The following is a 70098-nucleotide window of genomic DNA, read 5'->3' on the forward strand; positions in this document are numbered from 1 at the left end:
CAGTCCTTACTCCCTGTGCCATCAGCTCCTTCCAGAATCAGGGAGGGGCTACAACCCAAGGACAAGAGAGTTACCCACCCTAGAAAGGTGTGACAAAGATAATAATTTATCTCACATGCCTAAATGGTTAAGATATAGGACACCATTTAGGCATGTGAGATAAATTCCAACTATTAAGGATATAGGAATATGGGGGTTCTTGTTGCACAATCTAGAAACATGCTTATAGATTTAAGAATTACTCTAAAAAGTTGACCAAATCTACATGAATTCTTAAAGTTTCAAGTAAAATAAAAAATTATTTTAATAATGATCCTGATACTTAAAATAGCACATTTCTAAGGAGTATAACAGTTAACACCTTTTAAAATGATGCTAAGGACTAAGGACTAGGAAGTCAGAAAAAAAAATTCCTTCTGCTGTCACCTGACCATCAAGTGGCCACAAACATCTCATAAACAAAATATAAAGGTCTAGTCCAGGATACTTTCCTGAACCCAAAGTACAGTTGTTGTAAATATTCTCAATAAATCTTGGAGAAGCAGAACATTTGCTATAATTAGAAAGTTAATTATGAACCTGAGTCACACATAGCCCACACTCTGACCTACTTGTGAGTATCCCAGTAAAGTTTATTTGTTGCAAAATCTCAATCATATCTTAGGTTCTGGATTTCTACTTACTAACCCTCCCCCCACTTTTGGGGAGAAAATAGCTCCCTAAGAGAGAGATCCTTTTGAAATGCCTCTTTAGGGATGTTCTTTTAAAACTAGAAAGATATTAAAAGGAAGTTTGGGACCTGGGGATGTAGCTCAGTGGTGGTGGTGTGCTTGCCTAGCAAGTTTAGCTTTTTCCAGAATACAGGAAATTTAGGGTATAAAATTTTTAGTAAAACTTGTCCTGCAAAAGAACAAAAGGTCAAGTCTTCTGGATAAGTTAAAAATACCTCCCAAACTGGAAATTATTATTCTAGCTTTGTGGATGGCTGTACTGCATGCAAATAAAATAGTTTAATATGCAAAATAAGTGGATCACATCCACTATCAAGGTCTTACAAAAGTAAAAAAAAAAAAAAAAATACTTGAATCCCATGTTGTAAATCTTGGAAACAGGTCCTTAGGAATGAAAGGCAGAAGAGAACGTAAGCTGGGAGCTCTCTCAATTGTAGTAGGTTCAAAGTCTCATTCCCCAACAAGGATGCACAATTCACTTTACTTTCTCCAATTCGCTTATTTTTCTGAGCAAGCCACTACGTTTTCAAACTAAAGAACAGTAAATTTTCTCCATACACCTTCAAAAAACATTATCATTCACCACTGAAGATAGTCTCATAGTTATTTTAAATCCATTTAAATAACAGCTGTCTTGAGATTCAAAACAGAAACCTATAAAGCTCAAAGAGATTGTTCTGAAATGTTTCATTTGGTGCAATATTTTTTACTCAAAATATAAAAAGAAGACATATTTGTATAAGAGAGGTCTCCATATGGGCATGGTAGAGCAGGACAATATCTTCCCTAGGAAATGACATCCTACTATGGAAAGGAGGCTAGATGGAGATGAAGTTTTGTTTCTGAATAAAAGGTTTTTGGTTTTGGTACTGGGGGTTGGACCCTGGGGCAATTTACCACTGAGATACATCCTCCTCCTTTGTATTTATTTTGAGACAGGGTCTCACTAAATTGCCTAGGGAGGTCTCTAACTTGGGATCCTCCAGCCTGACTTCCGACTTGTGGGATTACAGGCCTGCACCGCCGCAGCCGGCAATAAAGGGTTCATGTTTTTCAATTCCCATGCAATTCAAATATTCTTTACCCACACTTCAAATAAGCGAGGTCTATCTGCCTGGGTCTTGAATCAATCCTGATTTAAAAACTAGCGCAGCAGCAGCAGCAAGGAATCAGGAAATGCACCGTCCGTGTGTATACTTTCTTTCCTGAACTGAAGGTGTCTGTGTGGACGTGACTCCCGAGCATCGCTTCGCGCGTGATGAGACCCTCAGTGCACAGCCGGACGCGGCCTCCGCCCTGTCCCGCTGCACTCTGCTTTCAGAACAGGGGCTGGCCCGCACGTCAAGAAGTCCTCCCAGTTTAATTTTCTGGGTCACACCCACCGCCACCTGCAATTACCTGGTTCGGTTCCTCGGCGCAGAACACCAGCCCCCGCGCTGGCGCGAAAGACCACCCCGCTGGCCCCCGATCGCGGCGCAGGGCGCCAGCGGCCTGGGCGTGGCCCACGTCCCCGCGCCGGCAGGGCGACCCCGCCGCTCCCCGCCCGCGCCGCGCTCAGCCCGCGGAGGCCGTCCCGCCGCCCCGGCTTCTCGTGCAGCACTTACCCATCACCTGGACCCTGCAGATGGCGCACGTATCGCACTCCACGTCCCAGCTCCACATGGCCACCGCGTTCCACTTCTTGAGCGAGAACATTTTGTCGCTCCCCGACTTGGAGCCTGCGCTCCCGGAGTGGGATGACAAGGCGCAGGGCTCTTCGCTGTCTTCCACATCGGCCATGGCGGAGGCGCGGAGCCGGCGGCGAGGACGTTGGGTTAAAGGAAGCGGGCGGCTATGGCGGCTCTGTGGGGCCGCCCGACGGGCCATAGCGCCGCCCGGAGGCCGCGGGCTACGGCGGAGCCCACACTGGCGCGGCCCGCGATTGGCTGGCGCGGCCTGGTGACGTCACCCTGCGCCAGCGCCGGGGCGGGGACTGTGGCCCCGCCTCCCCGTTCTCGGCTTCCCAGGGTCTGGAGGCCTCGGGACGACCCCTGCTGAAACCCGGCGCCTTACGCTTTAGAGCGTGACCTCAGAGCAGGCAGCAGATAGTGCGGGGCCCCTGTCCTGCTCCGTGCGGCTGTTAAACTTGCAGCTCTTACAAACTACCTTGCTAATTTGTCTCTTCGTTGCCAAATGTAAACTCTTATCAGAGCAGGGACTGCGGGTATCATCAACACCTTAGACTCTATGTCTGAAAGTGCCACCGTTGTTTGTTGAATGAATGAATGACCTGAAAGATCTAGAAAATGTTTTTGTTTAGTGGTTCTCAGACTTTTTGGTCTCAGAACTCCTTTACACTTAAAATTTATTAGAACCTTAAAGAGCTTTTGTTTATGTAAGATACGTGGATATAGATGGATATTTGCTTTTTTAATATTTTTTAGTTGTAGGTGGACAGCATGCCTTTATTTCACTTATTTATTTTTATGTGGTGCCGAGGATCGAACCCAGTGCCTGACGTGTGCGAGGCCAGCGTGCTACCACTTGAGCCACATCCCCAGCCCTAGATATTTGTTTGTAACAAAATGAAACAAAGTTTAAAATGTGTTAATTCAGCCCGGTGCTGTCACTCATGCTTGTAATTTCAGGGAGGCTGAGGCAGGACCCTCACAAATTTGAGGCCAGCCTCAGCAATTTAGTGAGACCTTGTGTCAAAAATTAAAAAGTACAAAGCGATAGGCATGTACTCAGTGGTAAAGTGTCCTTGTTCCAACCCCAGTACTGCAAAAAACAGAAGGAAAATACAATGTATTAATTCGTTTAAAAATAACAGACCCGTTGCAAGTTATTATTAGAGCAGTGTCATATCGTTTCTGGAAAATTCCACTGTATACTCAAGAGAGTGAGGATGGAAAATGGGAAATAGCTATGAATGTTGTTATGGGAAGAGTTTGACTTCATTCATCCCCTAAAAGTATCCTGGAAACCCTGGAGACCACATTTGGAGCTAGTTTAACCTCTTTTTCTATGTAGGAGTAATGAAGTACAGAGAAATGAAGAAATTTAACAAAGATCACACAGGTATTATGTGAAGGTGATTGTTTTAAAACCAAGGTTCTACTGGTAGCCCAAGGGTCCTCATCTTACCTTTTCCTGAGCAAAGCAGGAAAAGATAAGAAAACTGAGTCATGAAGAGTCTTGTGGCCTCATCAAGGGTGTCAGGTTTGGGATTCAGAACCTCCCACCTCTCACTGGGCTTGATCCTAAACCTTGTGCTTGGGGAGGGTGGGACTGACCAGACTCAAGGGACCTGTTACTGGAGGCAAGAATGCACAAATGTATAGGAGCATAAATGTGGGCACAGTGACATTGTCCTGGTTGTCAATGAGTGGCACGTGGGTGTTACCACTGTTTACCGATGAGGAGTCCTTACTTCCCCAATGCTGAAGTATAACACCAGAGAAGCACGCCGAGGCAAGTTTAGAGTGGAAAGTAGATGCTTTATTAAAGGAGAGCAGAAAAGACTTATCCCTGGAGAAAGAAGGGGACCCAAGAGGTGGAATCCGTGGAAGGTGGAATGTGTTCCCCTTCTAATAGCTAAGGTCTACATTCAGCTTTCCCACATTCCTGTCGCATTCCAGTCCTTTGTTCTGTTATCTTTCATTGATGGAATGAAGGTGGGAAGGCCCAAAGGGTGGGGCATAGGTGGGCCAAAGGAGTAATCCGGGCAGGAAGGACTTTTGGATTAGCATCTCTAAATTTGCTGGGAGCTGTTTCGTTAACATTTCTTTGGGATGAGCCTTGGGGACATTAACATTCCAAGAGTTGTTCTGCTTTTCCAGGACTCCATTCTCAACATGGCCTTCATTTTCGATTTTACTCAATATTAGACCGATTTACCTAACTGTGGGAGACCAACCTCACACGTGACTAGGTAACTCCCTGGCTGGGTGTTGAGGCGCTCAATCACAGAAATGTGGCAGCGCTTTCCCCACCCTTCTTGGGTTCCAGGATCTTTGTCTCGTGCATGGGTGTGTCTTGCTACAGCCCCATGGGTGAAGCTACACTCACCTGTTCCTTTGTAATCTAACCCCTTGCCCTGTTTAGGATAGAATCTTCCATGGAAGTGCCTTGTGTGTGTCCCCTTCTCTTACTGTGCCCTTGGGTGTGGCCTACCCAGGTGTCAGTCAACCTGCTGACAGTGGACATCATGAAGATAGACTCAGCCCCCTGAAACCTGACCCCTTGCCTCATTTAAATAACTTCTCCTCAATAAAAGGGCTCAGCGCATGCTCTCATTCTCTCTCTTTCTGCGGACCCTTACGGTCAGAGGAGCTGTCACAGCGACCCCAAAGGAAAAGGTATTTGTGTCTCTTGTGTGGTTATTTCGTGCAGCCCAGTCAGCCCAGTTCAACTGGAGTGACCCCTGAGCCTTTTAGTCACGAGAACAGAACCCTGGCACCTAACTAATTACACTATCTACCTATCTTTAAATCTGGCTTCCTGGGCCCTGGGAGGGTGAAGACAAATGTGAAGATAGATGTAGAGGGTAAGCCTCAAGGAAGAGGGGAAACTGGAATGGGGGTGCGGAGAAGGGAGGCCCCAAAGGCCAGAAAGAGACCCAAGGGAGCCTGCCAGCCTGGCCCAGCTGCTGGCCTGAGCAGAGCGACAGGCAGGGCACAGACAACCCTAACCCTAAGAACCAGGTGAAAATGCCCATGAACCAACCGAGACTAGCCCTGCAAAACACAGGTTCTGTTGGTGTGAACCGACCACACCATTGATCGTGGATGGCTGTAAATGTCAGAGAGCTAATGAGGAGGGGAGTCTGGGGCTGGGGCTCAGAGGTAGAGCGCTCGCCTGGCACGCGTGGGGCACTGGGTTCGATCCTCAGCACCACGTAAGTATAAAATAAAGACGTTGTGTCCAAATAAAAAATAAATATTAAAAAAAAGTAGGAAGGCTGCAATTAGATGAGGATAAAACAGGCTCAGTTGGAGGCACGAGGCGTTTGAGAGCGAGCCGAACAGGGCAGCTCAGAGGTGGTGGGCAGGCGAGGGGTGGTTAGGCTTGCAGAATGGTGTGCCCCCTCTGAGGGTGAAACCTGGAGGAAGGGCCGTCCACACAGCAGTGAAACTAGAACAGAGGGCTGGAGGGAACACAGGGCGGGACGCGGGAAGGAGGGGAGCAGAAATAGATCAGGGGTGAAGCTGGGTGCAGGAGCCACCTGCAGGGAGCGAGCTCACACCCACCCAAGGGAGGGCAGGAAAAGGTGGGAGGTCCCGACCCCCAGTCCCCCCCTCACCCCCAGGGGCTTTCTAGGATTCTAAGCACCCAAAGGGCAGGGATTATGGGGGACCTTGGAGAAGATTGCAGCAAAATAAACTTCTTCCCGCCTCTGTCTTTGTAGCTCCTGATCCACCTTCCTCTTCCCAGTTCCTCGGGCCTTGTCTTCTTTCAGGACCTTGTCCTCTGCTTGGAGTCTCTATTCCTTATGCTCCGCACAGCGGGGACAGGGTAGCTTTGTTTTAGAGACTTTCCTTAAAGTACAATATTTAAATCCTTCAGGAAAAACCTTTTCCAGTATAAGCAAATATTTGTTTATTTCTTTGATCCTCGCTCCAGTAATCATTTCCCCATTCCTTCATGACACTCCACTTTTACTAAAATAATTTTTCCTGTTGTTGGGGAGGAAACATTTTTTCTTGTATTTTTTCTTTCTTTTTTTTTCCTTCTTCTTTTTTGTTTTTGTTTTTTTGTTTTTGGTACTGGAGATTGAACTCAGGGGTGCTTTACAACTGAGCCATATCCCCAGCCCTTTTTATTTCTTATTTTAAGACAGAGTCTTGGGGCTGGGATTGTGGCTCAGCGGTAGAGCCCTGGTCTAGCAGGGTGGGACCTGGGTTCAATCCTCAGCATCACATAAAAAAAATAAAGGCATTGTGTTGTGTCCATCTACACCTAAAAATTTTTTATTAAAAAAAAAAAGAGTCTTGCAGAGGGTCTCCCTAAGTTGCTGAAGCTGGCCTCAAACTTGTGATACTGAAGCCAGATTTAAAGATAGGTAGTTAGTGTAGTTAGGTAAATCAGGTCTACTACTGAGTAAAATGGAAAATGAAGGCCATGTTGAAAATGGAGTCCTGGAAAAGCAGAACAACTCTTAGAATGTTAATGTCCCCAAGACCTAGAGCCTATCCCAAAGAAATGTTAATGAAACAGCTCCCAGCAAACTTAGAGATGCTAATCCAAAAGTCCTTCCTGCCCAGATTACTCCTTTGGCCCACCTGTGCCCCACCCTTTGGGCCTTCCCACCTCATTCCATCACTGAAAGATAACAGAACAAAGGACAGGAATGCGACAGGATTCCACCTCTTGGGTCCCCTTCTTCCTCTGGGGAGAAGTCTTTTCTGTCGTCCTTTAATAAACTTCTACTTTCCACTCTAACCTTGCCTCAGCGTGCTTCTCTGGTGTTCTACTTCAGCATTGGGGAAACAAGGACTCGTCGCTGGTGAACAGTGGTAACAGTTTACCAAGAGGTGGAATCCGAGGAAGGGTGCTATCTTCCCCTTTTTTATAGCTAAGGTCTTCATTCAGCTTTCCTGCATTCCTGTCACATTCCAGTCCTTTGTTCTGTTATCTTTCAGTGATGGAATGAGGTGGGAAGGCCCAAAGGGTGGGGCACAGGTGGGCCAAAGGAGTAATCCGGGCAGGAAGGACTTTTGGATTAGCATCTCTAAGTTTGCTGGGAGCTGTCTCATTAACATTTCTTTGGGATGGGCTCTGGGCCTTGGGGACATTAACATTCCAAGAGTTGTTCTGCTTTTCCTGGACTCCATCTCAACATGGCCTTCATTTTCAATTTTACTCGATATTAGACCTGATTTGCTGAACTACACTAACTACCTGTCTTTAAATCTGGCTTCAATACTCCTCTCCCAATCTCCCAAATTGCTGGAATTACAGGTGTGAGCCTCTGTGTGTTTGAGGTGGCTAAGGGAACAAAGCACCAGGCAACTCTGAGGGAAAGAACAACAAAGTGGGCGCCCAGAGATAATCAGCACTACCAATCAGCAGGGTCTCCTGACTAATTCTGGAAGGATAGGAGCTCAGCAAGATCCCCTGACTAACCCCAGTAGGACAGGGGACTCTTAAAAACCTCCCTTTCCTGTCTCAAGCCCTCCCTTTTCCTGCCCTAAACCTAATAAAATTCCAATCTGGCTGAGCCTGGGTGCAACTCCCCTAGAACCAGCTCTGTTGGACTGGAGGGTCTCACCCAGGAGCAAATCTCAATATAGCCTTGTTCAGCAGCTTTTAATCTGCCTCCTTTTGGTCACCAGTGCCTAACCTTACACTGTGCTCAGTGAATATTTTTTCTTCTACACCTTTTTTTGGCAGTACTGAGGCTTGAACTTGGGGCCTTGTAGAAGGTAGGCAAGTGCTCTACCTCTGAACCTCATCCCCAGCCTCTTTCTATACTGTAACTGTTCTGTATTGGGGGGTTTGTGAATTAAACTGACAAAAGACACATTAGCAAGAGAAAAGACAGATCTCTATCCACAGAGGAAGTTGGAGCTCACAGAATAATAGACTCAAAGAGGCAGTTAGAATTTGGAGTTTATGTACCCTGTGATTGAAGGAAAGGGAGGGGGGAGAAAGAGTGCTTATGGGAAAGAACTTTTAGGAAAGATAAAAGAACCCCCAGGAGAGTAGATGGGCCACTTGATGGGTCTATGACAATGTCTAGGTGATTTATTATCCCAGTGCTTCCTCTGGTGAAAGATGTCTATAGTCCCTGGTTTTGAAACTTCTGGGGAAGAGATTTATGACAGTTGAACTCTTCTGGGAAATACTGATTTGGGGTAGTTAAAGAGAGTTCAAAAGAAAAACAAAATTTCCAACAACTCTTACTCTGTTGATCCTCAAATGCCATTAGCCCAAAATAATTCTTCTGCGACCGTGGCATACACTGGGTCCCTTGACTGTACTGGAAAAACAAACAAACCCAATCCTAATGACCATTGATTATTGATTGAACTGGCTTAGTTTTTCCAAAGGAGCCAAGGTTTGTAACTGTGAAGACAAAGTCAGAAAACTATTCCTGAGACTGAGGGTCTGGGTCATTGGTAGAGCATTTGCCTAGAGTGCATGAGGCCCTGGATTCTAGCCAAGCACTGCAAAAATCAAGGACAACCAAACTGTCCTGGAGGCCAAAATCAAAGTTAGTCGGAAATGTATGTGGTACCTCCTGCTGGGAAGGCCTGTCTAGGCAGGCCTGTGCTCTGGCAAAACCAAGAGCCAGGGCACATCTCACTTCTTTCTTGGAAATAATGATGTCCACTCCCACGGGACCCTTGGGCATCTGCTGGTCCTTGGTCGGGTAGAACCCTACAGTTTATTAGCCCCTTTTGGTCTTAGATGAAGGCCGTGGCCAGAAGTCCCTAATTCTACCCCTGTTCTCCAGTTCCAGCACACGCGCGTGTGCACACAAACACACACAGCTGAAAGCATAAAGTCAACCAACGTAATTTGCCTTTTAAGGAGAATTTCTGAAATCCTCGAAACAGTGTTTTGTTAAGACATTAACCATTCATTGCATGATGTTACTTAATTTCAGGTATGAATAAAAAGAGATGTGTTTCAGAATAGATGAAAATGATGCAGAAACTCATGGTGACTTCTTTGGAAACCTGATGACATTTTCTAAGAAAATTGAGTTTTCAGGAGTGATTTTGATCAAGTTGTCTGAAACTGCTCCACCCTGAATCTTCGAGTTCCAGGTTTGGATCGGGCCTGGTGCCATGTGTGATTTTACCTCTCTACTGAATCCTGCCAGAGTGTTCTATCAGACATTGGTCACGTCTGCTTGAACAGCTCCCCTTTGTCCAGACTCAACCAATGAAAAGGGAGTTCATTACCTTTCTTGAACAATGTAGCTTCCCTTTGAGACTTCGCTTTCTCTGCCTGAGTGTAATTCTCTCCTGCTGGGAGCCATTAGCCAAGTAGGTATGACAATTTCCTTGCCAGCGTACCCCATGTTGCTGACATGTTGCAGTGACATTGAATGTACGTGACCTTGCTCAAGGACCAAGGCAGATTAGGGTGTTCCCGGTTTTAAGATAATCGTGTTTAGGGCGTTCCCAGTTTAGGTTCCAGGTTTAAGGTTTAAGATTATTCCTGCTGGGAATAGGGCGTATCCTGCTGCCTGAGTTCCCCTTGAGTTCTCACGGGATTCAGACAATATATTTTGGAGATAGAAGCCCAGTGGAGGTGGATTTTGGGCAGAGAACGTGGATTTCCCCAGAACGTGATTGTAGACGGCTGGTGTGAGTTCGGGAATAAAGAGTTGCTGTTTGAATCTACAAGCTGTGTGGTGGCTCGTGATTGTGTGCCCAGCCAGACTGCGGCATTTGTGCCCAGCCAGACATTGGCACTCTCCTAGAGATAACTGGCCTGGCCTGACACCGTGGATGCCTTTGGCTCTTTCCATTTCTTATTCCAGGTACAATCACCTTGGATCTTCCTTTAGAAGTTTCTAGAATAAACCCAGCTATCCGTTCCCAATGTGGAATTGAAAAACCAGCCTGTACCTCAGAGCAAAGCCTGTCCAAGGAAGGGGCATGACCTTTGTCCTTGGAAAGACTCACCGAGCACTCCTAGGCACATTCCCACCCTGCTGAATTGTTTATCTACAAATAACAGGAGAGATCTGCTGCCAGGTGTCCCTGACTCAGGCTAGGTGAGGACCCATAGCAGCCCCCTAGCAACCACCAATTAGCATGAGACAGGGAAAATACCTGGGATGCCAGATGGCCCCCAGTAGTTTATGGTGGTAGATAACATGTGGGAAACCATGTAGTTCAGCAATACTCCCCTCGTGGCTTAAACCAATTAGTTCAAATGAATCCCCCCTCTCGTACTAACCAATCACCCCTACCCAACTTGTTCCCGCCAGTGAATGTGCTAATCATGTTTTAGAGATGTTTTATGATTTTCCCGAGGTGTGTGATGATTTGCTAAGAGATGCTATGATGTATGTGAAGTCCCTGCCTTCCCCAAAGAGTGAATAAAACTGCTGCAAACCCTGGGCTCGGGGCCTCTCAGTGTCACCAGTTGCTGTGTGTGTGCAGAGGACCAAGCTAGCTCACAATAAATGCCTCTTTGCTGCTTACATCGATCTTGGTCTCTGGTGGTCTTTTGGGTGTCCCGAATTCGAGCATAACAGAGTCTGAACCTCATTCCCCTGCCTTGGTTTCCTTCTTTCTTCTGTCCCCAATTTTACCTGTCCTCTAATAGTGCCCTCCACCTGGCACCCTCCTGCTCCAGATGTCCCTGGCTCCACACTGTCCTCAGGACAAAATCTAAATGTCCCAGGTGGTGATAGAACCAACCTGATTTTCTCTCAAAATTGGGAGCCATCTCGCCACAAAGCCATGAAAAGCTAATTTTGGCTTTACTATAAATTACTGCAAATTCTGAACCTGGCTTGGAATACCTGCCCGTGCCTTGAATTCACCCATGCCTGACTCTTTGACCAGACAGCAGCCCTCTCCGAAACTTTAGTGACACCTCATGAATATTGGCCTTCCCTGGCCAGATAATGACCCTCTCTGAGGCTCTAATGATCCTCATAAATTTTGATGTTGGCCAGCAAAAATGTAAGCTACCATTAGTGTGATGCTCCTCAGAGTTCTGTTATCTGTAACCCCCCTTTGTGTAACTTTCTGGGCTATAAAGCTGGGCTGCAGGAAAGCTGCGGCTGCTGTCTTGTTCCAACGGTTTTGGGAGGGAAAGGCAGCCCGGCCGGTCGAAATAATAAGCTTGCTTTAATTTGATTTTAATTGGAGTCAGTGGTCTTTTCTTTCGTCCTGGTCTAACATGGTTGTTTCAGCTCTGCCACATCATGGGCCCAACCTGCCTTCAAGTGTCACCCCAGGACTCCTCTCCAGGACCCCAGGCAGATGGTCTGCACTGTAACCCAAACACACTCTGGACTGTCTTTGAAAATCTCTGAAATTGGACAGAACTTCCCCCATCTCCTCTGGCTGCATTAGGAAAAAAAAAAAAAAACTCCTTATCTTTGCATCGTCACCAAGCAGCCTTTGCCACCACATATGCCTGTGCTCCAAGGAAACCCCAGCATGGGTCGCGTTTCTTCTGCTCATTTGGCACCAGGTCCCAAAGCAATGAGAATGTTGTCGCTGACGCTTAACAAGCTCATCTCAGTGTATCAAACTATCTCAGGCGTTTTAAATTGACAACTCATAAGTGGTAAAAAACATTAAAATAGTAAAAATGGGCCAGGCATGGTGGTGCAGGTCTATAATCCCAGCAGCTCAGGAGGTTGAAGCAGGAGGATTGAAAGTTCAAAGCCAACCTCAGCAACTTAGCAAAACCCTAAGCAACTCAGTGAGACCCTGTCTCTAAAAAAACATATATTATAAAAAAAGGTCTGGGGATGTGGTTTAGTGGTTAAGCACCCCTGGGTTTAATCCTGGTCCCCCCCAAAAAAAGTAAAAATGGTTACACAATTAAAAAGAAACCCACATGCACTGTTAATAGACTCTTCAGAAATTCCTACATATGTAAAGCAGACACATATCAATTCATTAAATTTTTTTAATTGGGGAAAAATATACATAAAATTTACAACCATAATCATAGTTAAACACATAGTTAAGTCCGGTGTGGTATTTTCACATTGTTATGTAACAGAACATTTTCACTTTGCAAAATTGAAATTTTGTACTCAATAAAGAACAAGTCCCCATTTTCCTCTCCCTCCAGCTCTTGGCAGCTACAATTCAACTTTCTGTCTCCATGATTTCAACTACTCTATCTCCTATAAAGGGAAATAAGGATTTTGTCTTTTTGTTACTGGGTTTAACTTAGCATAATGTCCTCATCTATGTTATAGCACATGTTAGAATTTCATTCCTTTTAAAGGCTGAATAATATTCCATAGTAGGTCTGCACATTTTGTTCATTCATTCATTCTTCAGTGCACATTTGAACTGCTTCCACCTTTTGGCTACCTCCATGAACATGGTATACAAATATCCTTTATGACTTTGCTTTCAATTCTTTTGGAAATACAGTCAGAGATGAAATAGCTAGATTACACTACATCAATTCTTTTTTGCAACTGGGGATTGAAACAACACCCCCCTTTTTTGGGGGGGTGAGGAACAGGGTTTCACCAAGTTGCCAAGGCTGGCCTCTAACTTCAAATCCTCCTACCTCAACCTCCCAAGTTGCTGGTATTACGGGTGTGCACCACTGAGCCTGGCTTCAATTCTTATTTATTTATTTAGGTTCTTGGGATTGAGCCCAGGAGCTTTACCACTGAGCTATGTCCCCAGTCCTTTTTATTTATTTATTTATTTTGAGACAGGTTCTAAGTTGCTGAGGTTGGCCTTGAATTGGGATCCTCCTACCTCAGTTTTCTGAGTTGCTGGGATTACAGACATCATCGCTGTGCCCATCTTAAATTTATTTATTTATTATTTTTGATTGTGCAGTTATAGATGGACACAATATCTTTTTATTTGTTTTTATGTGGTGCTGAGGATCTAACCCAGTGCCTCACACGTGCTAGGCAAGTGCCCTACCACTGAGCTATAACCCCAGCCCCTCCAATTTATTTTTAATATAAAACTTCCACATGTATTATTCTGTAGCCTGATTTTGAAAATAGTATCACTTGAATATCCTACATATCCACATTATTCTCTTTAAAAGCTCCGTAGTATTGCACCACATACATTTACTGTGGTTTATTTAGAGGACCCTTTAAAAGACATTTAATTTTCACAATGTAAAATAAATGTTACTACATTAAATATTTTTATATTTCCTCCAACACTTATGAAAATGTATCTGTAAAACAAATTTCTAAAATAGAATGACTACATCAAAAGCTATGCAGTTTTCAAGTGGATAGACACTGCCAAAACACCTCCTAAAGAAGCACACTGATTTTAGGTATGGAAAATTTTAAACAATAATTTTTTAAGTAGATGGAGTTTCTCATGAGGTTTCATACATCAGATACATAAAATTCTGATAAATGTGTTAAGTTGAATGTCATTATTCTGTAGCCTTCTTTATCCTGCCCAATGACATTCTTTTTTTTTTTTATTGTGGGTTGTTCAAAACATTACAAATTTCTTGACATATCATATTCCACACTTTGATTCAAGTGGGTCCAATGACATTCTTTTGACACTTACACCCTGTTATTGCTCACTGCTAATGTAGGAGGATCTGTCTTAGCTAGCTCCTAAGATCCTGGAGAGTGAGATAATTTGCTATACTCCCTGCCCACCTCCACATTAGTTTCCAGGAATCTGTGCACACTTATTAAATTTGGATGTAGAAGAATGAAGATTTTTATTTTTACTTCAAACTGAAGAGGTCGTAAATCTTCTTTTTTTTTCTTTTCAATGTTTCTTGCCTCAAAGGTGAAATAAGGTGGAACCACTCAGTCCGACCACCAAGGATAACAGTGGCAATAGCAGCTATTAGCATTTGTTTTTAAGTGACATTATGAACCAGATATTGTCCTAAAACTTTTAACATCTGCCAGCTCACTCAAAGCTCACAGAACGAGACAGGTATTATTATTATTTGATTCTTACATAAGGGGAAACTGAGGTGTGGTGAAGTTCACTGCTCCAGGTCACATGCCTGGAAAATACCAGGACCTCCACAGAGAATTCTGGTTCATCTGGATGCCCAGTGCATGCTCTTCATACCTGTACCATATGTGGCATGTAAAACTCAGCTAATCTGATGTATCATTCATACATCCATCAATCACACCTCTTCCATTTCCCGTGGGGCTGTTCAGCATCCTCAAGGCCAAGTAGGGTGATCAGAAATTTCCTCATTTGGAGAAGATCCCTTTTGTGTGTATGTGTGTGGTACTGGGGACTGAACCCAAGGATGCTCTACCACTGAGCCATATCCTAGCCCTTCAATTTTATTTTGAGGGGCTGGAATTGTAGCTCAGTGGTAGAGCGCTTGCCTAGCATGTGTGAAGCACTGGGTTCAATCCTCAGCACCACATAAACATAAATAAAACAAAGGTATTGTGCCCATCTATAACTAAAAAAAAAAAATTAAAAAAAAAATTTATTTTGAAACAGAGTCTAGCTAAATCTCCCAGGCTGGCCTTGAACTTAGGCTCCTCCTGCCTTAGCCTCCCAAGTGGCTAAGATTACATGTGTGCACCATGTGCCTGGTTGAAAAGATCCTAATTTGAGGGGATGTTTCCTTTTAGGAAGTTGTTATTACTTCCCAACAATCCTATTATTCCCGAATGTAGATATATATATATATATCTTTCTTTTTTAGGGGGAAAAAAAGGGGGGTATACTTTCTTCAAATTACAAATTTCACATGCACAAAAAAAGAAGTCCCAGAGAAGAATCGCACCTGTATTTACCAAGACCTACTGAGAAACATGCATTTTAGAAATGATGTGTGATAAGATTAACATCACTTTCAATTTTCATAAAAGAACCTTCTGGAATTTTAGAATTTGAAAATGTTTTTGGTTACAATGAAAAAAAAATATGATTACAGAACAAGCAATGTCCTTCCAGGCATGTCTGCGTCGCCATCAAAATAGATGACCTGTGTGTGCAAACCTGACATCCATATTCTGTTTTTAGCCTGTGAGATAATAAATGGGAAATCATAAGGGGTTGGAGGGAGGAATTTCAACTTTACACAATAGAGAATGAACATATCTAAATCAATCCCCTCCAAGAGGTAGCGCAGGCTTCCTGAGAGTTTGGGTAAATTCACCTTTTATAGACCTGCAACAGGCTACTAGGAAGTAGAGAATTTGGGCAGGCAAAGGGGTTAAAGGGGAGACAGGGTTTGCACTAAATCTTCGAGGGAAGGATGCTGTTCTCTTCCTTACTTGTCTCTTGATGCAATCATCATTCATTAGAATGGGACGCTGGTTTAGGGGCGTGTGATCTAAAACATAAATTCTCTTTATTCAGCGCCAAATCTGCATCTGCATCTGACGGTGCCATCTACCCCAGCGGTGCGCAGAGGCTGCATCCAGCGCCCCCTGGTGGACACTACTCACCAACACGGATATTTAAGAACGAACCTTTCTTTTTCTTCTTTCTTCGGGCCTTACTAGACTTCTTGCTATTTTTCCAAATAGATCTGAAGGTGTCTGAAGAGATCTGGGGAGTGACTGTGATTTTTAAGACTGGTAGTTTACCTGAGGGGAAGAAGAACATAATCACAAAGGAGTAGGCCATCTCACAACCCCATTGGATGGGCTGGGTCTTAGGCTTCTGAGCCTATTGTGCATGATCTGTCATTGAAGGTAGTTCCCTGGTAGGCCAATAAGTGACCCCAGGCTCTTAATTTGGATTTTGTGAAAGAGGCAAAATTAGAAATTAGCTGGTTAACTTGCAAATGATAAGAACACAGGTACAATCAGTAAAAGAACGTTGTTAGTTCTATAATCAGTGATATTACTAATTGCCTTTTAACATTTAAAATGATGTGATTAGGGCTAAATGGTAAGAGACTTTCCCTAAGGAATCCAACCAGTTGCCCCATTTGGGGAGTCTTCTATGAAGTTAAAACTAACCATCTGAAGTACCCCGTCAGAAACATCCCATAATTATTTTAGCTCAAGAGATAAATAAATGCATTAAAATTACTCTTGATATATACTACTAAATTTGGAAAAACCCAATTTCTTGAACTATCCACTACCTTTTAATGTTTTCTAAATGAGTGTATTTTCAGGTGGCATTTCATAATTATCCTTTCATTTATGCAAATTAAATCATTTACTGAAAAAGCACAATGTTTGCCAGTTGCAAATACGTACTGGATGAGAATCGTTTTCTATCAAGTCATCTGAGACTGTCCATCATTAGCACTCACTAATAGTGGGAAGATTGTCTGCAGTCTCTTAATGCCTTCTGCTGCAGCAGGTAATGAAAGCTTTCCACGGGGCCAGAAGAAGCAAAAGGAAATCATTAACCTGCCTCCTGTTTATCGAGTTTAAAATTAAAGTCAAATTTGAATTACATTTAACAGCACGATTCTGTCGAATTGGAATTCAACTCTAATGGAGCAGGGAGAAGTAGTTCTGTTCCTCCAAAGAAAAGGATCATTGAAAAATCCTGGCATCATTTGATTGGCGGTTTAAAAAGGCTGGAGTTGGGCTGGGGTTGTGGCTCAGTGGTAGAGCACTTGCCTAGCAAGTGTGAGGCACTGGTTCGATCCTCAGCACCACATAAAAATAAATACATAAAATAAAGCTATTGTGTTCATCTACAACTAAAAAAAAATTTTTTTAAAAGGCCAGAGTTCTAGTTTAGAAAGTTGAAATACAGCAAGCAATTATAATTCTTCTCTCTAACCACTACCAGCATTGAAAGAAAAATGCAGTCTACAATCATGCCGGGCTCTAAGGCCATTCTAGGAAGAAATAGCAAAGACCAGATGTGTGTGCACCTTCATGCCTCTTGCCATGGAGTGCACCTCTAAGAGTTCCCCCAATTTTCCTTTTTTTTTCCATCATATTTTTTTATTTACCAGGGACACCCAGGTATTATAGGAGTCACAACTCATATCAAACATGATTGTCACAAATTGTGGGATCAAGGTATTTTGAGAGTAGCTTGTTAGAATGACTGGGTAAATAATTCTCACCCTGCCTCAGCCATGAGTGCCCAATTATATGCTTTACTTGGGGCCTCTGTATGGAGACCACTGTCAGTATTTGATGGATGAGGCTCTGTGCTCCCTCAGAGACGTGCAGGGGGAAGGTGTACCTTGCCTGCACAGTCTGCTTCTTCAGTTGCTTAGCAGTGGTTCCCATAAATGGGTATCTCCTATAACCATGAAATGCAGAATGACACCCAGGCTCCAGATGTCCACTGGGGGGGTCCTCATATTTTTGCCACAGGATAATTTCAGGAGATATACAGGAGAGTTCTCCAGAACTTGTTCAGCTTCTGCCTTGTCATGAACCTGGCATTCAGGCCAAAGAAGATACTTTTCTTAGTATTGAATTTCATTTTCAAATCTGTTTATGGTGTCGTTTGTGGTGCTGCATTTAAAAGAAGGAAGAGCAGCCATTGTTAACTCTGGTGGTGTCTGATCATGAAGGACGGGCAGGGGTGGCCAAGGGTGGCCAAAGTGACCAATCTCTGCCACATGTGATTCTCTCATTTTCAAAGGCTGCATGATCATAACATCCTCTTAATGCTTGCCCCAGGCCAATCACAATGAACCATTCTTTGGGAAAGATGACACAGAAACACACGGTAACCCCATGAGGATTACTACTTGAGGTTTCTAGTTGCTATTTGGAGAAATCATTGCAGTCTGGGCTGGGAGGAGAATAGAGAACCAGAAAAGAGTTCCTGGAGAATAAGCAAGGATGACAGCAAATGGAAGAAAAACCAGTGGAGAAAAGTTCACTTTAAAAATATTTATTACTAGCCAGACCTCTAGTCCTAGCTACTTGGGCCGATAAGGTAGGAGGATGGCTTGAGCCCAGGAGTTCAAGGGCAACATAGCCAAGACCCCGTGTCTTGGAGGTAGGAGGGGGTGTCATTACTTAGATGGAAGACTACCTATGACATCATAAAAGTTCTTAACTCTGTGCAAACCACTGGGCACATTGACACAGCAGTGGCCAGCCTGTGACACTGCTCCTGGTCATCGCATAGTTCTTGTTATTTAAATGGGGAAAAAAAATGTGGAGCAAATTGTGAATACTACAGAATTTAGGAATGAGCTGATTGGCAGGTGGGGGAGACACAAATTGAAAACACTCTACCTTTCTTCCTGGCTCTCAGTGCTCCAAGGATGTCACCAGCAGCTGTTTCTCCCAAGTCATTGTTTCCAAGGTCAATTTCCCTCAAGTGGGTAGAGTACTTGACCAGGCTGTCCAGAGAAAATTACAAAACACTGTTGAAGGGACAGACGAGGCACGGCACCGAAGACAGCAGGCAGCAGTTTTATTTGGCTGCAGCCAGGTTCAGAGGGCACAGCTTTTGCTGTAATCAATTAATCCCCTGAACCCTGAGTTCAGGGAGTTTCAGAGTTTTATACCCAGCATGTAAGGGGAGGGGCTCAGAAGTTCACAGTCTGTAGAGGTTCACATAAAAGCAGCTTTTTCTTTCACTGTTTGGGGCAAGTTAACCCTTCAAGGACAACACCTGAGAAGGGGAGATCTTTTTCTCCCCTTTCTTTCCTCCCCCTGCCAGCTGTTACCATGGAGCCCAGTTGGTAACTTATCTAAAAAATGTAGACATTTCTGTGAAGCCCAGCTCAAGGCCAGAGGCCTGTTTGTACATTTCTACAAACTACTATACTGGATACGTGTGTGAAAAACTAGTAAGGGGGTGTTCAGCACCTGGAATGCTGGTATCTTCTTGGCCAGTGGCCAAATAAAACAGGGTGACATGAAAATAGGAAGTTTATCTACATTGGACTCTTTTGCAGAGACTCTTGCTGACAGCCCTAAAATCAGCCATGGTGAAGATTTCTGGAGAAGCCCAGTTAAGACTTTTCTGTGGAGAAAGGGGGTGACACTTCAACACAACGATGTTGTCACAGCATGGAAGAAACTCAAAGAAACTCAACTCAATAACTCAGTTATTCTGTAGCACAGACTTTTTTTTTTTTTTTAATGGTACCAGGGATATTGAACCCTGGGGCGCCTAACCACTGAGCCACTCTCACAGCCCATTTTTACATTTTATTCAGAGATAGGATCTCATTGAATTGCTTAGGGCCTCGATAAATTGCTGAGGCTGGCTTTGAGCTTGCGATCCTCCCACCTCAGCCTCACAGCCACCTGGCTGGACTTTCTTTTTTAAGTCCTCTCCATTCCCCCTGCCCCATCCCCAAAGTACTGATGTAATTAGAGACTGGCAACATCCTGAGCACAATTCCTCCCAGTTTAATCTCTCTAGTTTCCATGCTCTGCATCTCTTAGGTAAGTTGGTAAGGTAAGAATTTTACTCGCCTTAAATCCTTCATTCATTTATTTGTTCAAAAGATAAGGTGTGATATTGTGCAGGACTTCCCAGTCATTTATATTTTATACATCAGCAGAATGTAAAAAAAGTTGGAAGGATTGAAAAAGGCCCGGTAAATAAATAACAACACTCATCTAGCCACAGGATAAATAAACATGTACTTTTGCATAAAATTAGAAAGGCCATGGTTTCAAAATAAAGGCAGCTTTCAAAATCAAGTAAGTTTTAACATCATGGAAAATAAACACCTCTTCAACAAATGGTTCAGGGAGAACTGGAAATCCATATGCAGCAAAATGAAATTAAGCCCCTGTCTCTCACCATGCATAAAACTCAACTCAAAGTGGATCAAGGACCTAGGAATTAGACCAGAGACCCTTCTTCTAGTACAGGAAAAAGTAGGCCCAGGGGCTGGGGTCATGGCTCACTGGCTCACATGGCTCACTTGCCTGGCATGTGTGAGGCACAAGGTCAATTCTCAGCACTACATATAAATAAATAAAGATCCATTGACAACTAAAAAATATATTTAAAAAAGTAGGCACAGATCTTCATCATATTGGATTATGCCCCAACTTCCTTAACAAGACTCCTATAGTGCAAAAAATAAAATCAAGAATCAATAAATGGGATGGATTCAAACTGAAAAGCTTCTTGGTAAAAGAAACAATCAGTGAGGTGAAGAGAGAACCTACAGAATGGGAGGAAATTTTTACCACACGTACATCAGACAGAGCACTAATCTCTAGGATATATAAAGCACTCAAAAAACTTAACACCAACAAAACAAATAACCCAATCAATAAATGGGCAAAGGAAATGAACAAACACTGCTCAGAAGATGATATACAATCAATCAACAAGTAAATGAAAAAATGTTCATCATCTCTATTAAGAATACAAACAACAATAAGTGTTGGTGAGGATGTGGGGAAAAAGGCACACTCATACATTGCTGATGGGACTGCAAATTGGTGCAGCCAATATGGAAAGCAGTTGGAGATTCCCTGGAAAACTGGAAATGGAACCACCATTTGACCCAGTTATCCCTCTCCTCGGTCTATACCTAAAGGACTTAAAAACAACATAATACAGACACATGAGGGGCTGGGGTTGTGGCTCAGTGGTGGAGTGTTTGCTTAGCAGGTATGAGGCACTGGGTTCGACCCTCAGCATCACATAAAAATAAATAAATAAAAGTATTGTGTTCATCTACAACTAAAAAGATAAAATAAGATACCCAGAATGACATGGGTGATAATATCCAAGACATCAACACATTCATTATCAGTGTACTCTCGACACCCAAGAAGGCAGGGGAGAGCGTGAACAGGTTGCAGGTAGAAGTGGAGCGATCAGGGAGTCCCTGGGTGGAACTCACAGGAGTGAAGATGATGAAGTCACATTGGATTGGGGCTGGGCTGTGGCTCAGTGGTAGAGCACTGGCCTAGCATGTGTAAGGCCCTGGGTTCAAACCTCAGCAGCACATAAAATAAGATAAATAAAAATAAACCATAGTTGTAACAGAGTTATTAAAAAAACACATTGGAGGGCACTGAGGGCATGTTAGACTTGCAGGAGGATGGATTAGTGAACACAAGACATGCAATGGAAACCATTGGTGGAAGGCAAAGGGACAAAAGACCAGAAAAAAATGAATGTGGACCAAGTGTGGGGGTGCACGCCTGTAACCCCAGCAGATTGGGAGGCTGGGGTAGGAGAATCACAAGTTGGAGACCAGCCTCAGCAACTTATCGAGGCCCTAAGCAACTTAGTGATGCCCTATCTCAAAAACTGAAAAGGGATGGGGATGTGGCTCAGTGGTTAAGTGCCCTTGGGTTCAATCCCCAGTACAAAACAACAACAACAACCAAAGATCTTTCATAATGATAATGAGGGTAAATTCATCAAGATACTAACAATCTTAAAAGTTTATTAACTGCTGCGCCCCTCCCCTGACTCAGGCTATGGCAAGGCCCTACTGAGGTGGATGGCACAGGCATCCATCCTCTGGAGGAGCGCAGTATGTCTCTGGGAATGGACTGGTTTGTTTTTGTATTCTCTTAATAAGTATAATTGAGACTTCTCATATGACCATTAAATATGAAGGAAAAAAACATGACTTTCCCAATTAATGCAACTACTTCTAAAGAATAAATCTGTTTGCTATAAATGCAATGATTCAGCTGTGGAACGTGAATTGTTAATGCTTAATGAAAAACCCCCTGTAGGAAAAACAGTCAAGGAAGTTTTTGAGACATTAAATTAAAATCTAGAGAAGAAGAATTAATGTTAAGAAGACAGATTAGCGCTTGTTCTTGTTCCTGTGCACAATGGTTTGTACTCTTACTCTTGTTTGATTAAAATTAGTAGCCTCTCTTTTCAAGTTAACCACTTGCCATAACTGCGGTGCTGGTTCTAGTCAGTAAGTTAAGAAAGAATAGTCAAGGCATAGGCCAATAATCTGGGACATTTCTAACTATTATTAAAAGCTAACTAAGCAGAAACAGCTCAAAGCAAAACGTGAACTGAAAGTAAAAATGCTTGCTTATGCATAAGCCAAGATACATTCTTCTTATCTAATTGTAGCTACGTAATATTTTGTTTCTTTGAATAATAATTCCTGTTTTGTAACCACAAAGTATTGTGAGCCTGTCAAAATGAAAAGTATATATGATTAACTTCACAAGTAAAGATTGGGATTCAGCGCCTTTACTTTTGTGTCTGTGTTGTTTCTCCACCCCCTTTCGCTGACTCCTCACCATCAGTTCGTCTCCTGAGAACCCCTGTTGGAGATGGACTCTGACATGTAACTATAATAGGGCTTCAAAATACACAAAACAAAAACTGATTAAACTTCAATGAGATATAATCACAGATTCCCTTCTCTTAATAATTTTTAGAGCAAGTAACTACAAAGTTAGTAAGGCATGGAAGACTTGAGCAAGGCTGTCAATCTAATGCATCCCATGCTGTATGAAAATACAATGTATCAAAATTGGCAGGGCACAATGAAAGCGGTGTTTAGTGCTAAGACAATTATTTATATTAGAAAAATAAAAAGGCTTAAAATAAAGACTTAAGCTTTTACCTTAGTAATCTAGAAAGAGAAGAACATGAAACCCACAGTCAGGAGAAGAAAGGAAATAATAAGGAGAAGAAATAAATGAAATTGGAAATAGAGCAACAGTAGAGAAAACCAAAGATGTTTTTTTGAGAAGATTAATAAAATTATAAATTTCTAACCAAAATGATCAGAGAAAAAGCAAAAACAAATTATCAATGTCAACAAAAGAGGAAGCATCACTATAGATCCAACAGACATTAAAAGGCTCATCAGGAAGTGTCATGAAAAACTTTGTGCCAAAAAATCTGACAATTTGAATGAAATGAACAAATTTCTTGAAAGGCACCAATTATCAGAGCTTTATACAGAAAAAATAAAAATAAAAAAAGCAAAGCCAGTATAGCCCTATCGCTACTGGAAAGTTGAATTCATAGTTCAAAATGTCCCATAAAGAAAGCTCCAGGTCCAGAGGTCTTCACTGAACAATCTACCTAATACTGATGAAATACTGTCAATCATTACTACACACAGTATTTCATAGAATATGATAGAAGGGGACATTTCCTAACTCATTCTCTGCCACCAGAACCATCTGGATCCCAGACAGACAAAGATGTTACAAGGAAAAGTACAAGGTTAGTATACCTGGGAATATAGTTGCAAAAAAAACCTTCACACAATTTTTAGCAATACACCAAAAAATAATGCATCAGCAATATATTAAATTCAATACTATATTAAAAGGTCAACAAAAGGAAATTTATTAATATAATTATTATAGAAAGAGCAGCAAAGCTCTCCCATTAAAACATCTTCCCCTTCTTCCTTTGAATAAGGAGATAAGTATATTAGAGAAGGAATCTTTTTCTTCTAAACTTGCCATCCACCAGCCTCCAGCTTCAGACCTTGCCCATGCCTCAGGTGCCGGAAGGACCTACTGCTGGGGGTGTGCACTCGAGAGCCCTCTCCACCCAGCAAGTTTTCCTAGATTAGTGGCACCCCTGAACTGTGCCTTGGCCCACGGAGGATGTGGATTCTGTGCAGCTGGGCAGGGAGAGGCCTAAGATTTGTTAAGACAAATATGGCAAGGAAATACTCTGTTTTCCGGAAACTTTCGAGAATAGCTATGTCTTTGGGACCGAGGAGGTTGGGACAACACAAAGGAGTGTATAATTCCAATTAGGCTGTGCTTCCTTTCAGGTCACAGCGCTCTTGAGCTGAACGACCTTACAAGAAACTGCTAAAAAAATCTGCATTTAAATCATCATTCCTACTGGACACCGTGGCACAAGCTTTGGAGGCTGAGGTAGGAGGTTCGTGAGTTCAAGACCATAAGCACCGTAGCAAGGCCTTAAGCAACTCAGTGAGGCCCCATTTCTGAATAAAATACAAAAAGGGGCTGGGGATGTGGCTCAGTGGTTAAGTGCCCCTGAGTTCAATCTCCAGTACCAAAATAAATAAATAATAAGATAACTAAATCATCATCCCCATGACTCACAAACACTTAGTTCTGGAAAGTGGACAAACCAGACCTCTATTTGCTACTCACCATGTTAAAGTTCGGGTGAATTCCAACAAGTCCGCTCCTCCTCCTTTTCCATCTATGCCATTATCTGCCAAGTACAACTTCACTAGCCAAGGACCAGCTTCCGTCAAACCTTTCACTTTTTTCCTGAATCCTACAAGAAAATCAGAGTGATTTGTTATTTTAGACAATAGTTCCCATTTATCATCAGCTAAACTGATTATTTTTTTAAAAAATCTGTACTCGCTGGACTTGTGTGAGTGGATTCATTTTGCAATATAGCAAGGAAGTACTATATATGTAGTTTTTAAAGTCCTTGTTTCATACTCTATGTCTCTCTCATTCTTTAATCTGGGAAGCTGCAGATTGCTCTGTATTAATCTAGAGAGAAAAACTGAAGTCCCTAGCAGAATCTTGATAGAAGAGGATGAGTTGTCTGCTGATTGTGGGGATGTGGGAGGCCTTATAAACGGAGTCCTGGGCTGGCTCACCTTCATTCTCCATGGCTTTTAAAAGGCTCACTGTAGGTGTTGTGGGTGCTGTGGGTTGGCATGATACACACATGTAATTCACACCAGTTCAAGGTTAGGAGTTTGGTAAAGAAAAAAACATTGATGAAGAAGGAGAAATAGCGGTGAGCATACTACCAGCTTGTCCACTCAGTGAGACAGGAAATCTGAACCACCAATCCCAAAGCCAGACAGCTTTCTGGGGGTCCCCAGGTATTTACAGTTATATGCACCTCCTAGACACAAGCTAACTACTTCATCCGGGACTCAACTCAGGAGCAAGGAATCTGGTCCAAAACCAGGGAAGAAACAGCGTGGGACTTAGAATACATCTAAATATATCATGCTGTACAGGCAACTAAGGGATCTTAAAGGATCCTTTGTGTACACACTGATTTGCCCACATGCTCGCTGAGAGCTTCCCTCCAGGTTAGCAGGTCTCTATTGACTGGGATGCATTTGGCAGTCGACAAATATTGTTGATTTCCTATTATGGGCCAAGCTGTCCTCTAGGTGTTGGGGACCCAACAGGAAACCAAAGGGACAATACGCCAGCCCTTTAGCCCTCACGGAGCTGACGTCAGGTGAAGGTTAGCCAGCATATGTGGAGAGTCATGGTGATCAAGTGTTAAGTCTTCAATCCCTGGACGAAAACTGACATTTTAGGGAAAGGTGGTGAATTTGGACATTAGGTCACCCTAGTGCGCCAGCTCAGAAAAAACAAAAAGTAGAAAATAGGCTTTAAAAAAATGGGGGGGGGGTTTGATTGGTTTCTTGGGATATGACTCTAATGTGTTGGATCATTGAATGAAATGGATTTATTTCCCTTCAGGACACACTTGGAGAGATGACACCTGGCCTGTCCTTTAGTTTTATTGGGGATAAGCCTAACTTGTCTAAATCTTTATTTGTCCTTATATCCAGGGCGTGGGGACGATAACAAACGACAGCTTTCATGAATAATGGAGCAGTGTTGACACACTGGGACAATGTCTGGCACACGGTACACACTTAATAAATGTTTGTGGAGTGAATGAATGAATAACAAATGGAGCATAGAGTGCAGTTGTATTGTGGAAAGTTTTGTGTTCATTGTTTTTTTCAAGTACAATGTCATTAATCATGCTTCGATTCCGCTTTGTGAACACAAATGGATTATGGTATTTTTCTATTTTTTTTTTTAAAGAGAGAGGGAGAGAGATAGAGGGAGAGAGAGAGAATTTTAATAATTATTTTTCAGTTTTCGGCGGACACAACATCTACTTTTGTATGTGGTGCTGAGGATCGAACCCGGCCGCACGCATGCCAGGCGAGCGCGCGACCACTTGAGCCACATCCCCAGCCCCTATTTTTCTATTTTTAAAATCTTTTCACAAACATAAATGCCTTTGTAAAGTTCGGTCTACTGCTCGGAATGATTAACGACGTGAACACCGACCACATGTGGCCCTCATTTCTCCTCACTCCCTCCCAGCCTGCCAGAAGGCAGGATGGGTGCAAGGTGAGCCGGTGGTCCCAGGCTGAAGGCTGGAAGCTGAGTTCTTACACAGCTGAACTTTGCAAGGAGAGAAACGTTCTCAGCCAGGGCTGTACCCCTCGCAGCCAGCGTGGCACAAATGTGCACCCTTGGAGAGGAGGTGAGCTTCTGGGCCTGTGATAGGGCAGGTGTGGATTGCTTTCCCACGGGGAAGTCAAAGGCACCACAGCCCCAGCTACTCCCCATGACCTCCAGCAGTGACCGCAGGATGTCCCACCCTCCAGACACCTCCATTCTCTGAGCCTTTCCTCATGTGGCTTTTCTGCTTAGAACACCCTCTCCTGCCCCTGGTAAACGTCTTCCTTCCTGGAGAGCTGAGGTGGGCCAGTACCCAAAGGCCAAGTGCAAGTTTTCATGGATCCAGCATTTCTCCTGGGAGACTCCCTCATCTCCCTCACCCTCTAATCTATTCTGGAGCCCCCAGATCAGGTGGGCATTACACATTCTGATGGCATCAGATCAGTCTGCTCAATACTATTCACCACCCTGTGGGTGCTAGGCCCTGACAGGACTTTCTCTTTGTGGTGAAATTAAAAAAAAAATATTAGATAGTAGAGGATAGGAAAGGTAGCAGAATACAACAGTTACTAATATGGCATTATGTAAAAATGTGGATGTGTAACCGATGTGATTCTACAATCTGTATTTGGGGTAAAAATGGGAGTTCATAACCCACTTGAATCTAATGTATGAAATATGATATGTCAAGAACTTTGTAATGTTTTGAACAACCAATAAAAAAAGTGAAAAAAAATTGTTAAAAATAACTTCTTTCCATTGACAAAGAACACGTGTAATTTCCTGTATAATTCCCAGTTTTACAAACCAGAACATAAACTTCATCCGCTTGATTACAGGGCTTCAGAAATCAAGGTGCAATTAGCATGGGATGATTCACACCCTGGATCTTAGAACCCATCTGTACAGGTTTTTATTGTTTAGCCGTCACCCCAGGATAAAATCTCCAATAAAATAATTTCAGGATTATAAATGGTACCTTCCTGTTTTGGAGCTAATAAAGATGTTTTGAAGATTACGTCTTTACTTTAGAATTTGGTCCTTCTGTTCCATAATGCCACTGGTATTTCTGTGGACTGGGACTATGATATAAGCAACAATGTCTCACCTGGGCAGGTGGGTTTGGTGCTTGGGCAGCATGGTACGGTAGTGAAGTTCTGATCGATCTCAAGCTCATGGAAAGATCATGTTATGGTTGAATTTTGACCCCTGTACATGTCTAAGTCACTTATTGGTTTGTTTCATCCTAAATCCTCCTGGAGACTACATGTGGGGCTTCGGCTAGAAGACAACACATCCAGGTGACAAGGTACAACTTGGTCCTTGTCAGGTCTTTCAGGAACTTTGAGGACTGCCTGAATGGGGATGAGGGAACCATGTCATCCACAGATGGCTATTCCTGACCACCTTTCAGGGACTTCCAGCCTTTGGCCATCTTCTACCTCTGCATGGACCTCACAGGTCTGTGGGATGTAGGCCAAGGTGGACTCTCCCATTTGAGGGCTGACCAGCCTTCAGACCCAGAGTTCCCAGCTCCTGAATCCCCATGGTACAGAGAGCCATGGGATCCAAGGAGGGCCTAACTGACAAGGCAGACACCACCAGAACAGAAATGGGCACGGGCCTGTTGATTCCATGGCTCCAGGGCAGAAAAGAGGCTGCCAGGAGTCTCACTCTGTTCTCTGGTTTTCTTCAATGAGCAAAATAAATCAAGAGCATGCAATCTAATGTTTTTTTTAAGTCCAAAAGCAGTGGTTCCCAAAATGTGGTCCCTGGACCAGTAGCATCAGCCGCATAGAAATGCAGAGTCTCCAGGTCCAGAACCTTGAGGGGGTGGTGTCCCCAACAATCTTGTCTTTTTTTTTTAATTTTGGTTTTATTATTTTAAAAAAATTTATTAGCAATCTGTGTTTTGGCAAGTCCTCCAAGTGCCTGTGGAGGCATTCAAGTTGAGAAAAGCACTAATCTAATAATTCTATTTTTTTTCTTTTTCTTTTTTATAGGGTTTGGAGATGAGGAGTGACTATGGCCAGAGACGCTGGTTAGGTCTATGAGTCTTTCTGGTCACGGGTGTTGAAGGACAGGACTGGACTGGGATGAATATGCCTCAAGTTTGCAAGCACAGAAATGGAATATTGTGCTTCTTCTATCAACTTGTAAATGGCTGCCCAACGTCAAGTTGTGAGTCCTTGTAATTATCACTGTCAAGGTTCTTGTGACTCCAAGTGAGGGAAGGAATGGGGGCGGGGGGGTCAAGCTTCTGAATGGGGTTTGGACTCATCTTGTTCGATGGGGACAACTTTCCAAGCAGAAGGCCAAAAGCCTCCTGTCCAAAAAGAGATGTGCAGGAAAATAGCGTGGCTGTTTTCAATTAGGGCCAAATGGAAACCATCTGGCCTCCTCACCCAGGAGGAGGATGTAAATCAGCTCCATCTGACCCTTCATTTTGAAACAAGTAGGACTGTTCTACCAAAGGCCAAACTCTCCCCTCAAACAAACACCATATGACTCTACAAGCAACGGCCCAATGTGGGAAGATGTTTTTCAATTTCCTCGGTGAACTCTGGAAATGTAAAATAAATACATATCCAAGTTGTTTCTCTTGGGTTCAGGCAAAGGATTTCTTGCAGGGTCCTCCTCAGTGTGACCCTTCCTCCTTGTGAGGCCCAAACTCCACAGCCTCTTGTTTTAGCTGAACTTGGGGCTCATGGCTTGCTCAAGTCTTTCCTCAACTCAGTCCTTTCTTGCTTTCCACACCAGGCCAGCATGTTTCCAAAGTCTTCCCAGCTCCATCCCTGGAGTAGACTCTCCTATAAATTTCCAAACTCTACTAGCTCTACCCTGTGGAAAGACTATATTTACATCAGATGACAGAGAGAAGGTCTGATAAATTCTATCACTTTACATCTTATAAGAATTCATAATTTTTGAATTCGGCAATATTTCACAGAGAAGATGCAAGACAAATAATACGAGAATAGAATAAAAAAAAAAAAGCCACACAGAACAGATTATGATCAAAGAAGAGAGCTGGGCCTGTTTTGGACTCCTAAAGTCCCAGCTGCTTGGGAAGCTCAGATAGGAGGATTGCAAGTTTGAGGTCAGCCTGGACAATTTATTTTGAAACTAGGGAAGGCTAGGGATACAGCTCAGTGGCCCAAACCAGTCGCCCTTCCCTGCAAACAAATGGTACCAAAAACTCATGAAGTGGTCTAAAACAGAACAACACAGATTCAAGCTGGCCTCTGAGCAGAGTTTCCCAAAGACTACTGTAGGTGACACACCCAGGATTGTCTTGTGCAGGCTCTTTGGAATTTCTCTCTGTTAACACAACACTGGAAACTGGGGAGCGCAAAGCCCTCACATTGCTGAGAGCCAGGCGCTGGTGTGGATGTCAGGAATAGGACCCTGGTCCCTATGAAGTTGGCGACTTCTTAAAATTCCTTCAAAACCACTCAGTTTCTGGTTCTAAGTAAAATTGTAGTTGGAGAAGGCTCCGAGCTAGATTTATGAGGTCCTGCTGGCTGTTCTCACAAAGCTGTTCCCAAACCAGCCTAGGCCCCATAATTCCTTTTTTGGAACATTCAATGTGCCAAAGATTAACTCCTCGGGTGGACAAGGTGAAGCCCTTCCTGTTTGGTTTATATGGGGATCACAAGACCTTGAGTCTTTCCTCCACTTGGATTTTTCTCTCTGTTTGGGGCGGTAGTGGGAACACACAGCCTAGGAGACGGGAAGTGAGTTATAAGGAAGGAGAAGGAACGGGAAGGAATTGTCCAAACAGCAATAACACAAATACCTCTTCTTCTCTTTTTCTTCTCTGAAGTGGTTTTCACTGCGATGGCTTCAGACGATTTTGCAGTTTGGCTCAAAGTTGATCTTGCTCCCTGGCCAGCTGGTTGAAAAACAAAAAAGATTAAAAAAAAAATGTAGCCTGTTCCGATTTGAATGATGCACTAGATACTTCATTTTATGTGCTCTTTGGAGGGAGGTGTTTCTCACAGGCATCAGCCAAACTGCCGCCAAGACCCTGTCCATCCTGTCACTTTTCATTCCCCTCCCTGAAGCCTCGAGGTGAACAGGCAACCAAGTCAGGCCCAAGAACTAGCCCACCAGGCCTCCAGTTAATCTCCCTTACATTCCACAGCTCCCTCAAGTGACTCCACATTCCTGGAGTCAGTAAGAACACAGCAGGGAGGAACATTTTGTTGTTGTTGTTGTTTAAAAAAATGTATTGCCGGGTGTGGTGGCACATGCCTGTAATCCCAGCAGCTCCAGAGGCTGAAGCAGGAGGATTGCGAGTTCAAAGCCAGCCTCAGCAAAAGCAAGGCTCTAAGCAACTCAGTGAACACTGTCTCTAAATAAAATACAAAATAGGGCTGGGGATGTGGCTCAGTGGTCAAGTGCCCCTGAGTTCAATCCCTGGTACCCCCGGCCCCACCAAAATGTATTAAAATATTATCTCTCTGGATTCAGTTTGGACTCTTTTTTGCCTTTCTCTTGCACCCCACCGTACAATGCAGAGTCTGATCCCTTCTCACCAACCCCAGAATCACTTGTGCAGATGCCTCTCTTGCCTGTAGGACAAGCCCCCAGCAGGTCTCCTGTCTCCCGCTCCTGACCCCGCAGCCTCCCCTCCTCAGCTCCTTCCCAGTTACAGGGTACTTTCCTCACTGGTCCCTGAATAATGTATTAGCACCCGCTGCTCTTACATGCAAAGGTCTTAGGCCTTGGTTCAGGCTGTTCCCTCAGCCTGGCCTGCTCATCTGCACCCTTCTGTGGGGCTCCTCCATCACTACTGTGCCTGTTCCCAGATGCTACCTCTTCAAGGAGGCCACTCTGAACCGACTACTTAAAAATCACAGGCCATCTGTCTTCCTTCCCCAGACTCCCATACTCCCACACCTTGCTCTTTTTCTTTTTTCATATCAATTATCACCTTCTACCAAACTGTAGCATATGTATATTTATTGCACCTTTTGAAAATTGCCTGACCACCCTCCGCATGCATGCACACACCCATGCATGCTGTGTTCCAGCCCCCTCCTTCAGGGGAGAGATCTTTGTTTTGTGCACCAACATAACCTAAGCACATGGGGGAATATTTGATGGATGTTAGAACAAACAATGAGCAGAGGAAGGTACATCATTATTAAGATTGCATTCCTATGTTGCAACAAGTAACCAAGAAAACAAATTTGTCATTAGCTATTTGTGAGTTATTTGGGCCCCCCTGGTTGTTGGCAATAGAAAGTCATAGTACCTGACTCTAGCAAAAAGAAGTTTCTGGGAGGCCTGGGAGTAGCTCATACAGAGAGGAGAGAACCAAACATTTGGGTCTTACTAAGCAGTGATCTCAATACATTTTTGCTGGGCTAGGGGTGCAGTTCAGTGGTAAGGCCCTTGTGTAGTCTGTATGAGGAGCTGGGTTCCATTCTCAGCACAGGAAAAAAAAAAGTTCTCTCATAACATCCTCAAGGAATATCTTGTACAATTTTAGGTTGATATTTAAATTTTTCATAAGTTTTAAAATTTCAAAAAATTTTTAGCTTATGGCAAATGTTGACATTTTAAAAATAAAATCTGTTGTATCATTATTCTCTTACATCAGTCAAATGGAATCTCAACTCCAAGCAATTTGACACCAACTATAATTCAGTAAAACATCAGAAACAACATGAAACACAAGCAAACTCTTCTTCAGTTGTTGAAAGTTTTATATTATTCCCTTTTTTTCTTGTGCTGTTATTTTTAATTTCATTCTGCTTAGTTTGTATTTGAAAGCCATTTGTAGGTCATCTTGTAAAATTCCTCTGTAATAAAAATGCTACGTGTATAAATATTTAAATTTTAAAAATTTCTTGGGATAATATCCTCATATGTCTATAAAGCAATAAATATGATGTAAAGTATTAAAAATTTCTTCTGCAGTTATTAATCAACTTTTAGAACTACACATATAATACAGCATGTGTATTTTACACATTTTGATAAACCTTAATAAGTACAGAAATAAAAATTTTATCGACTGCATTTTTCAGTGAAACAAATAATGCTTTTTTTTTTGTTTTTTTTTTTTGTATTAATTCACATATCCATTGGAGAATATTCTAGAGTGATGCAGAGTTCAGTATTGTTCTGTTGTTTTCTGTGGTTGTTGCTAGAGTTTTACATGCTAACAAGCCTTATTTGCACAAGATGAGGATGGAGTAGGATTCCAGGCTTAGCCTCTCTTGCCCTAAACTCCTTCCATCTGTCCCCATACTCTCATTCCATTACAGGACACCCGGAAACTTTAATTGTCAGATGAATAAAGAATAATTATTTTAGGGCATGTATATCCCAAACATTGTATGGGGTATACTTATAATAACTTGTTTTTCATCTGTGTAATTCTAGAAAAAGTTTTACCTTACCAGTTTTATTCAATTCTTTGAATACTTGAATTATATACTAAAAATTGCCTAGTAATCTATCACATACAAAAATGATTTTTTTTTTGTACCAGGGATTGAACCCAGGAGTCCTTAACTACTGAGCCACATCTTAGACCTTTTTGTATTTTATTTAGAGACGGGGTCTCACTGAGTTGCTCAGAGCCTCGCTAAATTGCTGAGTCTGGCTTTGAGTTCGAGATCCTCCTGCCTCAGCCTCCCAAGCCACTGGGATTACAGGCATGTGCCACTGTGCCTCGCAAAAAAAAAAAATATTTTTTAAATAACATGTCAGCTGATAACTTGACTAGGTCCTCCTTCATTAAAAGCAAAAGTTGGAAACCACTTGATGTGTAAAAACAGGTTGTCCCTGAGTTATTGGAGTCAGTAACTTCTGTAATATTTTCATAATATTATGAATTGTCTCTCTGCTTCTGTATTCCAGAGCAAAACATTCTACTAAGATACTGATTGGAAGAGAGGTTTTCCTTTCTTTTGCAAAGTAGGAGAATGAGATGCTTATGCTTATGACCAAGGATATTTTAACAACAGGTACATGATTCTCATGGAAGTTGAGACCTGGGCATTTCTTAAAAAAAAAAAAATCTAGCTGGGCATGGTGGTACAGGCATATAATTCCAGCAACTTAGGATGCTGAGGCAGGAGGATCACAAGTTTGACCAGCCTCAACAACTTAGTGAGACCCTGTCTTGAAATCTAAAATAAAAAGGGCTGAGGATGTAGCTCAGGGGTAGAGTTCCCCTGGGTTCAGTTCCCAGTACCCAACAAAAAATAATTAATAAAATGAAAATTAAATTTCTAGGCTACAATTATTAAACAAACAAACAAACAAACACTCACACCCTTTCCAACATATCCTGGGAAAATTTTCATGTACTGTGCTCTAAGAGCAAGGCTATCTAAGGACAGCGGCCAGGATAGCAACAAGGATCTGGCAGGATCATGAAATGACAGGTAGTTGGGGTAAGACACCAGGTTCCTCTGCTCAAGAATCCTATTTTAGGGTGGCAAAGTCCAGGTGGGTTCCATACCCACCCATGGCCAGGTGAGGGCCAGCACCTCTACTGACCCCTCACCAAGGCAAAATCAGGATCCTGGTTAGTGGGGGAGGTTGGAGATGACCCTGGATTGTTGGAGAACAATCTGTGCAATTGCTTTCCCTTTGACAGATCGACGTACTATAAGACATCAGGATTTATAAAGTATATTGTAGTTAAAATGGAAAAAGAAAATGAGATGGGCGGGGGCTGTTGGTGATCCACGGTCATTGAACTTTCTTGCCTCACGTGCCTCTTATTCTAACTATTATTTAAGGCTAATCCTGCTGGCATATTAAATCAGGATGGGAAAAATAATTTTGCTTGAGCTGAGGTCTATGATCCCAGCTCTGAAACACAGGTTCTTTCCCTCTGTGCTGGTGTGCACGTTACTGTTATAGACTGAATGTTGTTGTCTGCCCCAGATTCATATGTTGAAGCCCTGACCCCTAATGTGGCTGTATTTGGAGACGGGGAATCTAAGGAAGGAATTCAGGTTAAATAGGGTCAGGAAAGCGAGGCCCTGATCTGATAGATTCAGTGTCCTTGTAAGAAGAGAGGCCAGAGAGCTCATTCCCTCTCTCCACCTGATGTCCCGAGGAAGGTCACAGGAGGAGATGGTGAGAAGGTGGCCCTTTGCATGCCGTGAAAACAACCCTCACTGGGAACAGAATTGGCTGGCACCTTAATCTTGGACTTCCAACCTCCAGAACTGTGAGAAAATAAAATTTTGGTTGTGTAAGCCCCCCAGCCTGCAGCATTTTGTTATGGCAGCCTGGGAACACAGATACAATTATCCAGGGGAATTCAGAATAGCTAAATGTACCAGCTGAAATGGGATAAAAATGAAGGTTCCCAGGAACAATAAAAAATATGAAAAACTGTGCCCTATATGTGTAACATGAACTGTAAAGCATTCTGCTGTCACATATAACAAATTGAAATTTTAAAAAATGAAATAAATAAATGAATGAAGGTTCCAGTGGATTTTAGTGTCACAGCCTTAGGGAAAGAGAAGAACCTAGAAATGTACCTGAATTTGTGGTGGGTGTTGTCGTTATTTCTGAGACCCTATGAAAACTTAAAAGAGCTTCTGTCTCTTGACCCGTGATGGCAGGGCCCAGCCCCAGCGAAGTTCCCACCCACCTGGGCACCTGTGGGGAATGACAGGGCAGACACTCTCTGTCCTCAACTCCAACCCTTAAAAAACAAATCCAGAACTCTCCATATTAAGTGTCACTGTCCCTTTTAGCAGAAAACACTTGGGACATCTGGAAAGGGGGATCTTCATGTTTATTCCCTGCATCCTTGGCCCCTCCTTTACCTCTCATGACTCCCACACCTGTCCTCACCTGCCACATGCTAACCCCTTGAGACACCACTTTTACATTTCCAACTATTAAAAAACAAACAAACAACAACAACAACAGATCCACTTGTTATTTGATTCCAAAGCTATCATGCAGGACTTCATACATAGGATCATGGCTTAAAAAAATAGCACAGGGAAAGTATGCTTGATATTAAACATTCTTTTCCAGTTTCCTTTTGCATAGTTATAGGGCTAACTGAATTATCAAATTCAACAGATGACCTATGTAATTCTGATGAAGGTCCCGAAACAGGCAACAACCATTATGTATATGAATTTGTTACAAGTTATTTGTTTTCACCTCCATGAAGTGGCCTTTACATCAAGCTCTTTATCTTCATTTTTTCCCCCCAGCAAATAGAGCAATCGTATTTACCAATATTATTGAAGATTCTGCTCTCCTGGGAAGGGGTCGTTGTTGCTATGGTGGTGATGATAATTAATGTCTCTCAAGGACTTACTCTGAGCAAGGCATCGTACTAAGTAAGTACTGCTCATTAAATCACATAATTCTCACGGACCATTATGGGCTAATTATCATTGTGTTCATTTTGTAGCTGAAATGGCTGAAGTTAGATTGATTCTGGAAGACACGCTCAAAGACACAAAGAGATTTGAACCCAGGCCTCTGTCTGTGCTCTTAACCATTTGCCACAGTTTGCTGTGACCAGTTATTAAAAAGTCGTCAGCTTTAAAATGTGTCATGAATATGCATCCTTAGAATCTATTAAAACAGATGAGAAGCCATTTTGAGGGAAATAGACAGCTATTGTTCCTGTTTGTCCAGCATCTGTCTTCCCCATATGCCTCAGGATGGTTATTCCCTCTTTATGAGATGCTGGCAGGGCCGCTGGGCACAGAGCTCGGTCCTCTGCATGTGATGAGTGTTTGAGTGTGTGATTCATCAGTTCTGGCCAATAGCTCACTACCCCTACACAGAGATTGAGCCAACAGGTAAGTATGTGACCTAAATCCCTTCTTATTGGAAGCAAGAGGCTTGTGCCTTCTGCTTGATTACAAATCACAATGATGTAAACCTGGGGCTGTTGGCAGGTATATAAACTGTCCTTTCTGCTTGGAGAAAGCCTGGGAGAGGAGGCCAACCCTCCAAGGGAAACCAGTGTCAGGGGTAACAAACTTGAGGGCTCCTGATGACATGGTTTGAGCCCCTCCACTCATTCAGCAGTCTCTGAAGGGAGTTGCGCCCATGGACATCCCAGTTATGTGAGTCAATAAACCCATATTGCTCTTTAATCCTGTTGTGTTGCTTTCAATTTTAACCCGGAGAATCTGATGAACATACTGTATTAGTTTCCTGTTGCTGCTGTAACAAGTGAAAATAAATTAAGTGGCTTAAAATAATACCAGTGTAGTTAATCTTATATTCTGGAGGTCAGAAGCAGAAATAGATCTTATAGGTCCAAAATGGTGAGTGTCAGCAGAGCTATATTCCTTTGGAGACTCTGTGGAAAATTAGTTTCCTTGTCTGGACACCCCCACATTCCCTTGCTGCTGGCCTTACTGCAATTTTTGCTTCTGTTGTCACAGTTTCTCTGACTCTGACCCTCCTGCTGCCTTTTATAAAGATCCTAGGGATTACACTGTCCCCACCCATGTGTTGAGGCTAATCTCCACAACTCAAAAAATCCAGAACTTAATCACATCTGTAGAGTCTCTTTTACCATAAGAGGTAACATTTACAGGTTCTGAAGATTAGGACAAAGACATTTGGGGGGGGGGCATTATTCTGCCTCCTGTACATCTAAAGAAGAATCTCCATTGACTAGTAAGAAGGTCACTTTTAATCACAAAGCAGTTTCCTCCTTCCAGGTGGCCCCCAAAGGAACATAGAGCCAAGTTTCCCAGTGCTTACTCTGGAGCAGCTGAGGGGGATTTCCGGTGTCTGGTAAGGCCATGACTGGCTGGTCTCTCCTCTGCATCTCTGCATACTCTGCCATAGGTCTGAGGAGAGCCAGGGCTCCAGAACATTGCAAGTAGTTACCGTCAAGGTACAGTTCACTAGAGAAGAGAGAGAAATAATTGTTCATCAGTGTTAGTTCCATTTCCTCAAATCAGGGCTTAAGGTCTTCATCTGATACCTGCATACCCATGTTCATAGCAGCATGACCCACAATAGCCAAATGATGGAACCTGCCTAGGTAGCTCTCAATAGTTTAATGGATAAAGAAAATGTGGTATATGTATACAATGGAGTTTTAGCCAGCCATAAAGAAGAATGAAATTATATCATTTGCAGGAAAATGGATGGAACTGGAGATCATTATGTCATGCAAAATAAGCCAGACTCAGAAGGTCAAGGGTGATGTGTTTTCTCTCCTATGCGGAAGCTAGAAAGGGAAAAGGAAAAAAAGTGGTGAGGGGATCTCATGAAAATCAAAGAGAGACCAGAAAAGTAGAGGAAGGGGATTAGAAGGATGGAGGAAGGGAGGGAAAGAAAAGGTACTGGGGAGTGATATTGACCAAGTTACATTGTTATATTGCATGCATGTATTTATTTATTATCTATTTATTACATACTATATATTACGTATCATTTTAATGCACCCGTAAAATATAGAAAAAAGATCTTCAGCTGATAAAGTAATATGCCTAGCCATAAAATAATCAATCAATAGATCATAGTAAATAAAAAAAAATAGGCCATGTCATAAATAGATCTAGTGACTGTGTCAGCTGGCCAAACCCATGCATTCAGCATGACATCTTTGATCCCCAGACTTAGCTAATGGATCTTTCTCTTATATTAGGAAAAACCAATCAAAAATAACTGTCACGATGGGTTGTGTGGCTGAAGAGAAAACGTTGCCAAGACGAGCGGGGGGAGGAGGGGCCACGTCTCACCATATGGCACTCTGGCTGAGGAGGGAGCCCAGCCGCTGCCCACTCAGGGGCTCCAGCCCACAGTAACGCAGACTGAGGCTGCGAAGCCTTTGGTGCTTCTCCAGGCCTGAGAAAATACTCTCAATTTCTTCACTTCCAAATCTACAGGAAATGACAGGAACAAGTTATCGATTTTTAAACCTCTGTAGCTGGCTGCATTACTAATCATAAAGCCTTCCCCAGGGCAGGGAGGGGCATTTCTTCTAAGCCCTGGCTTGGGTTTCCAGAGCCAGGGCTGGCAGTGTGTTGGGGGGGACGTCAGCCCAGGTGTAGACCGAAGGGGACCAGAAGGCTGACTCTTGGGCAAAGGGAGCAGAGGATGGTTTGACGAGCCCATTCTAGCAAACAGAGGGAGAACAAGCTCTGAGTCTTGAGGTTGGCACTGTAGACATGGGTGAGGTGGCCCCGCTGGCAGGATGGGAGGAGGCTGAGAAGACCCCAGCAGCACCAAGACCCTATAAGGAGGGGCCTTATAGGTATGTCCTGAGCATGTTCAGGAAAGTTCAACTTCTCATTCTCTGTGCTCTCTCACCTTGGACCTTACAGTCTTTAGTTTGCAGAGTGAAATCACAAGCATCTTCCACACCCTGCTTGGGTAGGGATTGGTACCATGAATGGGTCAGGAAACTGAGGTTCAATGAGGTAAAGTGAGATCATCAAGGATTTGGCAATGTCAAGGCTTGAATTTTAGAATGAGGTGGGTAATATTATCAGAAATAACTTTTTAAGTGTATTAGCTAATTAACAAGTAATTATGGAGGGCCTCTGACCTCCATACTATGCCAGTATCCCAGCTGGATAGGGGTGCAGTCATGCAGGAGAACGTAGGGCATCTTCCCTGGTGCACTCACAGCTCGCAAGGGAAAATTCTTCACCCAGAAGCTGCTAACCTGCAATTTCTGTTGAGGTCTCAGGTGGCGCTTTCCATCTACCCAACCCTGATAACTCTAGATTTCTATGCTTTGGCATCAGCAATTATGTTAACTGACAGTTAAGGCAAGCTGATTCCTGAAGATGGGAATTTCTTTTTTCTTCTCTCTTTCCACGGCATAGGGTCCCTCCCAGGACCTGGGGCTTAGCAGGGTCTCTTAGCAGTGGGGTTGATTCTTCCCAGTAGAGCGTGAGAAATCAGGGGGATGCCCAAGCCGATCCCGCATTTGCTGCAGGGTGTACTGAGGACCCTGGGCTTTCTGCTGCCCTGGGCTGGGAGTCCTTCTGCCTAGTTTTTAAATTTTTAATTTATTTTTATTTGTTTAGTTGTAGATGGGCACAATACCTTTATTTAATTTATTTATTATTTTTGTGTGGTGCTGAGAATCGAAACCAGTGCCTCACACATGCTAGGCAAGTGCTCTATCACTGAGCTACAACCCCAGCCCATTCTGCCTAGTTTTTGTTGATGGACTTGTTCAGTATCACCACGGTCCTGACAGGACCCTCTCTCTTTAAGGGACTTTGTGTCTCTGTGACATCATTTCTCAAGCAGGAATCATTCCTCTCACCTCATGGCCCACTGGTCTTTTGGGTACAAGACCCCATCTGGCTACATGGGAAGAGTCACAGACTCCTCAACTTTTAAAGTGGAAATCATCTCAACGAAATCAGAAAGTTTCCATACAAACAGTCTGAAATTGTCTGTGAATGGTCAATAATGGAGCCCAGGAAATCCAGTGTCATGGATCAGAGTGGGCACTCACAGCTCGCGAAGGAAAATTCTTTACCCAGAAGCTGCTAACCTGCAATTTCTGTTGAGGTCAGGCAATTTGGATTCACATCAAGGCTCCATCCCTAACCTCTGGATGACCTTGAACAAGTCTTCCCTCATCTCTAATCTAGGACTGGAAATCCCATAGGTCATTGGGAGAATAAATGAGCTAATCCCTGAAGATGCTTGGCACACAGTAAGCACTCAATAACCATCTACTGGCATTATTATTATTATTATTATTATTATTATTATTATTCTCCTCACCCCCAGACCCTCCCTGTTGGCACCCCAGCTCTATGAAGGACGTGCTCTGATCCTCCCTAACACCTCACCTTTCTCCCCTGCTCCTCTTCTGGTGACCACTAACCCATCACCTCAGGAACTATGGTTTCCCTCATCTGAAGTACCACAAAACATGTATCCAGACACGACTTTCCATGGTGCATTACACCGAGTCAAGAGCATGTCTTTTCCCACTGTACCGAAAACTTGCTTGGACAGCAGCATTGCCTCATATACATATGTATTGTCCCAGCAGTGGGCACAGTGTCTTCTATAAATTGGCCTTCCACAGATATTTGTTCAAAGAGCAAATGAGTGGAAGAGACTCTTTTGAGAACCCTGACATACTCAGGCACATCAACTCTCAGGAGGTTTTGGAGGGTCCTTTTTCAGCCATGCCTCGCTGAGGCACAGGAACCCGGATGTGGCCACCCCTGGCTGCTGTCTCCCCTGCTACCTGAGGAACTCCACATTCCAGCCTTACCTGCAGTAATCGAGGACAAGGGAATGCAAACAGCTCAACTGCAGAGCCCTCCCCAGCCGCCCTAGAGACCAGAGATCCATCTTGCAATCAACAATTTCCAAGGTGGTAAATGGACAGGTGGTGCGCCCCTTCAGTTCCAGAAACCACGCCTGAGAAGGCAAGATTTACAACACGCTTACTTAACCACGGCAGGTGCGCTCTGTGCTTTCATATGCTGCTCACATCAATTGCACTCATTACTTCAACATTGTTGCCTTGAAGATAATCTTTAATCAACCAAGGAAAAGAGGGCATGAAAAATCAAATGGCTTCCCTTGAAAATAAAGATTCATTGAAGAATTATACGAGAAACTCTAAGCTTTATGATGAGGCAAGATGTATTTCAGGATTTGATTTTCGATGTTATTAGGGGCTGAATTATGTGCCCCCAGTACCTCAGGACATGACTGCATTTGGAGATAGAGTATGTAAAGAGGTAATTGAGTTAAAATGAGATCATGGGATAAGCTGTAGCCCAATATGACTGGTGTCCTTATAAAAGAAGGAAATTTGGACACAAATGTCCATAGTGAAGACCATGAGAAAACTTAGGAAGAAGAGAGCCGACTGCAAGCTTTGCCTGGCTGCTCTGTCCTGAGCAACCTTCCTTCACCATACCTTTCCGCCATGATGTTCTGTCTCACCTTGGACCCGGAGCTATGGAGTTGGCCGACCATGTGATCCATGTAATCCAAAATAAACTTTTTCTCCTTTAAGTTGTTCTTGTTGGGTTCTTGTTGGCCTCAGGAAATCAACCCTATCGACGCCTCTGTCTCAGGCTCCCACCTCCAGAAGTGAGAGATACGACTTTCTGTGGCTTAAGCTACCCAGCCTATAATACTTCATTATGACAACCCAGCAGACTAAGATGTTGACTTTCTAATCAGCAAATGTATCTTCCTATGGTTGTGTGCTTTTAAGTAGAGAGACACAGATATGCCGCTCTTATAATTCAACAAAAACTTTATAATAAATTATTTGTCATTCATAGTCATGGTATTCTTAGGGTATGGAGGTCCACTCAGAACTGGACTGTGCGAATTCAGCCTCTGGATGCTTGTACTACTGAAGAACCCGGACTGGGGACAGCACATAAGCACTTGGAATGCCACTCCCACCCTACATGCCCCAGTATCTATGGCAAGGCCATTTCTATCAGTAAGCGAGGATATAAGTGACAGTTAAATCCCTATATAACTGAAAGGAGAGGCTACATAAAACTATAAATTATGAGAATGTCACAAAGTCACTTTTCAGCGATTAGAAGCACCACAGTCTAAGGATTCCTTTGGCTCAGAATTTAAGCCTAGAAGAGGCCTTGGTGGGATTTGGAAGATTTAGGGTTCTTCGAGGTAATGACATGTTGGTTGTATATAGGATTCCAAATTATACCTTGGCTGGGAATAAAAAGGCACTTGTAACCTTAACAACAGGGCAGGTACCTGAGGCCTCTGTAATGAGAGATGCCAGTTTGAATGCTGGATTGGGTTTCTCCAGCTGTGTTTGACCGAGGAGACTATGTGGCACGGCACGTCAGTGTCCATGCTAAACAGGCTCTTGACCAGGTCCCACCACTCCCAACCAGAGATTGGTGGTGTCACACCCTGGGCACCAGCAATGTTTGTCTCCAGCACAGATCCCTTAGCAACCTCCAGATGCGTAAGAGGGCCATATTGGAAGGATCTGTGAAAGATCACATCACACATGCATGAGCAGCCTCTAATTCTGGCTCAACTGGACTGGCTACCCTGACTGACTCTTCGAATAAAAGCAACTAAAAATGCTTCTTACTTTTTTTTTTTTTTTTTGGATACTGGGGATTGAAGTCAGGGGCACTCAACCACTGAGCCACATCCTGAGCCTTATTTTGTATTTTATTTACAGACAGGGTCTCACTGAGTTGCTTAGCCCCTCGATGTTACTGAGGCTGGCTTTGAACTCGCAATCCTCCTGCTTTAGCCTGCCAAGCCACTGGGATTACAGGCGTGCGCCACTATGCCCGGCACTGGTTACATATTTAAGATATCTTTTAAAATTTATTTTTTTTAACCATGACAAAAAAAACACACACAAATAACATTGACATTGTGATCATTTTGAGTAGAGAGTTCAGGGGTCTCAGGTGTATTCTCATTATTCTCACCGCTATCCCTCTCCAGAACTCCTTTCATCTTGCAAAACTGAAACTCTGTGACAGTTAAGCAAGACTTTCCAGTCCCCTCTCCACCCATTCCCTGCCCTTGTTCTATATTCTGTCTATGAATTTGATTACCCTAGGTGCCTTATATAAGTGGAATCATATAGTACTTGTTCTTTTTTGACTGGCTCATATCACTTAACATAATGTTCTCAAAGTTTATTCCATGCTGTAGTGAGGCTTCCAATTTTTCCACATCCTTGCCAACACTTACAGTTTTCTGCTTCTTGATAGTAGTCTTCCTAATTGGTGTGAGGTGGTATGACATTATAGTTTTTACTTGCATTCCTTAGTGATTAGTGATGTTGAACATCCTTTTATGTGTAATTGGCCATATAGCTTCTTTGAAGAATCTATTCAAGAATCAATTCCTTCCTCTTTAAGTCTGCATAATAGTCTATTGTATATTTTGCTTATTTATTCACCTGTCAAGGGTACTTGAGTTGCTTCTATCTTTGGCTGTTGCAAATAATGCTGCCATGAATATGGGTGTTCAAATATCTCTTCAAGACCAGCTCTGCTTTCAATTTTTTGTATATGTACTCAGAAGTGTAATTGCTGGGTCATATGATAATAAAAGACACTTTTAAAGAACCACCAGTTAGGGGCTGGGCTTGGGCTCAGTGGTAGCATGCTCGCCTAGCATGCGTGAGGCACTGGGTTCGATCCTCAGCACCATATAAAAATAAAGACAATAAAGTCCATCAACAACTAAAAAAAAAAAAAAAACCCACTAATTAGAAAAAATGGCCCACTAGTGCTCTCTGTTAGGCTGTCCTTGGTCACAGTTCTGTAAACAACATAGATTTAGGTATGTTTTTTGAACTTTATATAGATGCAAGAAAGAAATGTACATTTGTTTGTGACTCTCTCCATTTTTACATTATGTGTGTGATAGTTGTCATATTTTATTTTTCATAGTTGTACTTCATTCAATTCATTGCTCTTTGGTGTTCTACCATATGAATATAACATAATTTGTCCATTCTACAATTGATAGACATGAATATTTTCCTATATGTCTCCTAGTACCTGTGTGTATATATATATATATATATTTATGGTGGATATGAACTTACATAATAGAATTGCTTTGGAATCAGTAGATACTGTAACAGTTTTCCAAAATGATTTGTACCAACTTAAGCTCCTACCACAGGGTATAAAAATTTCAGTTGCTCTACATCCTCTCTGACACTTATTAACAAACACTTATTTTCACTACTCCTGTGGCTGCATAGATATCTCTTCATATTTTTAATTTGCATTCTCCTTAATCCTAATGAAGTTGAGCACCTCTTCATATATTTATTGGCTCTTTGATAACTTCGGTGAAGTTCTTATTCAAGTTTCCTGATCACTTTTCTATTGGTTTGTTTGACTTTTACTAAAAAAATGTGTGGGAGTTACTTAGGTGTCTTGCATATGGATCCTTTTTGGTTATATAGAATAGCAAAAATCTTTGCCAGCTCCATGGCCCACCTTTTCACTCTTGCTGGTGATTCTTGTTGGATAGAAGCTGTTACTTCTAATGGAGTCCATCTTATCAATCTTTTCTTTTATGGCTCTTTTAGTGTTCTGTTTAAAATATTTTCTGCACTGGAATGTCCTGTTGATGTATATCATCTAGAAACTTTATTGTCTTGCCTTTTGGTCTATAATCTTCCCAGAATTATTTGGGGGATGATGTGAAGAAGGGATCAAGTTTCTTTAGGCCCATAATAATACTTAATTGTCTCAGCATCGTTGGTTGAAAAGACCATCTTTTCCCTACTACTCTGTATGGTAATCTTTGTCAAGAATCAAAATGTCCACATAGGTGTGGTCTGTTTCTTCTATATTGGTTTACTTATCTATCCTTGCAGCAATATTATACTGTCTTAATTTATGTAGCTTTATAATAAGCCTTGATGTCTGTTAGAGCAAATTCTCCTGCTGTGATTTTCCTGTCCAAGATTGTCTTACTTATGCTTGGCTATTTACATCTCTCTATAAAATTTATGATCACGTTTTAAAGTTCTAGAAGGAAATCATTTTTTTGTGGCTCTTTGATTCTTGCTGAGTTGCCAGCCTTCCATCGGGGATCATTTGCTTCTGTCTGGAGGATATGTTTTTGTATTTCCCATGGGGAAGATAGGCTGGTGACAAATTCTCCCAGTCTCTGTGGGTCTGGTAAGATCCTTTCTTTTTTTTTTTTCACTTTCATTTTTGAATACTTTTTGGGGTGTAGAATTCTCAGATTTTCTACTGGTGAGTGGCTTCCTTGGTTTCTTTTGAAGTCAGATGTCAATTTTTTATTATTATAATTAACTCAACATTAATTTTTAAAAAATCAATGGTGTTGACTGTAACGTTTCTATACATGCATATAATGGACTTGGCAGGTGTCAGTTTTATTACTGCTCCTTTAAAGGTACAGGTGCTCCTTGACTTATGATGGGGTTATGTCCTGGATGTATAAAATGCATCTCAACTTACAATGCTAAGAGTAGATGCACTTAATATACCCAAGGTACCAAACTTCAGAGTTTAGCCTGACCCATCCTAAACATGCCCAGAACACTTATGTTAGCCTTCAGTGGGGCAAGATCATCCAACATAAAGCTCATTTTATAATAAAGTGCTGAATGACTTTCCACCATAAAGTCAAAAAATTATAAGTTGAGCAACATAAAATCAGGTTCTGTCTCCAGTGTGTTTTCCATTGATCAATTGTAAGATTTTTCTCTTCTTCAGTAGTTTCAATATGGTGTTTTTAAGTTCTCTTTGCATTTAACTTGTTTGGGATTCATAGCTCTGCTTGAATATGAGGTAATGTCTTTCACCAGTGTGAGAAAGTTCTTAGCTATTATCGTTTCAAGTATTGCTTTTATCCCACTCTATTCTCTTCTCCTATTGGGACTCCAGTGATACATATGTTGACTACCTCACTTACCTACGAGGTCTCTTCTCTTCTGACTATCTTCTGTTATTTCATGCTTCACTACACATATTTTGTTCTGGCCACATCATTTTTACTAATTATCACTCTAAATTTGTTTAAAATGCTGTTAAACCCATTTGTTGAAGTTTTAATTTCTATTACTATATAGAATGTCCATCTAGTTCTTTTTTTCCCCTAATTTTTGCAAAATCTTGGGGTTTTTTTTGTGTGTGTGTGTGTTTTTGTTTTTGTCTCATATTTCTTTGAACACTGTAAACATAGATTTTTTTTTTTTTTGGTGGGGAGGGGAGAGTGTTCCAGGGATTGAACTCATGGACTCCTGGCCACTGAGCCACATCCCCAGCCCTATTTTGTATTTTATTTAGAGACAGAGTCTCACTGAGTTGCTTAGCATCTTGCTTTTGCTAAGGCTGCCTTTGAACTCAAGATCCTCCTGTCTCAGCCTCCTGAGCCACTGGGATTAGAGGTGTGCGCCACCACGCCCAGCTGTGCTTACATAGATCTTTAAAAGTACATGTCTGATAATCCAAATATTTGAGTCCTTGTGGGCTATTTACAGAGTCATTGTTTCTACAGCCTGTGTATCTTTTCTTCATGCCATTTTGTCTCCCCACACAGTTTTTTTCTTTTTTTGCATACTGGATTTTATTCTTGACAAAATTGTTTACAGATATAATTGGAGGCATATGATGTTGTAATTGTCTTCCAAGGAATATTTTCATTTGCTCCTGATCCATGGGGCACCAGCAATCTAGGATCCCTCAACTTAACATTAAAACTTGAGATGATCAGAAAATAATCTGTGGTCCCTAAGGACCTCTCTGTGTGTGGTTCAGTTGTGTTCCTAGGTTGCGGCCCTTTTCAGTCTCAGCCCAGAGCACGGGAAAGTCCACTAGGGTCTCCTCAGAAAGCCAGTGTTTCCTAGCGTTGGCAAGATTGCCAAAAGCACTGTTCAACTTTTCTGTTTCTCAACTGCCTTCTTTTAAACCAGACAGCTCCAGGGATAATTGTAATGTTCTCTTCCCTGGGTCTCCACCTTCCATTAGGTCATTGGTAGTGTGTGTGTGTGTGTGTGTGTGTGTGTGTGTTTTCCACATTTTAGCTTATGTTGCTGTTGTCAGCGAAAGAATTGGTCTGAATTATTTGCCTGTTCCAGAAGTGAAGTCCTTCTCTTCAGCAATAATGGAAGTTCAATTTTAAAAAACAGTTAATCTGTAATTGTATATGTGATATAGGATATGACAGCACTTGAAAGTAATGAGTGTGGAGAAATCTTGACAATATAATGTGAATGAGAAAGATAAGTCACAATATCATACATCGTACAATTCCATTTATACAATTAAGCTCACAGGAACATAAATAATAAAAGCATAAAATATGCAAGGGGTCAGCACACATCAACATAGGCTGGTGGTACCTCTGGGAAGTAGATTGAGAAAAGAAGTGAAATGAGGCTAAAGCTGTTATATTGGTAAATATCTACAATTTTATCCCTTAAAAAAGCGTATTATGTCGGATGTGGTGGCTCACACCTGTAATCCCGGCAACCTGGGAGACTGAGGCAAGAGGATCGCAGTTCAAGACCCGCCTTAGCAATTTAGCAAGGCCTTAAGCAAGGTAATGAGACCCTATATCAAAAATAAAAAATAATTAATAAAAAAATGAAAGAACAAAGGCTGAGGATTGGTTCAGTGGTAAAATGCCTCCAGGTTCAATTACCAGTACCCCCCCCCCAAAAAAAAAGTAGATTATGTGTGAGAAGTGAGTCTACAGATGTGAGTTCTATTATTCTCTCCATTTTTATATATTTGAAATGTTTTACTAAAAATGTAGTGATAAAAAAAGAAAAGAAAAGAAAACCTTTCAACATGTCTATCAATAGCCAAATAAACTAGGGCTGGAATATATGATGTTAAACGCTTATATACAATTTTAAAGTTTGAAGGAACATTTTTTTTAAGGTAAGCCTAGAACAGATCCAAAGTCTTTTTTTCAAATATTATTTTAGTTTTTACAATATCTTTATTTTGTTTATTTATCTTTATGTGGTGCTGAGGATTGAACTTGGTGCCTCACACATGCAAGGTAAGCTCTGCCACTGAGCTACAGCCCCAACCCTGAAGGAACTTTTTTTTTGTGTGTGTGTGCTGGGGATTGAACCCAGGACCTTATAGCATGTGAGGCAAGCGCTCTACCAACTGAGCTATATACCCAGCCCCCTGAAGAAACATTTTTAAAACCATGACTCACAAGCCTGGCGATCTCGGGGTTGCTCAGCTGAAGGCCCCAGATGCAGATCTCTTTCCCCAGCATGTAGCGCTCATCTCGAATGGTCAGGAGCAAAGGTTCCAAGGACACTGGTAGGATGCTTGGAGGGGAGTTGTCAGGTCTCACAAGTGTAAACTGGAGCATAAGAAAAAGCTACAGGTGGGCATCAGTGTGTGTGGAAAAGGAATATTGTCATTAGACAACGTCGGAATAGCTTTTAGAATATTATTAACTGTGGGCCAGGTGCACATTGGCAGTACTCCAGCGCCAATTTACAAAGTTCCTGCCTCGTGCAAAGCTCAGTGGACTTTAGGGCAGAGACTTTTTTTTTTTTTTCCCCTGCTATTGGGTCAGAAAATCAATTTAGTAGGATTCAACCAATTTTTCTTTTCTCCTCTTTAATAAAATAGAAAAAACTAGAAATTATCTGAGTACATCTTATGGAGCAAAAATAATGATTGTCTCATGAGGCTTTTATTTTAATGCTATTCAGAATTATAATGGAGGCCCTCCCTAGGCAGCCCATCCAAGTCAACAGCGTCAACAGCCCTTATGGTTGTATTGATGCTCTCTGGTGCTTATTTACTGGGTTTGGAATGCTAATTGCACTTCTTTTGGTGATTGTAATAAAAACAATTGGAAATCATCGCTGAGAGGACTCATTTGAGCAAGATTTATGATTAATCCTTATCATTAAGTAGTAGAGGCCAAGTGCAAGAACTACAGTAGAAAATATTGACTAGTAATTAGTTTACCACAAAAAGAATAGCCGTGGGAAGATTTTCCATCAGGATGAACAAGAAGATGTTTGTGTGTGTAAGATGTGGAGGGCAGATGGGGTGGGAGGGGAGTGGGGAAGAAGAGGGGGATAAGGGCAGCAGCCTGGGGGTGAAGAGGGAAGGTTAGAGAGGAACATGGGTTCTTCTGTTGTGAGGTGCAGTGGAATCATCTTCTTGCCCCAAAACACATTCAGGGAGAACATGATGGGATGGATTCAGCCCAAAGTAGCCTTAGAATAATGATCTTCTATTTCAAAGCTCCCATCTCTAATAATCTTGCTTGACCTGGTGTCTTGTTTGGCACTCCACATTCTAGGAAATCTGCCATCTCTGATTATCAGAACATGGACCACCGTTCTGGGCTGGTGATGGAGGAGTAGCGAGGCTGTCTTTGGGGCACGAGGCACCCCATCTGGTCTATCACCTGACCCTTTCCCATGAGGTACTTGTTTTATTTTGGTGGTGACCTCGTCTCTCCTGTCCCCCTCACATTCATGCCCTATATTTAATCTCAGAAAAGGCATGACATCAGGACTCTCCCCCCCCCCCCGAAAAGCAGAGCTCACCGCACGTGAGATGGGCCTCACAAGGAAGGTGGGTGAGCAGGAGTCTGGCTTGAAGACAGGGCCACAGGGTTGGCCACGGCAGGGAGACGTTCACTTGGAGGGCCAGGGCATGTGGCTGGTGTGCTAGGAGGGGAGGTACTGTGATGATGAGGGAAGCTCTGGAACTGGACCTTCCAGATGTGGAGTGGGGAGAGGAGCCAGGTGGTCACTCCAGGTGAGAAGTGGGGTGAGAAAAGGCAGGCCCGCTGGGGACAGGTGCTGCCGCAGGAGCAAGAGGTAGGAGAGGAGCTCGGCTGAGCAGGCCCTTGATCCCTGGCCATGATCAAGGCTTTGAACTTCATTGGGTCAGGAATGCAGAGGGGGTGACTGAGGACCCTTGTTCCTGGAGGCGTGACCCCCAGTCAGTCTGTTTTAGAGAAGACTAAAGACAGACGGCCCCTGCTCACCTTCCTGAGGCTCTGTTCACTGTCAATGCTGCTGTTCAGGTCCCTTCTGATGGCTGGGCACACAGACGTCTGAGACTGCGAGCAGTGCTTCTCATAGGTTTTCAGGAACTTTTGAAGAATTGGGACAATGGGAAGGGAAGCCCCTTTGGTTTTGCGTTTCCCTTCCTTAGCTCTTGGCATTGTTTTGTAGTGTGAGATTCCACTTGGATTCTGAAAACAGTCACTTGTCCTGAAACCCAACATATAGGTGTCTTTTTCAAAGTACAGAACTTGTCTTTCCCTCTAGGAGCAACCAACCTTCCTTCCTTCTTTTCTATTTTTTTTTTTTTTTTTTTTTTGCAGCTAGAGATTGAACTTCACACCTCACACAAGCAAGCCTCTACCATTGAACCACATCCCCGGCCTCACCTCCTCCCTCTAAATGGGGACAAATATTGCTGCACACTCTTCTGTGAAAATCTTATTAGAGTGTTTTGCTTATCTTAAATGGGGCTGGGGAGTCAAGATAGAGAGTGCAGAAAGGAACTGTTCAATTTCCAATTTCCATGTTTACGGATCCGTCTTCTTTCTTTAGGATTCTTTAAAATGGGGGCAGCACCCATGGACTCAGATAGAAGGGAAAGCAATTAACACTAACACTGGGTACCAAGTATTACCAGGGACACACTGATTTCAAAATGGCACAAGTCTTGCCAGGCATGATAAATATCAAAGTGCTTAAGAATGCGGGCTTTGAAGGCAAGTAGTCTAGTGTTGTCTCTACCACTAGACTCACTGGCTTTAGGTGAGTTATGAAGCCAACTGTCAAATGAAATATGGTTGTTGTATAGATTAAGTAAATTTATAAAGCACTTTATACAATGCCTGGCACACACTGGAAATACCCCAATAAACTACATTGTTGATGTTATTATTATTCTGTTAGTCATACAAAACCACCCAATTAATACTGATTTTGTTTCTTAAATCAGCCAGCTCTGAAAGGTCCCTACATATGATAGCTAAAGGTAACGGTGAGCCCTCTGATCTGCATTCACATGGACAAAGGTTTTCAGAAATTATTGTAGTTTTCCCCTATAAAAAGGTTTCTAGAGAGAGATTGTCCAAAGTTGTCTTACATCGAAAGGGCTTTTGAGTCTAGACCTGGTGGAGCTAAAGAAACTGGAAAGAAATGGGGTTATTGAGCAAAGTAAATGTCAAAAGGAACCTGGCTCTGCGATCTCACGATCACTTTTCTACTGTGCAACCGCAACAGTTCTCTTGCCTGCAGTGAGTCTGAATAATGTTCTCTACCCGGGGCCAGAATAATGTTTTTGAAATATAAATCAAATCTGTCTAATGGTTTCCCATTACATTTGTCTTTATTTGGGGGGAGGGAGATAGTGGGGGGGTATTGAACTCAGGAGTACTGACCACTAAGCCACACCCCCAGCCCTATCTTGTATTTTAATTAGTGACAGGGTCTCACTGAGTTGTTTAGTGTCTTGCTTTTGCTGAGGCTGGCTTTGAACTCAAGATCCTCCTGCCTCCGCCTCCCGAACTGCTGGGATTAATTTTATACGAGTATTCTATCAGTTAATGAGAGAGGGATATGAATATAAATTTTTCTACTTCTGCCAATTTTGTTTTATATATTCTAAGGCTATGTTATTAGGTACCTATAAATTTAGAATTGACAAATCTTCTTGAGGAATCAATCCTTTTTGCTTTGTGCTTTAGAACCACAATTCCCAAACTGTATGTTGAGGTGCTCAGAGGCACTGCAACACACTTAAGGGCACTATGGGAGATTTTAAATTTTCAGGAGAAATCCAGTCAACATATGTAGGTGCTGTGTGAGCTATTAGCTGGATTAGTTCACAATTTCAAATTAGACCTCATTGGTATTACTATCTTATTGCTGCATAACAAATGATTCCAACATGAGTGAAAAGCATTCTGGAAAGAAAGAACGAACCCAGCAGAACACAGAGACACATACATAAGGGAAAAATTATAATTTTTATAGACCAACATCAAAATGTCACCAACCTTCTCTTATAAACTACACACATAGATTCTGTAAATGCTCTGTTAAGACAGCATAATATTTTGTCACAAGAATTTTTTATGTCATTTCTATGTACAGTAAATGTGGGCCAGGTGAACAAAGACTGGGGCGCTTCAAAGCCACCATGGATAGGTTGGTTCCTTACAGAATAGTTACTGAAGGTCCAGATGTGAGTGCCTCACCTGTGCTGGGCTTTACTTATCTACTCTCCCCCACCCCCAGCGGCCTGGAAATGGGACAGTGGAGGCGGGAAGCTGAGGGGATGAGGGGGGTCAGGAGGGCTGCCCTTGGTCTCCAGGGATGCGGGGCAGACCCAGCTCTGAGCCCCCTGCTCACCCAGCTTGGACAGTTGCTGACTCCACCTCGGAGTCCCAGGGAGCAAGGAGGAGGACAGGAGTGGCCCCTTTATGGTCTTCTCCCAGCACACAGCAATTTACATGCGTTTCCGAGAAAAGCCAAGCTACCCACCTGGAGCCCACAAAGCGCCCTGGGGCGGCGCACAGTCCGGGGCCTGGACGTTCCTACAGGGAGAAGCGGTGGCCCCCGCGGGGATGAGGCGGTGCCGGGTGCACAACCTCGGAACACACCAGGTCCCAGCCCTGTGGCAGCCCTGTCGCGAGCTTTTAACCCGGGCCACACGGTTGGGGGGCCCGGGCGACCTCGGCGGGCCGGTCCTGGCACTGCGGCTCCTAGCGTCGCCCAGCGCCATGGAGACGCAGAGGGGGCGGTCACAGCGGGCACCGGGCACCGGTTACTGAGAGGGCGAGGGCGGAGGTGCAGGACAGCTGAGGAACCCTACGTGGAGAGCGGGGCTGGGGCGGCAGGGGGAGCCGGCGACGGGGACACCTGGCACCGACACCGGGAAATCCTGGTGGCCCCGCTGCAGGACAAGCTTGTCGCAGCCCACAGAGCTGCGAGGGACGCGGCCTCGCAGGGGACAAAAGCTGAGAAGGAGCACTCGTGTCCCTGATGGTTGCAGGGAGGCTTCCAAGGATGGACGCCTCAGTGGGTCCCCACCGCAGGGGGCCACCTCGGAGCCCCTGGAGGAACAAAGTGCGGATCTCCCCGCCTCTGCCCACAGAGGTCAGCGTGGGGGCCGCATTGAGTCCCCGCCTGGCCACTAGACGGTTTTGACTTGGTGGCGGGTTCTCTCCCCTTCCCAGGAGGAAGAGGCTCGAGGTTGGGACCCGGAATGTTTTTCCAGAGACATTAAGAGAAAGATGCAAAACGGCTGAAGCTTTTGGAAGAAGGATTTTAGGAAATCTTGTCGCAGGCAGTGACTTTGGGGTGATAAGAATTGGGAGAAAGTAGTAGAGTAACCGCTCAGGTCCTCCTCCTGAATCTGAGTGTCAGACTCACTTGCAGATGATGAAAGGTCCAGATCTTGAGGTGGGGCCCAGTCTAATCTCATGACCACGACCAGAACCTTCCAGGCTGCGCTCAGGGGAGATCTGAGTGATGCTAAGACTTGAGAAGAAAAGCCAGAGAAATGCAGAGAGGGGCTCACCTGCTGTGGCGGCTGAAAAGATGGAGAAAGGGGGCCCAAGCCTGGAATGTGAGCAATCTCCAGAGCTGGTGAAAGTGTGGAAATCCTTTGTCCCTGGACCCTTCATAAAGGAGCACAGCCTATCCACACTTTGATTTTAGTCCAGTGACACCATTTTGGGACTTAGGACCTTGTTCTTGGCATGTATTATCTAACCTGAATCGAACATTGGATTAAACGTCAGGAAGCTCCAAATGGACAGCAGACCCCTCTTTCCTGCAGAGCTGGCATTAGCTTTCTAAGTGTGTATTTTAAACCCTAATGGCTCTACTTGGGGGAATTTGGAGCACACAGTAAAGTGAAGAGATGAGGAAGGTCAAGGGCAAGGGTAGCTCTTTTCAAGGGGTCCATATTTATACCTTGCTAGCTCAGCCTTCCTAAGTTAGAGCAGGGAAGGGCTGTGGGGAAGGTCCAGGGAAAGGTTAGCATGCACCTTTCTGCATTTCCCTCTGACACCCACTCCCAGAGAAGGCGCTTGGGAAGCAGAGAGGACCGGTCAGGAAGGCCACAGTCCAAGAGGACAGAGTGGGGAGCTTATTCAGATTAACTCAAGTCAATGAGAATACTCAAATTCAAATTATTTCATTCAAATCAATTAATTTCTTTTGGTTTCTCCAGCACCCCCACCCCTTTTCTTTTCTTTTGCTCTTTCAGATTTCCTGACATGTTTGTAAAAATTCCCTAAATGAAATTCCATCTGTTTGAAATACCTGGAGTGTTTTTCTGTCAGTGTTTCTTTTTTCTTTTAATGGATTTTATTTTTTTAAATACATGACAGCAGAGTGCATTACAATTCTTATTACACATATAGAACACAATTTTTCATATTTTTGTATATAAAGTATGTTGACACCCAATTCGTGTCTTCATACATGTTCACACCAAATCATGTCTTTATACATGTATTTTGTTTTTTGTTTTTTGCATGACAATTCTTGTTACACATATATACCACAATTTTTCATATCTCTGTATATAAAGTATGTTGACACCCAATTCGTGTCTTCATACTTGTACTTTGGATAGTGATGTCCATCACATTCCACCCTGTCAGTTTTTCTGAATGAATGAATCCTGATACAAAAAATTTTATTTTATTTTATTTTTTTTTTTAGTTTCAATAGAAGGAGACTTCATCCTCATGTTTAACTTTGTCTCTATTGAAAATTTGAAAAAACGATTTAGCAGATGTTAGGTCATTTTGGCCTTATCTTTTTCTGTGTTCGGGGTCTTAACAAATCGTGTCTTTAAGCTCATCTCTGGGTGGAATCACCCGCAAGAGAGGCTCAGTGTGGCTGAGGAGACTCAGTGTTTTGATACAGGTGCTTCAGAACGCTGTTCCCCACCTGGCCTGGCTGTGGTCTGTGATCTCTGGTCACCCCTGCAGGCTCAGGCTAGCTTTTCACCCTCATATTTCTGGTCTCACCTGCATGAGTACTTGATCCCTCTCATGTGATTCCCCTGATGGCCCTTATAGGATGCCACCTCCACCTCCTCCTGACCACACTCTCCTCCCTGGGAGGATGCCCCAAGGCCAAGTCCTATCACATACCACTTCACCAAATGAAGATGAACAACCGTGGATTTTGAGGTAGTAAAAATCTGCCTACCAAATTAGCAATAAAGAATGATAATACTCGGGGACTCAATGAGGAGGCTGTGGTGAGAAGGTGGTTTCGGGTGGGCTGATGGGAGTCCCAATCAAAGCTCTTCCAGAGTGAGATTAGACTGTAAACATCAATAATCCATATCTAGAAATTCCACATAGGGGTCCTGCTCTGGAAATAATTTAAAGTGTAGGAGTTAAAATGGTTTCATCTGCAAGTGACAGAAAACTCACGTGATTTCAGTAATCAGACATTTATTGCCAACTAAGAAATCTGGTAGTGAAGAATCACGGAGTTTGTTTAGAATCTGTACAGTGAAGGACCTGGAACTTCCTTGTCCCATTGTGCCCTCCAGAAGCCTTCAGAGCACTTCCTTCTCATTTCATTGTTTAAACTGGGGACACATGATGGTGCCCACCTGTAACCCAGGCTACTTGGAAGGCTGAGGCGGGAGGATTATTGGATCTCACAAAGTTCAAGACCATCCAGGGCAACACAGCAAGACCACATCCCCAAAAGAATATAAATGGGGACCCATGTACACACCTAGACACAGCATTGACAGAGGGCATGATTGACAGGCTGCCATGATGGCTCAGGCCCACCAGGCTCCTCAGGCCCCTGGCTGCCTGAATAGCACTGGGAATTATTCACACGAAGAGGCTTTTAGGTAAACAGCCAACAGCATCTGCCACAGGGAACCATGATTTTCATACAAAGGCATTTGATGTAGTGCTATTCATAAATTAAAAGGATGGAAACTAAGAAATTATGGTACATTTATTTGGATGAGAGAACTACTAAAAGTAAAAGGAGACTCTGGCTTCCTCCCAGGTCCATCTGACTCCAAACTCACATTCTCAGTTCCTACTCCTTCCTTGGACTTTATAAAACCCTTAACAATAGAAGCAGAAGCAATAGAAAGCCCTCCAAAACTTGGGTCCCTTAGTAAGAACAGTGAATGCACCATCACATCCCCATTCTCTGAGGACTAGGGTTCACAGAGATACCTGACAACTTATCCCAGTTGTCCTTTTTGGTTCATGATGCCCAGGATGGAACCCAGGGCCTTGTGCATGGGCTCTACCACTGAGCCACACCACCAGCCCTCATTTGTAACTTCTGAGGGATCCGTTGACTCTTCTTGAGATTCTTTGCCTGACTGATTCCTGCTGAAAGACCAAAACAGCTAAAAGTTAAAACAACATCAGTTTAAGTTTCCACGACTCTGCCTGTTTTACTGGGTCAACATCATAACATAATTAAAACACTGAAACCCTTCAACCAAATGTAGGATATAAGAAAATGATTGATTAAAGCAATTACTGAATAATTTGGATAATAGTAATACGATTTCCTGAAAATAATGGATAGCAGTTTTTAAAATGAAAGGATTCTCATGGCAGGTCTTTGGCTCAGACAGTCTGTCCTGAAGTTACTGCAATTCCGTCATAGATGGATGAATGGATGGTAAAGGATGCCAATCATACTGGCCAGTCCCATTCTCAGGTCACCTAAATTCTAGAAATGTATCCCCAGAGTGCCCTGTACCCCCCATTCTCTGATATTTTAGTTTTTCTATCAAAAAACAAGAGAAGATGGAGAGGAAAGCTTGATTTCCAAATAGTCCTTTTTTAAAAAAAATATTCTTTTAGTTGTAAATGAACACAATATCTTTATTTATTTATTTTTTTAATATGGTGCTGAGGATGGAACCCAATGCCTCACAAGTGCGAGGCAAGCGCTTTACCATTGAGCTACAGCCCCAGCCCTCCAATTAGTCCTTTTATTAGTTAATAGGGTTGGCTAAAGGTTTGATGGGATTGGAAAATTACCACTTTATTTTTTTTTGGGGGGGGGGGGTAATGGTAACACAGTTAGATGTAAAGTATCTAAAACTTAGATCTCAAAATTTATTCTTCCCTCAAAGCTATGCTCATGTTTACTCAGAATAACCGCAACATTTTTCTTGGGCTTTGCAAATACCTTCCCGAGCTCACTGTATTTGCTGTGTAGGAATGGTGTGCGAAGACTTGTCCAGCAGTCTGACCAGCTGGGCCACCTTGGGAATGGATGAATCTGCCCTGGTCATGGTTGCTGGACCATTTTGTGTTTACACCACAATCTCATTTGAGAGATTCAGTTTTCAGAGTGTGTAGTCACACTGGTGGGGTGGCTTGGGGGAAAAAAAAGAAACTTAATTATTTTGTTTTCAGCATAACAGCAAAAATTAAAATGCAGGGTGGGAGGGTTCAGCTCAGTGGTAGGACACTTGCCTGGCATGCATAAGGCCTTGGGTTCAGTCCCCAGCACTTCAGTCTATCAGTCAATTACATTGTGGCCTCCTGGCTTTGTCCATCTAGCCCTGATGAGATGGAATGTCTGTTGGCCTGGGAAACTCATTCTTTCTTCAAGACCCACTCCAAGTTTCCCTTCTGTCACAGGGCAGGAGAATTTCTCCTCTTAGGCCTCATAGTACCTTATACCTACCTGCCGGCTTTCTGTTCTCGCGACTAAAAGGCTCAGGGGTTACTCCAGTTGAACTGGGCTACTGGGCTGCACAAAATAACCACACAAGAGACACAAATACCTTTTTCTTTGGAGTTGCTGTGATGGCTCCTCTGACCTTGAGGCTCCACAGGAAGAGAGAGAGACAGAGCGCGCACCAGCTGACCCCTTTTATTGAGGAGAAGCTATTCAAATGAGGCAAGAGGTCAGGTTTCAGGGAGCTGAGTCTAGCTTCATGATGTCCACTGTCAGAAGGTTGACTGACACCTGGGTAGGTCACACCTAAGGGCACAGTAAAAGAAGGGGACACACACAAGGCACTTTCATGGAAGATTCTATCCTAAACAGGGCAAGGGGTTATATTACAAAGGAACAGGTGAGCATAGCTTTACCCATGGAGCTGTAGCAAGACACACCTATGCACAAGACACTGTCCCTCGAACCCAAGAAGGTTGGGGAAAGTTCTGCCACATTTCTGTGACTGAGTGCCTCAGCATCCAGCCAGGGAGTATGACTCAGATGATAGACCCAACCTGATCTTTTCTTAAAATTGGGAGCCATCTCGCCACAAAGCCATGAAAAGATAATTTCAGCTTTACTATAAATTACTGCAAATTCTGAACCTGCTTGGAATGCCTGCCCGTGCCTTGAACTCACCCATGCCTGGCTCTCTGACCAGTAGCAGCCCTCTCTGAAACTTAAGTGACGCCTCACAAATCTTGGCCTTCCCTGGCCAGATAACGACCTTCTCTGAGGCTCTAATGACCTTCATAAATTCTTTTTTTTTTTTTTTTTTTAAAGAGAGAATTTTTAATATTTTTATTTTTCAGTTTTCGGTGGACACAACATCTTTGTTTGTATGTGGTGCTGAGGATCGAACCCGGGCCGCACGCATGCCAGGCGAGTGAGCTACCGCTTGAGCCACATCCCCAGCCCTAACCTTCATAAATTCTGATGTCCGGGCCAGTAAAGATGTAAACTACCATTAGTGTTATGCTCGTCAGAGTTCTGTTATCTGTAACCCCCCTTTGTGTAACTTTCTGGGCTATAAAGCTGGGCTGCAGGAAAGCTGGGTGCTGTCATGTTCCCTCTGTTTTGGGAGGGAGAGGCAGCCCGGCCGGTGGAAATAATAAGCTTGCTTTAATTTGATTTTAATTGGAGTCAGTGGTCTTTTCTTGCGTCCTGGTCTAACACAGTCATGTGCAAGGTTGGTCTCCCACACCTACCACTTATATTGGGATGATTTGTTTTTCTGTTTCCTTGACCATATTTCAAGTCTTTCCAGAGCCAAGCTAGGATCTTTATCCCATTTTATTGGCCTAATTTAAAAAGCAACTCCAAAGAAAAAGGTATTTGTGTCTCTAAAATTATGGAATATTTAGTATATAAGACAGACATATATGAAAAAAATATATATATATATATGGCATTCAAAATAATATGATAACATAAAACATCTGCCTTCTGCACAGAGACTGAGAAGCCTTCCGTGTGCTCCTCTCCTTATCCCACCCGTCCTACAGTAACCACTATCCTGAATTGGGTGTTTATCATTCTCTTGTTTTCCTTTGTAAATGTACAATGTATGAACAGTCTTACGTTCACAACTACGTGTGAAAGGGTTTCTGTTGGATTTTACAATATTATCCATTTTAGTGAGTATAAAACAGCATTTAGCTGTAATTTCATAATGCACATTTAACTTAGCATTTCCACAATTACAAATGAGTCTAAGCATTGTTAAACAGTCATATTTTTTTGTGTATGAAAAATCTGTTTCTTTATCCACTTTACCATAAGGTTGTTTTCTTTTTCTTATTGACTTGTAGCTATTCTTTATATATTTTGGATTCAATTTTTTTTTTTTTGCATATGTGAGTTGTATGCATTGTGAACATTTCCTCCCAGCCTGTGGCTTGCCTTTTCATTTTCTTTGTGGGTCCTTCAGATGAACAGCTTCCTAGTTTTGGTAGTTTAATAATCAGTCATTACCTTTCTGTGGCACATTTTCATATCTTGTGGCCTGAATATATTCCTCCGTATTTTCTTTCAAAAGTGTGAATGTTTTTACCTTTCACATTTATTTGTTTAGTCTATCAAGAGAAGGGTTTACTGGAGAATTACAGCAGTAGTGAGAGGATCCGGACACCTGATTGGTTCCAGAACAGTCACTGAAGAGTCTGTCCTTTCCTTTCCCATCTGGCGCTTACCTGGAGCTTGCCCACGTGTCACTCATGTGTGTGGGGCTCCATCTAGGGACTTTCATTTCTGGTCCTTTGGTATATTTTTCTGTCCTTGGGCCAATGTCACACTTTAAAAATCAGCTGTTCACATTCTATGAAAAGATCTACTACAATTTTTGATTGGCATTGCATTCAATCTAAAATTCAACTTGAACATAACAGTTCTGTGATACTGAGTCTTCTTGTCAATAAACATTTGCTTAGTTCTTACCTTTCATCTGTGACACAGACTCTGTAGTCACTCACCCAGTCCACTTCCCTTTCTCTCCATGCAGGGACAAACCACATTTCCCAGCTTCCCTAGAAGTGAGGTGTGGCCAATACAAGTTCAGAGCTTGAGACAGAGTTAGGGCAGTGCTATAAAGCCCCCTGACCCTCCTGTGTGACGCTGCTTGCTGTGTCTCTTTCCCAAGTGTAGATTAATCCTCTCCTAAGGAGGCAGAGGATTAAGAGGATTCTGTGACCTTAAGAAATGATGAAACCAAAAGATGGAAGGACCTAGGCTCCCAGTCACTGTGTGGAAGTCTTCCTTCTCAATGCCTCCAGTAAGCTGTTGGGTTGGAGGAACAAGATGAACTTCTGTTGCGCTTCCTCACCAAGAGCTTAGAGTTTGCTAGAAAAACTAGTTTTCACTAATGAGTACAATATCTTTCAATTACACTTCACAATTTAAAAAATTTTTTGCCACAGTCTGGCTGGGCACACAATCACGAGCCACCACACAGCTTGTAGATTCAAACAGCAACTCTTTATTCCCGAACTCACACCAGCCGTCTACAATCACGTTCTGGGGAAATCCACGTTCTCTGCCCAAATCCACGTTCTCTGCCCAAATCCACGTTCTCTGCCCAAATCCACCTCCACTGGGCTTCTATCTCCAAAATATACTGTCTGAATCCCGTGAGAACTCAAGGGGAACTCAGGCAGCAGGATACGCCCTATTCCCAGCAGGAATAATCTTAAACCTTAAACCTGGAACCTAAACTGGGAACGCCCTAAACACGATTATCTTAAAACCAGGAACACCCTAATCTGCCTTGGTCCTTGAGCAAGGTCACCTACATTCAATGTCACTGCAACATGGGGTACGCTGGCAAGGAAATTGTCCTACCTACTTGGCTAATGGCTCCCAGCATCTCCCCCCTTCTGATTAATTAAACAACAAGCAATGTGGCTTAAGGACCGTGCCTGGTAGGTTGTCCAATTCAACATATGGTTCTTACCCGTCATCGGAAAACTGACCTTTAGGTGTCAGCCTCCTGTCTTAGGTTGATACCACTGCAATTGAATCATACCCGTCACTGACTACTGGTCCAGCATACAGCCATACTTGTGGATAGGTCTATGCACCGGTGGGGGGGTGAGGTTCTTTGCCTCACCTCTGTTGGCCCCCAAATTTGGCCTTGGTGCCAGTGGGGGAGTGAGGTTAATGTGGCTTATGGACCGTGCCTGGTAGGTTGTCCAATTCAACATATGGTTCTTACCCGTCATCGGAAAACTGACCTTTAGGCGTCAGCCTCCTGTCTTAGGTTGATACCACTGCAATTGGATCATACCCGTCACTGACTACCGGTCCAGCATAAGCCATTGGCCCCCAAATTTTAGACCATCACTAGCAGAAGGGAGGAGGATACAGAAATGCCACGACACCAAGCCAATTCACGGCTCCTTGGGAAAAATTGCATCACTGGTGACACCATGAGCAAAGATATGCCAGCATTACCACAATTCGCTGCACCAAACGATAGTTACATAGTCCAGGCAAGTTCTGCAAGCAGTTCAAAGCGGAGGAATCTATCAATATGTCCATTTCCTCCCAAAATCCGTTTCCTCCCAAAGTAAGTTAACTCTTTGATTGAGCATTACTTGTTGAGTTCTTCACCGGCACTGGGATGGAGATAGGAATTCTGGCAATGATGCTAAAGAGACATTATCCTGAAAAGAATTATTAAATATAATGAAAAGGAAAGGTGAAAGTAAACAAACAGATCTGTTAACCTACTTTAAAAACAATCCTTAACAGCTTTTTACCTAATTTAAATTAGTAAACAAACAGATCTGTTAACCACCTTTAAAAACAATCCTTAACAGCTGTTTACATAATTTAAATTAAACCATTTAAATCACGTGAATAAAAAAAATAATAATAATTCGGATCCATTTTTTTCATGAGCGCTCCTCATATAAGAAATATGGACATACGCACATACAGACATACAACACAAAACACAAGAGTGTACACAAACGTACAACACATAAGAAAATAGTAAAGGCCTTGTAGCTTTACCTGGGTGAAATCTCCATTGCAATGTTTAAAAACTCCACAGTCAAAAAATAAAACTGATCAGAAAAACATTAACCTAGGTTTGTATGAGCTCAAAAAATAAAAATAGAACCTTATGATGTGGAAAAATGCAATAATAAAGTAGCTATTGAAAAAAGCATCCTGGTTAATCACTGTCGCAGATGTAAGAATGGCCAAGCTGGAGTTCTGGATATCAGCTGTTATGGATTTGAGTCAAATCATCTTCTTTTCGATCTGTAGAAACTGTTTTAGTTAATCTCTCTGGAATCCAAATCGGCTGCTGTTCTCCCTGTGGAAAAACACAAACAGACCCCCGACTCCAGACAATCACTGGGTCAGGACCTTTCCATTGTCCTGTTAGAATATCTTTCCAAAGTACTTTAGGCTTATGTACATTTTTTGGATACATATGCCTTTCCGCAGCACTAAGTCCTGATGAATCCAAATTTAAAAAGTTTAGAGTAAAAAGCGTTATTTTAAGTTTATCTTTGGGGGATATATACCCCCTTCCAATTCCCTCTTTTTGCTTTAATAAGTATGTTTTAATAGTTTGATGAGCTCTTTCAACTATGCCTTGTCCCTGTGGATTGTATGGGATTCCTGTTATATGAGTAATACCAAATGATGAGCAAAATTGTTTAAAAGAGGTAGAGGTATAGCCAGGACCATTATCGGTATGCCAGCATTACCACAATTCGCTGCACCAAAGATAGTCCAGGCAAGTTCTGCAAGCAGTTCAAAGCGGAGGAATCTATCAATATGTCCATTTCCTCCCAAAATCCGTTTCCTCCCAAAGTAAGTTAACTCCTTGATTGAGCATTACTTTTTGAGTTCTTCACCGGCACTGGGCTTCTATCTCCAAAATATACTGTCTGAATCCCGTGAGAACTCAAGGGGAACTCAGGCAGCAGGATACGCCCTATTCCCAGCAGGAATAATCTTAAACCTTAAACCTGGAACCTAAACTGGGAACGCCCTAAACACGATTATCTTAAAACCAGGAACACCCTAATCTGCCTTGGTCCTTGAGCAAGGTCACCTACATTCAATGTCACTGCAACATGGGGTACGCTGGCAAGGAAATTGTCATACCTACTTGGCTAATGGCTCCCAGCAATTTTTTACCTTAATGCTTTTATTGCTGTTGTATAATACTTTGCAAAAGAAAAAATGAAGTCTTTTTTTTTTTTTTTTTTTGCTATTGCTGGTATAAAGAAATAATAATACACGTGTACGATATTGTGTCCAAACACTCTTGGTCAGATTTCTTATTTATTCTGTTAATTTGGCTGTGGATTCTTTGGAGTTTTCTATGTAAAATATCAACTGATTCATTGTTGGTTTGGATTTTTCTTTTCCAAGTCTTTTTCCTTTTCTTTCTTACTCTTTTCTTACTTGTGTTAGCTGGGACCTATGGATCAATGACAAATTTTGCCAGCAGCAGGCATTCTTATGTTGTTCCATTTTTTAAGCTTTTGAGGTTTCACCATTCAAAATGATGATAGCATTTTAGGGATATCCTTTATCTGGTTCCCAGTTTTTAAATGTTTTTGTTTGTGTTTTGATGGGTTGGGGATAATACCCAGGGCCTCATGCAGGCTGGGCAAGCACTCTGCCAGCAAGCTGCTTCCCCAGAAGTTTTAAGTTTTTTTTCTTTTTAAATTTTTTTTTTAGTTGTTGATGGACCTTTATTTATTTATATGTGGTGCGGAGAATCGAACCCAGTACCTCATACATGCTAGGCAAGTGCTCTACCACTGAGCCACAAGCCCAGCCCTAAAGGTTTATTTTAACAGTTATTCAATGCTTTTCCTGTCTCTATTGAGCTATGCTTTTTCTTTTTTAATCTGTTCATGTGGTCAACTGTTTCTCCCTCTGGAGATGGCCTCCCTTCTCCCTGGAGAGTATATTCCTTGCTTGACCCCAAACGTCTTTTTTTGAGATACCCCTCATTCTCCCTTGAAGGTGTATCTTCTTTCCTAAATAAACCTCTGTCTATGCCTCTGATGCATGCTGAAATTCTTTTCTGTCATGTGAGACAAGGACCCCACTGATCTTTTTTTTTCTTTTTTAAAATTTTTTTAAATTTTTAGTTGTAGGTGGACACAATACCTTTATTTTTATTCATTTATTTTTATGTGGTGCTGAGGATCGAACCCATTGCCTCACATATGCTAGGTGAGCGCTCCACCACTGAGCTACAGTCCCAGCCCTGAACCCCCTGCCTCTTTGAGAACTCTTAGAACCCTTCCTTAGAAACACTCTGTCTCCTGTGATGTCTCTTGGCAACCCAGATGGGACCAGGAGGAATCCACTTTGACATATTCCAGGAAGGCCACAGAAATTGGCTTCTTATCTATGTGGAATAATGCACTGCTAAATTTCTTTGGCATAAACTCAAATTGATCCAGAATATAACCTTTATATATTTGAATCCTTCAAACCAAACCAAAAAAGGATCTGGGCTGAACCCAGCGATGCGCGCTTGGCCTCGAGAAGACTTGGCATGGAGGGCGAGATCTCTTGGTTTCCTGTCCCTTCTCCAGATCGGACCTGCCCCAGGTGCTCTGAATGAGTCATATTCTCGGTCCCCGCCGCCTGCCTGGTCGGGCTACTCTGCTGGCTCCTGGGTGGATCCCATGCTGCTCCAGCACATTTCCTCCACCCTGCCACCAGAATGCCCATCGGGGGCCCTTAGCAGCTGGCTGCTCCAGAGCCCCTCTTCGGCAGGCCACTCACTCCGCTCTGGGGTACCCTGGGGGAAACTCCTGGGGAAAGCCCGGGCTGTCACTCATCAGAGCCAAGAGGGTCGCTCCTCCTGACGCAGACCCCTTTGCCCTCGCCGCCTGAGCAGCTAGACCTCGCCTTTCCCTGACCCAAGGAAACAGAGGCGAGGGCCCAAGAAGAGCTTGAGGAAGAGATGGGAAAAGAGGGCGTGGGGAGGTCATGAAGAGACAGACGGGAATCACCATCTGGAAGGGCTCTGCCAGCAACCAGGACGTGGCACCATGCTAGCCTCGCGAGACCTCACTTTTAGGAGGGAAATCTCCATCCCAAGGACTTGGAAGGTGACTCCCATGAACTTCTCCGATGGCCATGCTGTCCACAGCTCACATAGCCCTGCTGGCGATGCCTGGACTCTGGGGCAGTGGGATGCAGGTGCAGCAATGCTCCCTGCCCCCTGCCCCAGGCTGCTCCGGGAATGGTGGATGGAGACCATCCGGCGGCTCTGCAGGCTCCCAGGGCTCAGGCAGGCGGTGCAGGATGAGCACCTTCCTCTGGCCCATCAGGAAGCTGTCCTCCCATAGCTGGTAGCCGGAGGCTGGACAACAGAAAGTGTTCTATGCCAATGGTGCTACCACTGCCACTGGCACTGCTGTGACATCAAGGGGGGCTGCCCCGACCTTCCAAGCTTCCTTGTATTTGTGTGGAGAAAGACTTGAGCACCTTGGAGAACATCCAGGGTCAAAAGAAGAAGATCCTAGAGGATACGAAGGAGGTCTTGGAGGATGAAACAGGCTGTGGCAGCTGCACTTGCACCAGCTTGCCTCTTCTTTTTCCCCACCTGCAGCAGGGACTGGACTCTCTTGTCTGCTTACTTATTAGATCCCAGCTATTCCTGCCACCGTGGACTTAGCAGAGGAGCTGCCAGGCCCCTGGTCCTGTCTGTCCCTCTGTCCTTCCCCACACCAAATAGTGACAAGGGAATAACATACACAGGCTCTCTTTTCTGCCTCCTCCTGCTCACCTCTTCCCCCTTTAGGTCCTGTCCCAGTTAGCACTGGCAGACCCACATCTGCAGCCCGTCTTTCTGGTTGTGACAGCCAATGCATCTGCATAGCCCACCTGGCAGCCAGCTGTAGATCCTAGGGTCACTGACGTGAACATAGTTCCCCTTTCTAAGGCTGTTAATTGTAGATCTCCCTCAGGCTTGTGTGAGCTCCTGCACATTCCCGGATGTCCATTACAGTACGCAGCAGAGGCCCCCAGCAAAAGGACCTGTCTCTACTTGCCCACCTACATCTTGGATCTCCTGCTCCACCCCAAATTTTAACCATCCCTTTGTTCCAGAAACCACTCAGCCCCAATCCGGGACCTGTCATGGGCAATAACAGAGACCCTCCATTCCAGCAGCAGGGCCTCTGCAACATCATCCTCCAAGCCTGCTGTGGTCACAGTGCCATGGATACCAGCCCTCCACCCAAGGCTGTCATCCTCCAGTCTCCCCCGTCCCCAAGGACAACTACAGCCCATTTTACAGGGTGTTTCTTGGTTCTTGGAACCTAGCATCCCATGGCAGCTTTGCCTCTGTCCAAATTGCCACCAGTTTGCATGTACAGTCAGTGCAGGGCCCAACTGCAACTCTCAGCATCCTGTGAACCCAGGAGTCACCACCTGGGCCCACATTTAGGATTCCGAATGGGCAGCCACATGAGTACTATCTCTCCTTGAGGATCACTAGTACTGGGTAGGGGTTCAATCTCTCCCACGGCTCAACCACTGAGCGGCAACACATCGAAGCCAGGTCTGGGGGCATGGCATTGCCCAGGTTCACATTTGGCATGCCACTCAGCACCCAGCTCACTTGGTAAGAACCCAGGTGCTGTGTACATTGGCACAACCACAACTTCTGGCTCTGGGCTTGCCACCAAGATGACTGGCTCTGGGTACAGAATCTCACTGTTCACCAACACCACTCCCAGCCCTCTGGTGTTCTTGGGACCTGCAGCTCCTACGAATGGAGGGAATTTGGGCTTGGCCTGCCCATCCTTGGCTCTAGGCCCAAGTCCAGAGCCCAGCTGGATTTGAGAAACCCCACTGTGAGGGACCAAAGAGAGCTTCATGGATCTTCAGCTTGACTCCCTGGCTTGATGGCTGGCCTGGCTGATCCAAGCTCTGGCCATTTTCTCTAGCCATGGACCTGGCTAGGCTGTCCCCTGCTACTTACAGATGCTCCCTCTAACCTCACCTCTTCGCCCCAATGGCTTTATCTTTCCCAGGCCATGTCTATACAAAGATGGTTCTAATTAAAAAAAAAAATCTGTCCATGTGATCAATTACATTAATAAATTTTCTAATAGCAAAGCAACCTGGGTGATATCGTATTGTACTTTCTATTCAATGCTAGATTTGGTTTGTTGACATGTTATATAAGATTTTTGCACATAAGGCCTGGCGCAGTGGCACATGCCTATAATCCTAGTAGCTCAGGAGGCTGAGGCAGGAGGATTGCAAGTTCAAAGGCAGCCTCAGCAACTTAGCTGACCCCGTCTCAAAAAATAGATATAAAATATTTTAAAAAGGGATGGTGATGTCTCCAGTTGCCCAGTGGTTCAATGCCCCGGTTTCAATCCCTGGTACCAAAAAAAAAAAAAAAAAAAAAAATTGCATGTATGTTGCCTCTGGTCTGGGTATCAAGGTCATATTAACTTCATGAAATGAGCCAGAGAGTCATGGTTTCTCAAAAGCCATAAGGTCCCTTCTACCCAGAGTCAAGGACATGGCTGGCAAGTTTTCTTGCTACCTTCCTTTGTGGAGTAGATGTTTTCTCTAGATTATTCCCTCAGTAAAGGCTTCCTATATTTGGATCTGGACTGTCTCCAGAGACCTCTGTGTTAAACACCTTGTCGACTGCTAGTGGCACTATGAGGAGGTGGTGGAATCTCTAGGAGGTGGGGCCTAGGGGAAGGAAGGTAGGTAATTGGTGTTGTACCTTTGAGGGGGATGTTGGAACCCTGGCCCCTTCTTTCTCTCTCTGCTTTCTGGATATCATGGGATAAATAAGCTTCTTCTGCCATGTGCTCCTGCCACAAGGTACTGCGCCATCATGGGCCCAAGCAAGTGGGCCATGTTCATGGCAACCTAATTCACGTTAGCCAATGACAGATGAACTGATAAACAATTATATGTGATGCAGACCTACAATGAAATATTATTCAGCCCTAAAAAGGAAGAAGATTTTGACATATGCTAAGCAAAATTAGCCAGTCACAAAGACAAATATCATTTGCTTCCACTTATATCAAGTACTGAAAGTAGTCAAATTTGTATAGGCAGAGAGTTAGAATGATGATTCCAGAGCCTGGGAGGAGGGAGAAACAGGAAGCTGTGGAACAGGTATGGAGATTATTTTGGAAGAGGATAAAGTTCTGGAAATTGGTTGCATGACAACATGAATAACAATGTATACTTAACCCTACTGAACTGTACACTTAAAAATGGCAAATGTCATGTGTATTTTATAATAATTTTTTAAAATATAAAATGTCCATTAGATTGTGGATTGTACAGGAACATATTTGACTCTTGGGCTGTAGTTTGCTGACCCTTGTCCTGTGTGACCCTGTCCTGTCCTAAATCAGTATGCAGTCCTCCCTAATGCACAGATGGCCCAAAACTCAGTGTGCTGGGCTGATGGGCGAGTGCTGCCCCAGGGAGGGGGCTAGAGGGTAACTGTGGGTTCCTAGTGAGTAAAGAAGAAAGGGCTGGGTGGGGGGGAGCAGAAGTGAACTCTGCCAAAGGCACAGCACGGACAGGAGGCATCCCCCTGAGGCTCCTCTGAGCTCTGCGGCCTCTTGAGGATGAAGAGTTAATGCTGCCGAGCTGTCCCCAGCGTGTTTTAGAGTGCAAATGACTAACTGCCTCTAATCATAAGGGCATCTTTGTCCCCACTGCTTCTCTCTGTTATTTTTGGAAAGGATCGCAAGTTAACTGGCGCTTTTTTGGCTCCTTTACAAATAGCATTGTTTTCTATAAAAAGCTCCTCGCAGACCAACTGTAGAAAAGCGACCGAGGGAGTGATTATAATATATCAAATACATCAGCTGCAGGAAATACCACATGGCTCTTTAAAGAACTAATGAGGCGCGGAAAATCTTCGAGTGGAAAATATTCCTCAGAGGGTCTGAAGAGGAGAGAAAGAGGACAATGGGAGATGCACCAGTGACCTTGGCCTTGCTAACTCTGCCCACGGGTCCCTTGAGGGCAGTTAAATGGCTGTGAGGTGTTTGGTTGATTTGAATGTGAGAAATATATGTGTGGTTCCAGAGCCAGGGAGCTCCGGGTTCGAATCCTGCCTCTCTTTCCTTAGCTTTGCTAATTTGAGCCTGTAACTCACCTGCCTTGAGCCCCAGCTTCCCATCCTTAATTTGCAGATTGAAATGAGACATTAAGTATGTAGCATTAAACAGGTCCGATAGGCAGCATGGATTATCTTTAGGAGAGAAGGATTTAAAAAATATTGTTACAAAATGATTATAGCATTTTTAAAGGTATTCCTGGTTAGTATTAGAGCATGTTCATTGTAGAAAGTTTTAGAAATACATAAACAGTTAAAAAATATAAAATCCACTTGTAATTCCACTAGTCGGATTGATATTTTACAGACTTATTTCAAATCCTGGTCTGTCTACCACTAACTCCTTAGGAAGTTGCCTAATCTCTCTGTCTTAGTTTCTTCCTCTGTAAAATGGGTCCAATAATACCTACGGAAAGGTGGTGTGAGCATTGAATAAGATGGTGTTTGTAAAATGCTCCTCTGGCAGATAGATCCTCACTGAGGCCCACAAGACAAAAACATACAGACTGATTTAATGTAAGTTTCACAGGACATAGGGGCCTTTATAGGAAAAGAAGAGCCAAGAACCAGTTAAACTTGTGTATTTTCATGCTAATTTGATGAAGAGTGCACAGTCAGTGAAGAAATACAGTTGGACAAAGTCGACCTCATGGTAGTACCTGGGGAGTTGAGCAAGACCTGTCTGTTCAGATTCTTCTCTGACCCGGATCTTCAGAGGTGGCATGTTCCTTTCTGCTGGGTGCAGGGAGGGCACTCTCATGAGGGTCTTAAGACCTGCTACAGGGGAGCAGGGCAGGAGGGACAGGCAGGCATGAACTTCCTGCTTCAGCAGTTTCCCCAAAGTCCTTCAGCTTCAAATATTGAATAAGCCAGT

The 70098-nt window shown here is 43.3% G+C and overlaps 2 protein-coding genes across 4 annotated transcripts in view; both read right to left on the reverse strand.

The window, feature by feature from the left end:
• Rnf7 (ring finger protein 7) overlaps positions 1-2633 on the reverse strand; it is a 7446-nt gene extending 4813 nt beyond the window's left edge. Inside the window, exon 1 of one of the 2 annotated variants that reach the window (XM_046431950.2) lies at positions 2336-2620. In XM_046431950.2, the coding sequence (XP_046287906.1) occupies positions 2336-2597 (262 nt within the window). In that variant the 5' untranslated portion in view covers positions 2598-2620. Of the gene's footprint in view, positions 1-2335 lie in introns of both variants that reach the window. The other variant, XM_046431951.2, reaches the window with a different exon arrangement.
• An 11198-nt stretch (positions 2634-13831) lies between these two features.
• On the reverse strand, positions 13832-52626 carry LOC124084230 (uncharacterized). Of its 2 annotated transcripts, XM_046431239.2 has the most exons (11): positions 52406-52626; positions 49888-50116; positions 48079-48231; positions 40646-40794; positions 38133-38273; positions 37144-37289; positions 30206-30301; positions 24367-24496; positions 18544-18650; positions 15838-15954; positions 13832-15386 (listed from the first exon to the last, which is right to left on the reverse strand). In XM_046431239.2, the coding sequence occupies exons 2-11, from the start codon at positions 50065-50067 to the stop codon at positions 15382-15384; spliced, it is 1224 nt and encodes a 407-aa protein (XP_046287195.1). In that variant the 5' UTR covers positions 50068-50116; positions 52406-52626; the 3' UTR covers positions 13832-15381. The 2 variants fall into 2 exon arrangements, with proteins under 2 accessions (XP_046287195.1, XP_046287194.1); XM_046431238.2 differs by having other exon boundaries at positions 13832-15954.
• Between the last annotated feature and the right edge of the window lie 17472 nt (positions 52627-70098).

Source organism: Marmota monax, unplaced genomic scaffold (assembly GCF_021218885.2).
Source record: "Marmota monax isolate L192 unplaced genomic scaffold, Marmota_monax_Labrador192_F-V1.1 WCK01_AAM20220418_F8-fsc00022, whole genome shotgun sequence".
NCBI classification, from domain to species: Eukaryota; Metazoa; Chordata; class Mammalia; order Rodentia; family Sciuridae; genus Marmota; species Marmota monax.

What these genes read in the sequence shown, in the direction of transcription:
- LOC124084230 (XM_046431238.2), bottom strand. Translation starts at nt 50,067, where the DNA reads ATGCCAAGAGCTAAGGAAGGGAAACGCAAAACCAAAGGGGCTTCCCTT. An exon ending in TTCACCCGAACTTTAACATG is followed by an intron (nt 18,651 to 24,366) that starts GTGAGTAGCAAA and finishes TTCTCTGGACAG; the next exon opens with CCTGGTCAAGTACTCTACCC. An exon ending in ACTGAGAGCCAGGAAGAAAG is followed by an intron (nt 15,955 to 18,543) that starts GTAGAGTGTTTT and finishes TCTTCCCCTCAG; the next exon opens with GTAAACTACCAGTCTTAAAA.